The 71446-nt window shown below is 49.6% G+C and overlaps 1 protein-coding gene and 1 pseudogene across 1 annotated transcript; both read right to left on the minus strand.

The window, feature by feature from the left end:
- Nucleotides 1-17977: 17977 nt before the first annotated feature.
- Nucleotides 17978-56156, minus strand: TNFAIP8L3 (TNF alpha induced protein 8 like 3). Its single transcript, XM_056135416.1, has 2 exons — nt 56069-56156; nt 17978-18563 (listed from the first exon to the last, which is right to left on the minus strand). Exons 1-2 carry the CDS (start codon nt 56118-56120, stop codon nt 18001-18003), a joined length of 615 nt encoding a protein of 204 aa, XP_055991391.1. The 5' UTR covers nt 56121-56156; the 3' UTR covers nt 17978-18000.
- LOC130043120 (uncharacterized) lies at nt 25041-25166 on the minus strand (annotated as a pseudogene).
- Nucleotides 56157-71446: the final 15290 nt, after the last annotated feature.

Raw genomic sequence — 71446 nt, forward strand, 5'->3', positions numbered from 1 at the left:
TAATTGGAGGCATGGCCTCTCTGGTTCCTGATCGAACTGCTTAATGGCCATGATCCCAGAGTCTCAGAAATGAATCTCAGAACCCAAAGGCTTTTGGCAGAAATGCGTCCTGTTCCTGCAGTAGGTTACTGGCGCTGGGCCACTCCAGGTGGGAATAGGTTTTGTGCCTTGACCTGTTCCCCCTGGCGGCCTGGTGACCACCATCCTCCAGAGGACACTGGACAGTTAGGTTTGGGCCTGCAGTGACAAGACACACAGGATCTCACCACATGGGGGTGGATTCGACTCTCCCTATCCCAACGAGACCCCGAGTTGCCACCTACAAATGGCCTCTCTGGCTCCTGATCAAGCTGATTAATAGCCATGATACCGGAGACTCAGAAACAAATCTTGAAACCCAGCGGCTTTTGGCAGAAATGCATCTGGACTGCATATAAGGTGGCCGCCGGCTCAGAGCTTATTGGAAAGCCAGGTATGAGCCGGTGGTGACGGGGCAACTGCAGTCTCATGGGAAGGGGGGCAGTACCGGCTCGTCCTTCACACCTTACTGAGGTCACGAGTTGCCTCCCACAAGCAGTTCTCTGGCATGGCTCCAGAGGCAAAAGGACTTAATCCAGAGCACGGCAGCTTGCTGCAGAAAAGTGAAAGGACCATGCGTTAAACTACGGCGCCATGCCTCCCCAGGAGGGAAAGGGTATTGCTCCCTTCCGCCTTTTCCCCCCCTGGCAGCAAGGTGGCCGCCACCTCAGAGCGAATTGGAAAGCCTGGTATGAGCTGGCGGTGACAGGGCAACTGCAGTTTCATGGGAAGGAGGGCGGTACTGGCTCGTCCTTTACACCCTACTAAGGTCACGAGTTGCCCCCCACAAGCAGCTCTCTGGCATGGCCATGGTTCCAGAGGCAAAAGGACTTAATCCAGAACCTGGCAGCCTGCGGCAGAAAAGTGAATGGACCATGTGTTAAACTATGGTGCCATGCCTACCCGGGAGAGAAAGGGTGTTGCTCCCTTCTGCCTTTTCCCCCCCTGGCAGCAAGGTAGCTGCCACCTCAGAGCTTATTGGAAAACCAGGTATGAACCGGCGGTGACGAGGCATTCTGCAGTCTCATGGGAAGGGGGACGGTACCGGCTCATCCTTCACGCTCTAACGAGGTCATGAGTTGCCCCCCACAAGCAGCTTTCTGGCACGGCCATGGCTACAGAGGCAAAATAATTTAATCCAGAGCCCAGCAGCTTGCTGAAGAAAAGTGAATGGACCATGTGTTAAACTACAGCGCCATGCCACCCCGGGAGGGAAAGGGTGTTGCTCCCTTCTGCCTTTTTCCCCACTGGCAGCAAGGTGGCCGCTGCCTCATTGCTTATAGGAAAGCCAGGTATGAGCTGGTGGTGACGGGGCAACTGCAGTCTCATGGGAAGGAGGGTGGACCGGCACGTCCATCACGCCCTACTGAGGTCATGAGTTACCATGAGCGGCTCTCCGGCACAGCCATAACACTAGACACACAGAAACCAATCTTGTAATTATCTGGCTCTTTGCAGAAATCCAAAATCGTGGCCATGTGACATTATATGATTCTCATAACCAGTTATAGAAAACAAAATATTTCACAATGCCTTTTCAGCAATTCTGATTGTTGGAGGGGAAATTCTAAACAATAATGGTGCATCTTTTGTCGAAATAATGAATGTAATCGATGTAGAGAAGAGTTAAGTAGAAATCATCTGCCTCACAGGCATTTGGAATGGTGGGGAGGGGTATACTGGTGTTCTTGGTGGTGAAAAATGAGTACTGGTGAAGGGAAAGGTGTTTTATCATTGTATGACCGAGACTTAAACCTGAAATCTTAGTAAATTTTCCCACAGTGATTCAATAAATAAATATAAAAAGAAAAAAATTTTTTTTAATTTTTAAATTTTATTTATTTATTAATTTTTTTTTTTAAGAAAAAAATTAAAGTGGAGTTCATGCCCAATTCAATCAGCTATTCAGTGGCTGAATAAATAGCAGTACTCCTACAGAAAAAAATCCAACCCCATCAAAAAATGGGGTGATGAATGGAAACTTTCTCAAAGAAGAAATCTGAATGGCTAAAAGGCACATGAAGAAATGCTCTACATCATTAATCATCAGGGAGATGCATATCAAAACAACAGTGAGATATCATCTCACACCACAGAGACTGGCCTACATCCAAAAGAACAAAAGCAACTGATGCTGGCGCAGATATGGTGAGAAAGGGACCCTCCTTCACTGCTGGTGCGAATGCTGACTGGTTCAGCCCTTTTGGAAAACAGTATGGACGCTTCTCAAAAAATTAGAAATCGAGCTCCCATTTGACCCAGCAATACCACTCCTGGGAATATATCCCAGAGAGGCAAAAAAAGTACGGTCGAAATGATATCTGCACTTCTATGTTCATTGCTGCGCTGTTCACAATAGCCAAAATTTGGAAAAAACCTGAGTGCCCGAGAACAGATGACTGGTTAAAGAAATTTTGGTACATCTACACAATGGAATACTATGCAGCTGTTAGAAAAGATGAAGTCATGAAATTTGCATATAAGTGGATCAACATGGAAAGTGTCATGTTAAGTGAAATGAGCCAGAAAGAGGGGGACAGACATAGAAAGACTGCACTCATCTGGGGAATATAAAGTTAACAGAACAGGAGTTGAACACCCAAGAATAGTTGAGATAAGTACCAGGAGGTCTGCTCCACAGCTTGGAAACTGGTAGCACATGCTGGGGGAAAAGGCAGCTCAGATAGAGAAGAAACACCAAGTAAAGGATGTTTGAAGGACTTGCTCAGGATGCAAGATGCGTGCTGAAAGTAGACTATAGACCGAACATGATGGCTACTCAATACCTCTATTGCAAACTATAACACCATAAGGGAAAGAGAGAGTAAAAGGGAATGTTTGGCCACAGAGGCGGGGTGGAGGGGATGGGGTGGTGGGAGGGCTACTGGGATCATTGGTGGTGGAGAATGGGCACTGGTGGAGGGATGGGTACTCAATCATTGTATAACTGAAACCCAAGCACGCAAGTTTGTAAGTCTAAAACTACCTCATGGTGTTTCACTAACAAAAAATAATTATGTAAAAAAAATTCTCCAAAGTAATACTTGCAAACTGAGTTTCACAGCAACATACTAAAAGGAGTATACATCACGACTTAAGTAGGTTCTACTTATTCCTGGAATGCAGGAATAGTCCAACATGAAAATCATTGTAATGGACCGCATTAACAAAATAAAGCAATGAATCACCTTAATTAACGCAGAAAAAGCATTGACCAAATTTGAGACTTTCATAGTAGAAAACACTTTACAAACTAGGAGTAGAAGGAAGCTATTTCAACATAATAAACAATCTATGATGAGGGTCAGCTGTACACAGAGAATGAAATGCTTGTGTGCAGCTGACCCTTTTTTGATCCCCTGCACTACATATGACCCCTACAAATACCACCAGGAGTGAGCACTGCTGGGTGTGGCCCAAAACCAAACAAAAAATCTGATAAACTCACAGTTAACAATATCCCCTGACCTGCTTGGGGTCACTTCTGAGCACTGAGTGTGGCCCTATGCCCGTGAAACAACAACAACAACAACAACAACAAAAGAAAACAATGCTTAGCAAAGGTCACAGAAGCTGTGAGGCAGGATGCTTGCCTTTCATGTGTGAGTCTCTGGGTTCAGCCTTTGGTACCACAAAGCAAATATTATAGTCAAAGGTGAAAACCTGAAAGTTTTGTTTTGTTTTGTTAGTCTAAGATGAAGAACTGAAAATGAAATCAGAAATGTCTGATTTTGCCACTTCTAATCACCATAATGCTGGAAATCCCTTTTTTAGGGGGGGTCACACCCAGCGATGCTCAGGGGTTATTCCTGACTCTGCACTCAGGAATTACTCCTGGCAGTGCTCAGGGGACCATATGGGATGCTGGGAATTAAACCCAGGTTGGCCGCGTGCAAGGCAATTGCCCTACCTTCTGTGTTATTGCTCCAGCCCCACTTGATCAGTTGACTTCCCGTTAATCATCGATTTGCTCGAATGGGTGCCAGTAACATCTCCATTAGTCCCTGTCACATGCTAGTGTAGCCCAATGGCATCTGTTCATTCTAGGAACACGAAGAGCCTCAAACTGATCGTTTAGGGTCTTGAAGAAATCTGACCATCTGGTAGGTGGGCGGCCACGTGGTCTTTTGACGTCCCAAGGAATCCAGTCAGTAACGGCTCTAGTTCACCCTGCCGAACCCCTCTCTTGACATTGATGATCACTTCTTTGTAGAATGGTGAGATCCTAGTAGTGAATCTATAATACAGCTCACAGAGGATCCTGATACATTGAGTTTGATTGGCTAGGGCTTCAATGACCGCTTCCATCTGAACAGAATCAAAGGCCTTCTTTAAATCAATGAACGTTAGACAGAGCAGCATCTTGAACTCCCAAGAAACCTCAATGAGCTTGGTTATCGTGTGGATATGGTCAATTGTGCTGAATCCTTTATGGAAACTGGCTTGCTCGCATGGTTGTCCTTCATCTAGTGTTCTGCCAACCCTATTCCAGATGACTTGAGTGAACAGCTTGTAGATGACAGAAAATAGGCAGATCAGGTGATAGTTGCCAATGTCGTGGATGTCTCCCTTCTTGTACAGTAGTACAGTCCTGCTGGTTTTCCACTGGGATGGAACCTTGCATTCAGACAGGTAGCGTGTTAAGAGCCGAGCCAGTGTATTGATGAGTATTGATGGCAGGTTCTTCAGGTGTTCAGGTCTGACCTTGTCTGGGCCAGGTGCTGTTAATTTCTTTACTGATTAAAGGGCGTGTTGGATTTCAGAAGGGAGAATGTTGGCAATGGCATATCCATCCTGTGGAATTTGGTATGTGGGCAGGTGGACGTGACTATCAAAGAGATCTGAGTAGAAGTCATGGAGAATCTTCTCCATTGCCCTTCTGGAAGATGTGATAGATCTATCACAACATCGCAGTCATCTTGGTCTTGTAGTTGGTGAAGGACAGGTGGGCATTATGAATGCTTTTCCCGGCTTCAGCCGCATCTACCAGCACTTCTGCTCTTTTCTCTTTGAGGTCTTCCTTGATCGCATCTCTGCACTGTTTCGTGAGCTCAGATGTTCGCTTGCAGTTGCCTGAGGAATGCGCCAAACCACATTGGCAAACACACTCAAGAGTTTTCGAAGACAGGCATTTTTTTGTGGCATTTTTTTTGTGGCTATCTCTCTCTTGGTGTTCCTTGCACAATCATGGAGGTACTGAATCAGTCGATCATATTCCTCGTCAATGTTGTCAACAAAGGCATCTTCCCATGTTGCAGCAATAGTGCTAAAGAGCTCCCAGTTGGTGGTCATTCTGGGACTTCTCTTCTTAAACTTTGAATTCCTTTCTCCCCACTCTGTGAAGTAGAATTTTGCACAAAGGAGATGGTGGTCCAATCCCGTTTGGAATTTTGGGACAACAGCAACATCGGTCAGGCAAAACTGTTGATTGAATATGATGTGGTCAGTTTCGTTGTGGAACCGTCCACCGGGAGACTCCCATGTCCAACATTTAGATTCGGCCTTCTGTAACTGTGAGTTACCATGGATGGTCTTGGTCAACATGATGAACTCAGACAGTCTCTCACCCTGTTCGTTCCATTCTAGGCCATGGGTTCCGATGTGGATTTCTTCGTCTGATCTTCTCGGTCCTATCTTGGCATTAAAATCACCGACAATGATCTTGTAGAAGGTGTGTTCTTCTTTATAGAGCTTCTTCAGCTCCATGTAGAACTTCTCGATTTCTCCTTCATCATAATTGGCTATTGGTGCATAGACAACAAAGATAGAAACTGCCGGCAGTGAGCCACATCTATTCAAGTGTAATCATCCGATTCAGGTTGTTAGACAATCGAATGAATCAATTCTCATGGCCAAGTTTGTGTTGACAAGGACACCAACGCCTCCGACGCCTCTTTTATCACAAGTTTCGAGGAACAGTTCTTCTCCAGTGTCGAAAACAGCATGATGTGATTGATGCTTTCTTGTGTCAGTCAGACCAATGATGTCGTACTTGATCTTTTGCGCTTGTACCATCAGGTCCTCGATGTATGCATCTGATGCCAGCATATGTGTATTGAAAGTACAGACAATCATTTTTGTCTTTCTTCGTTTTGGCAGCCTAGTTCGGTCTTGAGATTTTATCAGCCTCTCCTTCCTCATCCCTCTCAACGCTGCCATATTGGTGACGCCTTCAGGGTCAGGGGAATGAGACCCATTGTAATTACTGGTTTTGGCATATTGAATACACAACGGATAGCTTTCCAGGCTCTGCCATGCAGGCAGAATACTCTCAGTAGCTTGCCAGTTTCTCTGAGAGGAATAGAGGCTTTTGGGGTGGCCTCTAATCGCCTTGCTCCAGCCCCAGTGCTGGAATTCTTATATTAGACAAATAGAAGACATCTAAAATAAAGAAAAAGTACAATTGTGATTTATGTGCAGAGATTACATATAACCTGGAGGTTTGCCACCACCGGCGTTCATTACGGACTTGTGGAGGGACAACACCTGCTCCCGTCTGAGGAGCCCCCATGGAATCAGCCTGGCACAAGGTCTAAAGACGTCTCTGCAGTGAGTTGCTCTCTTCCAAGATTCATTTTCACATGCACATAACAATTTCACATAACTCGTTAGGACTTATGAATGAGTGCAGTAGTTATAGAATACCAAGTGAACACATGAAAATCAGTTGTATTTTTATATTAACCATATGAAATTATTAAAAACAGTTACTCTTATAGCATTGAAAGGTCTAATTAGAAATCAAAGGGATGAGTGTCTTGTCACATGAAAACTATAGTAAAGTGCTAGCAAAATAAACTCATGATTCAAAGAACTAAAGACAGAGATTATAAACAGAAAAATAATTAGAAAAAACCTTCATGACAGGACTTGGCAACAATTTCTTGATATGACATCAACATTATAGGCAACAACAGAGATAGAAAAATTGGTCTTATATATGCATCAAAAGACTATCAGAATAAAAAGGCAATTCACAGAATTGGAGAACGTTCTCCAGTTACAGGTTTTCTACTCAGGATTAAATCCAGAATCGATTTCATTAATGTGCTTGAGTGGGCCCAGTAACGTCTCCATTTTAAGACTTGTTGTTACTGTGTTTGGCATATCGAATATGTCTACGGATAGCTTGCCAGGCTTTGCTGTGTGGGTGAGCTACTCTCAGTAGTTTACCAGGCTCTCCGAGAGGGGCGGAGGAATCAAACCCAGAATATATAGAGAATTTCTAAAACATAGCAACAATAAACAACAAACCAAGTTTAAAATATGGACAAAGGACTTGAATAGACATTTCTCCAAGAAGATATACAAATGGTCAATGAGACATGAAAAGAGACTCAACATCACAAATCATCAAGAGAAGTACGTCCGAACCACAATGAAACCATCTCACACCCGTAGTATGAGTACTACCATCACAACTCAGAAAATACAAATATTGGCAAGGATGGAAAAATCAGAGTCCATGTGCACTGTTGATGGGTTGTAAAATGTAACAGCTGCTAGAAAATAGTATTTAAAATTTTTGTTTTAATTTAAAGGGTAATTATTAAAATTCAATAACAATATTAAAAAAATTTGATAAGGGAATTACCTTACAATTTGACAGTTCCATCTGGGCATATACCTCAAAGATCTCAAATCCCTGCATTACCTTGAAGTGTTCGTAGCAGTGTCATTCACAATAACTAACATAGAAGCAACCCAAGTGCACACTGACCAATGAGTAAGAAAATGTGGTCTCTGCATACGGTGGAATGTTACTGAACCTTAAAAAAAGAAGGAAATTCTGATAAATGGAAATTCTCCAGCCTGGATGACTGTTGAAGATATTATTATATGTGAAATGTCACAAAAGACAAATCCTGTGATTCCCCGTAGAATACATCAACATTGTTGAGACAAAATGGAATAACGGCTCTTGGGCACTATGAGGATAGGCTGTAAGTGGTTATTATTCAGTGGGCATAGAGTCAGTTTTACAAAACAAAAGGGGGATAGATGGTACAACTTGATAGTTGATGGTATAACTCCCTACCCTGAACCATGAGCTAGTCTCACCAAAAAACAGCTGCCATTGTGAGATTAGAGGTAGGAGAGGGACCCAGTTTCCCCCTTAGCAGAATCCTCCTTATTGATGTCAAGAAGGGCCTATGTGCCACAGTTGTAAGTCCTGCCTTGTGCTCAGAATCCCACAGACAGAGGTGTGACAGCCCCAGGTGTTGGGGTACATTCCTGAGAACAGGGTGTGTGTGTGTTGGATTCAGTTTCAACTGTGCATGTCATAAAATATATTCCGGAAGGGGGTGTGTGTGTGTGTGTGTGTGTTACTTGGTTTCAACTCCGGAGCATTTCACTGCACATCTGGAAAAGGTAGGAAATAAAAGCAGTTGACAAGGGATCTAAGGGATCTGAATCATCTGAGAAGTGCAAAACTAAAGATGCCAAGGATTTCAAATCAAAAATTTCAAATTTTCAAAAAAAAAATTACTGCGTCTAAAGTTTACCCATCAGCTTTTTTATAGTGCAGATTCCCAAGCACTATGTCTAGAGATTAGGCTCAGATGGTTTTGGGCCTAGACCCCAAGATTCTGCATTTTGAAGAGAGCCATCCCCCGCCCCTGGGAATTCCCTGCAGGGAAGGTTCCCACATTGGAGCCCTGAGTTCCTCAGAGGGAATCTGGACTCCTGCAGTGGCACCTCGTGCAGGGCCTTTAACTGCAGCCCGGGACAGGACAACAGCATCATGAAGGAGCTGTCAAACTCAAAAAGCCCCAAAGGCTGCTGTGGTGTCTCCTCCTTTTCTTGCTGGAATAACCCAGGCTCAGCGTGGTACACTCATGTCTCTGGTGTTTCCTTGCTGTGGGTCTGTGACTATTGTGCAGTTCCAATATTTAGAAATCATTATTCATGATATTGGTGTGGAGGGCAGTACATCTTTTTTTTTTTTTTTTGTGGGAGGGGCAGTCCCAAGTGCCTGAGAGGAACACTTCATGGGATATTTAGCCAACCAGGCTGGATACTTCAAAAAGTTGTTGGTTTTTCAAAAAGAGGTTGGTGCCTCTGGGGCTACAATTGTAAGACTAGGATGGGGTGTGCAGTGCTGGGTTTGGACCTGGCACTCCTGCATGCAGCCACGTGCCGGGATCCCTGAGCTAATGGAGCCCAAAAAAACAGTTTTTTTTATTGCTTTGAGTTTGAGTGAGGACAGGGAGATAAATAGCTAAAGAATACCAGGTGATGACAATGTTCTAAAATTTATTGCTGGACCAGACTGATAGTACAGTGGGGAGGGCATTTGCCTTCATGCAGTCGATCCAGGTTTGATCCCTGGCATCCCATATGGCTCCCCAGGCACTGCCAGGAGTAATTCCTGAGTGCCGAACCAGGAGTGCCTGAACATCACAAAAATAAATAAATAAATAAATAAAACTAAAAAATAATAAATTACTGGGGCTGAGGGCTGGAGCGACAGCACAGCGGTAGGGCATTCGCCTTACAAGTGGCCAACATGGCCGACCCAAGTTCGATTCCTCCGCCCCTCTTGGAGAGCCCGGCAAGCTACCGAGAGTATTCGATATGCCAGACACAGTAACAACAAAGTCTCCAATGGAGACGTTACTGGGCCCGCTCGAGCAAATCGACGATCAACGGGAGGGCCTTTACCTTTACCTTACTGGGGCTGGAGTGATAGCACAGTGGGTAGGGCATTTGCCTTGCACGCAACTGACTTGGATTCGATTCCCAGCATCCCATACAGTCCCCCGAGCACTGCCAAGAGTAATTCCTGAGTGCAGAGCCAGGAATAACACCTGAGCCTTGCCGGGTGTGACCCAAAAAGCAAAATAAATAAATAAAATGAAAAAATAAATCATTGTCGTCCTTGCATATGTACCAGATCTACTGAATTTACACTTTATATGAAATTTTATTTCAGAACTTTTTCAAGAGGAAAGGTCAGTTCACAGCTCTGGGGTGTACAGAACACAGCGTTCTACTTAGAAGCTGTTTTAGAGCCTGCTAGTGTACTGTACTTGGAGGCGATGCTGTTCCAGTGAGGCTGCATTCACACTGAGATGAATGGAATGCCCGAGGTGAAGGGGCATGCATGAACCACGTTACACACAGTGACTGGGTAGGGGTGGAGGGGGGTGTTGGAAGGGGAGAAGCGGAGTTCTGAGAATGTCATTAAATGTTCCATATGTTGGGTGGCAGGGAGCTTTATTGACTACGTTTTGCCGTAATTCTGGTAGTTTTTGATGAAAACTCAAGTTGATAAGATTCATCCTTAACTATGCTTCTGGCCTTGTCTCTGCAGAGAGCCATTTCTGGCTTCTGCTAAGTAGAGGGGGACCCTTAAGGGCTGGCTCCCTGGCCCTGCATCATGCCTTGGCTGGCTTTCTGGGTCGGCCTTCCTTCTCTGGAATCGTGAGCTGACTTTCTTGTTGAGTTCTGCCGGGGATCATTGAGGAGTCCTGTCTTTGGCCTCGTTGGACACCCATGGCTTCATTTCCATCACGAAGGAGCTCCTTCCTTCTGAGAAACTCTCAATGCCCAAATGCTCTCCTGTGACTCTGAACACTGGCCGTGGGGCTGGCAGAGATCTCCCAGGCCCGGGGCAACTCTCCCCTTCACAGCAAGGCTCACCGAAGCCCAGAGAGGACAGGCACACAGAAATGTTGACCAGCTTGTGGCGAGCTCTTATACAACCTCTGACTCATGGCTCCAGCCCGTTGGACACTTTCTGCTGTCTGTGAAAGCTGAAAAGGAATCCGCCCCTTCTCTCTCCACCAGCCCCACCGTCTGTTTCTAGAATCAGGTCAGAGCTGTCTCTGGAGCACACAGCAGAGGCCGTGTCAAGCCCCTTGCAGGGAGGGAGGAGAGAACCTGTGGTCCTTTTCTTCACAGATGGACAGACGGAGCCCAGTCCTGCCCCAGGAGCGGCCCACAAACCCGCCGGCAGCTCAGAGGCTGAGGGAGCACGACTCTCCCTCCACGGCGTGGCTGGTCGTGGTTTCCCTGCCAGCTTCGAGCTCACTCTGCCAAGCTCCGGCTCATAGCCAGACCCTTCTTGGGGCAAAGCCAAACCCCAGACTCCCTGTCCCAGGATCCAGTCCAGGAGGGCCTTCCCAGTCCGTAGGAGCTTTGGGGGGTACCGCCTGGGGGTACAGCTTGGGTGGGCAGCCACATCCTTTCTTGTCTGGAGATCCCCCAAGCCCAGCGAAGGAAGGATGGTGGGTGCAGCCAAGTGGCTGGGGTCTCCTTCTGGGGTCCGAAGGAGTCTGAGTGGCCTCCAAATTCAGCAACATAGCCCTGCTTTTGGGGGGCACCGTGGGTTCACCCAAGCAGTGATCAGGAAGTCCTGGGGGTCTTTTCTGGCCGCCTTCTGCCCTGAGTTTCAACACTGTTGGGTGTGGCTCTTGTTATTTAAAAATTTTTTTAAATTTTTAGGGGCCAGAGCAATTGTACAGCAGGTAAGAAGCTTATCTTGCACACAGCTGACCTGGGTTCGATCACCGGCATCCCATATGGGCCCCTAAGCACGCCAGGAGTGATTCCTGAGTGCAGATCCAGGAGGAACCCCTGAGCACTGCTGGGTGTGGCCCAAATAAAAGGGAAAAAAAAGGGGGAAAAAAAAGGTTGAGAGACCCTGTAAACAGATGGTCATCATGATCTGTAGAGTGCCCATGTTGGATTTTTCTTTTTTTAAATTAAGTTGTCAGACTGAAACAAATCTGAAACCCCCCTTTAGTCACGGATTCTTGCCCTCTCCAGCACCCCTGCCTCTGAGCTCCAGGGGGATTCCTAGATGCCCTGTGGAAGAACAGGTTTCTGAGTCTGTCTCCCAACAAGATTCCAGGGGAAGAGCAGGTGGGTGGGTCAGGGCCCAGACATCAGGGAACCCCATTCTCAGCTGGGAGGGGTTCGTGGCTCCTCTCACGTCCTCGAAGAGATCGGACAGCTCTTGCTAACTGTCTTCCCGGCAGAGCTAGCTAGTCAGATTTTCACTGTTTCGCTGAGTGGTTTTGCACTTGCTATCTGGGACCATGTTGTATTTCTATTTATTTTATTTTATTTTTGCTTTTTGGGTCACAGCCAGCGATGTACAGGGGTTACTCCTGGCTCATGCACTCAAGAATTACTCCTGGCAGTGCTCGGGGGACCATATGGGATGCTGGGAATCGAACCCAGATCGGCTGCGTGCAAGGCAAACACACTACCAGCTGTGCTATCGCTCCAGCCCCTCCCCCCCCAGTTGTATTTTTTAAAAATCTCAAAGATAAAGTGGTACAGGGCATATAGACCAGGTTTGAACTTTTTTTAAAAAATACTTTTATTTTTATTTTTTTTTTTAGTTTTGGGGCCACACCTGACAGAACTCAGGGGCTATTGCCAGCTCTGTGTCCTGGGTCATTCCTGGCAGTACTGGTGGACCAGAGGCAGTGCTCGGGAAATAATCAGGGTTGGTCATGTGAGAGGCAAGCAAGCACCCTACGGGCTGTGCTGTCTTTCCGGCCCCCTGATTTGGGGGGTTTAAAAATACATACAGTTAGAGGGTAGGTTTATAGATATAAATATTTTATATAAATATCAGTGGATACAAGAAGTTCAGTGGGAGCAGCCAGTGATGAATGTACTGACTTGTTCCGAAAATGTACAGATGGGGGAGACGGGAGCTGGGAGAAGCAGGCCAGATGGAGGGATTGTTTCCTTGGGATTTGTCACCAAGCGAGACCTGGAGCTGCGGAGGGTGTCGAGACTCGCAGGAGGGCGAGCGGGGCAGACATATGGCAGGCGGCGGGCGCGTCTGCAGGACTCAGCCAGGGCGAGTGCTGGGGGCACGGCACTGCAGCGGGGGCAGGGCTGTGTGCTCAGGGACACGTCCAGCCGGGGCAGCAGGCTGTCCCTGCCAGCGTCTCCTTTAGAGCAGGGGCACCGCCTCCCCGGGTCACGCTCTGAACCATGCACATCTCTCAGGAGTGAGCGAGCGGTGGGAGCTGCACGGCGTCCCCTTCCTCTGCCTCGGTGTCTAGGGACTTGCACGTTTCCTGCCGCGGTGCTTGTGCTCACGTGGTTGCGGTGCTCGGAGTCACCCACGGACGTGCTGTGGCATTGGAAGGACAAGGCAGGCCTTGTGCCACTGAGCCGCCCCGGGGCCTCTGGCCGAGTGATCTGATTGTCTGATGCTGCTTTGAACTCAGCGCTCTCTCTCTCTCTCTCTCTCTCTCTCTCTCTCTCTCTCTCTCTCTCTCTCTCTCTCTCTCCTCTCTTTGGCTTTTTGGGTCACACCCAGTGATGCACAGGGGTTACTCCTGACTCTGCACTCAGAAATCACTCCTGGCGGTGCTCAGGGGACCATAGGAGATGCTGGGAATTGAACCCGGGTCGACCGCATGCAGGGCAGATGCCCTCCCTGCTGCACTGTTGCTCCAGTCCCTGAACTCAGTTCTCTTGGGGGAGCCCTCTGCATGACGACACTCCAGCTGCTTTTGTGGGTTCTCACTACTGGGAAGTTTCTTCCGTGACCATAAAGGCATGTCTGCACAGTTTTGGGTGTTTTGTTTTTGGTTTTGTGGGGGTATTTTTGGGGGGCATGGGGGAGTACCCGGTGGTGCTCAGGGGACTTATATGTGGTTGGAGATTGAAATGTAATCAGCTGTGTGCAAGGCAAGAGCTTTTGGGCCCCAGGAGTCCTGGGCGCCATTTGTTTATTTCGGCTTTTCTTGGCTGGCAAAAACATGGTAGGAATAAGGCCCAAAAGGAGGGAGGAAGGGATGGAGGGAGGGAGGGGAAGAGAGAGAGACAGAGAGACAGAGAGAGAGAATGAGAGGAAGAGAGACAAACAGAGGCAGAGAGACAGAGAGAGAGAGAATGAGAGACAGACAGACAGAGACAGAGAGGCAGAGAGAGACAGAGACAGAAAGAGAGAGAGAGAAAGAGAGAGAGTGCCTGCCACAGTGGCAGACAGTGGGATGTGGGGATATGGGGATGGGAGGGAAACTAGGGCCATTGGTGTTGGGAAATATACACTGGTGAATGGACGGGTGTTGGAACATTCGACCACGACCACCCTGTTGTTCGTCGATTGCCTCGAGCAGGTGCCAGTAACGTCTTCTTCATCCTAGCCCTGAGATTTTTTTTTTTTAAAGTGCCATATTCAAGGCTTTTTCAGGGTTAGGAGAATGAGACCCATCATTGTTACTGGCATTTGGCATATTGGGTATACCACGGGGAGTTTGCCAGACTCTGCCGTGTGGGCATGTTATATTTGGTAGCCTGCCATTGGTGTTGGGAAATATACACTGGTGAATGGACGGGTGTTGGAACATTATATGATTGAAATCCAAACATCAACAACTTTGTAAATGTGTATATCACTGTGATTCAATTAAAAAAATAAATGGCGGAAAAAGAACATGGTAGGAGTCCTCAGGATGAACCAAGAATAAAAATATTTTTTCGGGGGGCGGTGGGGAAATCTATATTTTTAACATAAAAAAAGTATTTAATCTTATTTATTTGTAGTTTTTAGGCCTCCCTAGCAGTGCTCAGCCCCACAGGGCCCAACCATCAATTCTCGGCCAACCAAGCCATTAGTTCCATACCAGGACCCCAGGGTGCAGTGCTGCTGGGGCCAATGCTGGTCCTGAAAATACCGAGACACCCCATGGTGCTGCAGGCCTCCACCCAGCAGCGCTCAGGGGACCCAGCTTTGGGAATCAAGCTCATGCCAGGTGCATGCTAGGCATGTGCCCTAATTATATGCTGTCTCCCAGCCCCTGGTCATTGGATTTTTATATAAAATATTGAGATCTGTGAGCCTTTCAGCTGGTTGGTGATGCTCAAGAACCTCTTGCATTTACGTGCCAGAGGCAGGTGGGAAGTGTGTACCTGGGGTTGTTCTTAGTGGTCTAGTTTTGGGGGTGAGGTGACTTCTGGAGTGCAGGAAGCCCAACAACTTCACTTGGAGATAGCCCCAGCTGGTTTTGGAGCATAGAACCCCTTACTGTCTCAGCAGGGAAACCTGTGCAGTAGAATGGACTTTGTTCTTCTTTGCAATTGCATTTTCTGAGACTTGTTAGTGGAAGTGCTCATCCTTCTCTAACCAGAGCAAGGAAGATTCAAGTTTCCTTCGAGACCCACAGACGGTCATAATCTATTCATCTTTCCTCTGCTGCCCTGTCTGGTGCCATATGGCACTTGTAGAATGGAGAGTGCCTTAGCCCTCTTTGGCCAGATCCCTGTTTCCCTGTGGTGTGGCAGATGGACGGAGGAGTTTCACTCATTCATTTTTTTTTTCCATTTTGGGCCACACCCAATAGTGCTCAAGGCTTACTTCTGGCTCTGTGCTCAGGGATCACTCCAAGTGGGGCTTGTGGGATTGAACCTGGGCTTGCAAGGCAAAGCACCGGAACCACTGTACTGTCTCTCCAGCACCCCTCCCCACACACCCCCACATTCATTTTTGAGTATAGGTGTCTGGAAAGGCTTACTTACCTAATGAGAAAAGCACCTGTATCTAAGGACCGGGAGTGTGGCTCAGTGATAGAATACTCTTCATGCATGTGCAAGGCCCAGGATTCAATTTCTGGCATGGCATGACCCCTTGAACTCCCCCTGTACTAGCCCTGCTGGCTCCTAAGTACCACCAGGTCCTAGTACCACTGGAAATGGCTCCTCCAAAGAAAAAAATAGATCCTATTTCTAGAACAATCCTTTGAAGCAGTCATTGTTTAATCAGACATGCATCCCAAGGCTGATTTTAAGAAGTCGACATGAAAATTCAGCTTACTGCTTTGCCAGTGCTGCCCTTCCAGGTCAAACGAACAAATATCATTCATTGTTTGGCTGCTGGATCTGTGAGGAAGGGCTAGGCCATGTTTGTGAGACACGGAGACCAGGGGACTAACAACTGTCCCTGACTCCCCAGTGGGCATCCTCCTTGCTTTCAGCGTTAATATACAGAATCCCTATTCAAGTGCAATGGGGGGGTGGGGGCTAGAGAGAGCCCATACATACATTAGCAAACTACAGGACCCAGCACGCCTTGCATTTCCCACGGGAGAAGGATGCTTGTCACCATACAGGAATGGGTGGGGAGAAAGGTCCTCCAGAGAATTTAGAGGGGGTGGTTAGCCCTGGAGTCACATGGGTGAATGAGTTCATTTTCTGTCCTGCCTTCTCCTCTGTCTTTAAAACAGACCCATGTTATTGTTGAGATAAGGGAGTGCTTTAGTTTGGAGTCAAGTTAGGTGAATGAATTTTGAGTTCTGATAGCTAAAGAACATCTCTGGTAGTGTGTCCTGGCATTCCCTGCAGTGTTCAATGGTGTGTTGCTCCCAGCTCCCTCCGGCCATCCCCAGTGCTCCTGTGCAGGGCCCCTCAGGGAGGGGAGAGCTGGGGGCTGCGTTCACGTGGTATTTTCTCACTGTCATCTGACAGGAGGCAGCCGTGTAGGAGGAGAAGATCTCCAAATGTGGTCACTTCCTGACCACCTCATAGGGGCATAAGTACATGGCCCAATGCCTGTAAAGACGATGATGCATCGGGAAAGATGCATTGGGCATGCGGCTGGGAGAGCCTGACAGTGGGTTCGATGGGGTCCAGATGGTGCCGGGGGTCCAGATAGGGTGCCTGCGTGCGAAGCATGCACTTCAGCTCTTTGGACCAGCTCTCTGAATCGAAACCCTTGTCCTTAAATACTGATTCTAACTACCAGTAATTTTTTTTTCTTTTTGGGTCACACCCAGTGTTGCACAGGGGTTAGTCCTGGCTCATGCACTCAGAATTACTCCTGGCGATGCTCAGGGGATCATATGGGATGCTGGGAATCAAACCGGGGTCGGCCAGGTGCAAGGCAAACACCCTACCCACTGTGCTATCGCTCCAGCCCCACTACTAGTAATTTTATCAATTTATGCATCGACTGGTCACCAGGAACTATGAGGCTTTCCTTTTTTGTTCTGTTTTTGATTTTTAGGGCTATGGAGTGAACCTCGAACCTCGGCATGAAGCAATCTGTGTGAGCCACATCTCTGGCCCCAGAGTTTTGGTTTTTGAATCACAACACTCAAACCTCTCATCTGAAGGGTCATTTCGGTTTATTTAACGAACCAGAGAAAACAGCACACAATGAAAGGCCAAGAAAGACAGATCAGGGCCCATTCTGCTGACTCTCCCCACGCGTGCCAGAGTCACCCTCCCTATGTTTCTGGGCTTGGGACCCTTAGAAGGTGCTTCTCCATGCCTGCTCTTGGGGGTCATCCTGTCTCTGTACCCTCACCCTGCCATCCCTGAAAGCTCCCCTCTGCAGGAACTGCACATCAGAGTCCTGAAAAAAAAAAAAACAAAAACCAAAAACCACCATGGCCCAGGAAGTGCATGTTTTTCCAGGGTGCAGCAGCTATACTCTCACACCTTTGGATTCCTTATTAGTTGGGAACAGCACGTCCAGACACAGAAGGTAAGCCCAGCCCTTGAGAAAGTTATTTTCCTCTCTGAGCCAGGCTGACCTCTCGCCCTGGGAAGAGAAAATGGGAAGCCCTGTGGCCGCCACTGTCTGTCTCCGCTGACCCCGAAGTCACAGACCTCCTCTGTGTCCTCTGACTCCAGCACAAGGATGTGAGCATGACAGGGCAGACTTCTGGCCCGGACAGATCGAACATTCTGCGATGCGCAGACACAGGAGATTGTCAGCGAGCTCAGGAGATGAGCACTCCTGGACCCAACAGACGGCAACATCAGAGGGACGAATAGGACAGAACACAAGGTCCCTGCCACAAGCTTCCTCCTCCTCCTCTTCCTCTTCCTCCTCCTCCTCCTCCTCGCTAGTCTCACCCAGACCTTGCAGGAGCACTGCAACTGGAACACAGAGGGGAGTGGGGGGCTGGTGGGGGGGGGGCAGCGGGCGAGGGAAGGCATTCAGAGGATTTTCTCATCGAGCAGTTTATTGATTCCCTCACAAATCCTCTTGAGGCTCGGCCTGCAGTCTCCCTCCAGACTGTAGAGGGTGGACAGGAAGCCCACATCGGCAAAGTGGTCGAAGACATGGTTGATGCGCCCGTGGGTGCGGGGTGTGAGGTGGCGCCGCACCAGTTCATGCACCAGGTCCTGACACTCGTGCAGCAGCTGCGAGAGCACGTTCCTGTCGAAGGTGTACTCCACCTCGTAGAAGCTGACCATGGTCATGGCCGTCTGGTTCAGCTTCTTCCGGAACTTCTCCACGATGGCCACCTCCTCAGGGCTGAACTGGTTGTGGCGGTAGAGGACCCCGATCTTGACCGCCACCTTGATCAAGTCCTTCATGATCTTGTGGGCTTCCTTCTTGCTGTGCGTGTGCTCCTGGGTGACCTTGTAGAGCTCATCGAAGATCTCGCTGCTTGTGTCGTCGATCAGCATGTTGGCCACGGTCTTGCTGGCAATCTTGCTGAGAATCTTCTTCTGGGCCTGGAGGGCGAGGCTCTTGGAGCTGAATGCATCAGGACCTGCGGGGAGGAAAGAGCGAGGAGTTACAGGAGTAGGGGACCCCGTTTATAATGCTGCTAGAGCTGATACACACAAACCTGAAGTTGTTTTCGCTGGTTGGTGGTTGGTTGGCTGGGAGTGGAGGTCGTGGCTCCCAAGCAGGGCTCAGGGATGACAACACTCCTACCCGCCCCCACCACCTGCCGTCTGTGTGGGTTTTTTATGGTAATTAAGCCTCCAATTGTGCTTCTGCTTAGGCCCATCAGTGCCAGGGGCCTCCAGGCCATACCCAGTGGTGCTCAAGGGACCATTCGTATCTCCACATGCACAGTCCTTTGAGTTATCTTTCCAGCCCATCAAACATTAAGAGAAAAAAATCCCACATTTATACTCTGAAGTCATTTTGTAATGCGTAAGTGAGCCCCATCCCTCCCACCCCCAAACCCCTTAGTCCTGTGCACTGGCCATGCTTCTTTACCTTCCGAACCATCTAAGGGACACTTTCGGAAAGCCGATGCCTTGGGTCCAGGCATGATAGGTCCTTTCCTGTATGTATGCAGGAGGCCTTTCTCATAGTTCGCTTTGAGAGAACTTCCCACAATATCCGTTGGTCTAGAAACTATTGGGACAAGCATATAGCCCAGCGCCAGCACCCTTTGCCTGGAATAGATAGGGCCAGTGGGCCATGGTGATCTTTGAAAACTGGGATGTGGCTGAAAGTCTCTGTTTCCACATGGCAACTGTCCCATGGCTGATGTTCTCTGTGTGCACATCAGTGACAGAAGCAGAGGTCAGGACAGGTGATCAGGAGAGCTCCTGTAGGACGTGCTGCCCCATCCTGCTGTGTATCCCAGAGAAAGGGACCCAGCACTCCCAGATCAAAGAAGGGACAAATGAGCTGGAGTGATAGCACAGCGGGTAGGGCGTTTGCTTTGCACATGGCCGACCCAGGTTCAATCCCCGGCATCCCATGTGGTCCCCCAAGCACTGCAGTGGTAATTCCTGAGTGCAGAGCCAGGAGTAACCCCTGAGCATTGCTGGGTGTGACCCCAAAAAGCAAAAAAAAAAACTGGACAGATGAGCAGTACCTTGAGTGTGAACACCCCAAGCGATTTATCCCTATTGTCTTCCCTTTTTAAATTTTTTGTATTTATTTTTAATTTTTAATTTTAATTTTTTAGTTGAATCACCATGAGATATTGAGATCACCGTCTTCCTTTTTTTTTTTTTTAAGACGGTGACCCCATGTCTTAAGTACATCCAAAATTGACCTTTTGGTAAAGGTAAAGGTAAAGGCCCTCCCGTTGATCATCGATTTGCTCGAGCGGGCCCAGTAACGTCTCCATTGGAGACTTTGTTGTTACTGTGTTTGGCATATCGAATACTCTCGGTAGCTTGCCGGGCTCTCCGAGAGGGGCGGAGGAATCGAACTCGGGTCGGCCATGTTGGCCGCTTGTAAGGCGAACGCCCTACCGCTGTGCTATCGCTCCAGCCCAAGTAAAGGCTCTCCCGTTGATCGTCGATTTGCTCGAGCGGGCCCAGTAACGTCTCCATTGGAGACTTTTTTGTTACTGTGTTTGGCATATCGAATAAATTCTCAGTACTAAGAAAGCAATCATTCACAATTTCATTTGGCAGATATGGGAAACCGTTTTACAGTCAGTGGTGTTTGAGATGGCATGGGAAACTCTATGAAGTCACTAACGGTGATGAGCAAAGGGTCCCCCAGCACCCTTTTCTTGGGCATGCTGTCTGTCTGTCTGTCCCTCTCACCTTCCCAGGGAGTCTCAGTACCAAGATAGAACGCAGAGCCGGGCACAGGGATGAAATGGCAGCTGCCAAGTCAAATACTCGAAGTCTGTTACAGATGAGTAAGACAGCAAAATAGAGAGCAAACGTCATCCCCCCACCCCTTGGAGAACTAAGCAGCCCCTTTGACCCCAAACTGCTCTGCAGCCATACGAAGTGGTAGATCTGTAAGGCATAATGGACAGAGAGACGGCCATGCATGGCTAGCTCCTGCTGACCTCTATCAGCACCTCCTCTTGGACCCCACCCGCATTTCCTCCCTGGACTCATCCCTCAGAACATAGTGCTGAACTCTCTGAAGGTCTGGTCTTACAGAAACCCAACAAGATATTCCGAGCCCGCCTCTGCTTTGCACACACACAGCAACGTGGGCTGGCCAGGACTCACTCCCTCAGCCCTAGGTCCAGAAACGTCTGCAGTTGGGCCTCTTCCAGCTGAGGGCCCCTCAGGCTTGTGCTCTTCAGGGGTGTCACTGCAGTGGGTGCCGAAGTAATGGAGTGGGCGCTAGGGACCTCCCCAACCCCAGGCAGTTCCCTCCTGAGAGCAAGGACACTGCAAACAAGTTCACAACCAAGAGAAGATACTATATCCTTCCTGCAGGCAGTGCTGAGGAAATAAACTCTTCTGAAGTCTTCTCTACTGGCACAATAGCTTAACTTGCTGATTTGTGTTCTTGCAGTCTTTGAGAGGAATAATGTTCCCACTCAATCTGGTCATCTCCAACAGCCACTGCATCTGCCTAAGTAAACCTTTGTGAGCATCACAGATATCCAGAAGATGGGGCCGTGCAATGTGAAGTCTCCATCTCAGGAGACATTTGGATAAAGATACTCCAGTACCTAACAGGCCTGTCACTGAAATGAACGCCCGCCTTCTGCCTCCTCAGTGCCTGTTCCAATGGGTGCCATGGAACCTGGCTGGATGTGTCCTTCCTTGGGAGACCCAGCTTCTGTAAAGCGCCCATGGTTGAAGAATTTCCTGCTCTGGAAACAGCAAGTGTGCATTTACATAGAAGCTTACATAGAAGCAACAGTGCACACGTGGGGCCATGCCAGCACCCGTTGGCGCAGGCTGAATGGGGAGGAGGGCGGGCTTCGTGCCAGGTCCTTCATGGGGAACCCTCGATGCCCTCACCCAGGCTTTCCTGCTCTTTTCACGCCCAGCACCCCTGACACCTGCTCCTGATCTGTTTCTGTAGGAATTCTGAAAATTGGCATGCTTCCTTGCCTAGTTTTTAAGCTGACATTATTTTTCACCTGAAGTCTAAATAGTTCTACTCTCTAAAGATAGAACTTCTAAATGCTGTATATATTGACGTTTAAAGCTAAGAACGAGGGGCCGGATAGATAGTACAGTGGGTAGGGCATTTACCTTGCACACTGCCAACCCGGGATCTATCCCTTGCATCCCATATGATCCCCCAAGCACTTCCAGGAGTAATTCCTGAGTGCAGAGCTAGGAGTAACCCCTAAGCATTCCTGGATGTGACCAAAAAAAGCAAATAAAATTTAAAAAATAATAATAAAGTTAGGAACGATATAAAGAGGTTGGATAGATAATGTTAGAGTCACCCGGTGCTGGGTTTGATTGCTAGCACCACATATGAGCCCCTGAGCACTGACAGGTGTGGCCAAATGACTACCCCCCAAAATAAGAATTTATAAGAATTTAATAACATTGGAATTTTAAAAACTTAGTACAATATAACATACAGTGATGAGAGTGATGTAGCATCTACGTTATCCACTTCGAAACAACAGAAATAAGCCCTTCTTTAAAATTTGAAAGTGTTGGGGCTGAGGAGATATGTCTGGCATACATAGGGGCCCAGATTTGGTTCCCAGAACCACAGGGTCTTCCTATACCATGTGGTATAGCCCTGGTGTCTCCCAGCACTGCTGGAGATGCCCCCACATTAATTGAAAATGGGACAGTGGTTCCCCAAGATGTCCATGTTTCTCCCTGAAGTGATTTCTTTCTGTCACCCAGAGGACATCAATGTGTTTTGATGGTTGAAATGTTCGGTCAATCATCATAATTATAAACAAAGGATACATGCACATTGAAGTTTAAAAGGGGATTCCAGGGGCTGGAGCGATAGCACAGCGGTTAGGGGTTTGCCCTGCACGCGGCTGACTTGGGTTCGATTCCCAGCATCCCATATGGTCTGCCGAGCACCGCCAGGAGTCAATTCCTGAGTAAAGAGCAAGAAGTAACTCCTGTGCATCGCCGGGTATGACCCAAAAAGCAAAAAAAGGGGGATTCCAGTGACCATAAATCTCTAGTTCTTCAAAGTTCTTCTGGGAATAGGTAGATAGCATGTTTAATATGTAGGAGGCTCTGTGTTCAATCCCTGGAACTGCCCCCGACCCTCCTCCCGCAAAACCCCTTCACACACACACACACACACACACACACACACACACACACACACAGAGCACCACTGAGTATAATCCTGAGGTCCCCCATCACCTCCAGGTCTGAGTTGTGTACCTAACTGGCCTGCACTGTGGGGTGCTCAATTTTCTTCAAGCATCTTAAAGATTTCCATTTAAGTAACTTTCATTTAAGTAAATTCGAGAAATAGAAAAGATATCAGGAAATAGAAAAATATTTCATGTAATGAAAGAATTAATTTGTCAAAACAGCTGTCCTGTTCAAAAAACCATTCAAATTCCACTGGAATTCTTCAAAGACTTAGAACAAATATTACTAAAATTTGTATGCAAATTTTATGAAAAGCAATCCCGAGGGAAAAAAAAGATGTTGGGAGGCATTAAATGGTTTGTGTTTAAACTATCCTTTAAAGCTACAACAATCAAAATAGTGTGGTATGGAATAAGAGCAGATTCACAGACCAATGGAATAAAATCAACAGTCCAAAAATAAAGCCTTGGTAATATGGACAGTTGATTTACAACAGCTGAGCAAGAAATATAAAGCGAAGAAAAACCTCTTTAATAAAAACCTCTTTAGCCAGTTGAAAAAACTGGCTAGTCACAAAATTAAAACCTTACCTCATACACAATAGTTAATTCAGAACAGATTAAATTTCGCTAAAATGTTCTTTAGATCCATAAAATAAACTGAGGAAAGCATAGGCAGAATTCTTTATGATAATGACTTCAGAGGTGTCTTCAGTGATTCAACCCATTGGTAATGACAGCAGGAGCAAAAATAGACAAATGAAACATCCTCAAGCTAAAAAGTTCTGTGCTGTGTGAGAAACTATGGTTAAAATAAGAGAAAAGGGGCTGTAGTGATAGTATAGGGGGCAGGATGCTTACCTTGCATATAGCCCATCTGGGTTCAATTCCTAGCATCCCAGATGGTCCACTAGACCCACCAGGTATGACTCTGAGCACTGCCAGATGTAAGTCCTGAGCACCGCCAGATGTGACCCCCAAAGAAACAAAATGTTTGCACACTATACATATGACAAAGGGTTATTACCTGAAATAATACAAAGCACTTCCCAAACTCAACAGCAAAACAAACAACCACATTTAAAAATGGGAAGAACTGAATAGACACTTTCCCAAAGAAGATATGTATACAGCCAATAGGCATATGAAAAAGTGTCCACTGACTATCAATAAAATGCAAATCAAAACAACAATGAGATATAACTTCACAGCAGTGAAAATAGCATATATCAAAAAGATCACAAACAACCGGTGCTGGTGGAGATGTGGCAAAAAAAGGAATCCTCATTCACTGGTGGTAGGACTAAACCGGTTCAGTCTCTATGGAAAACAGTCTGGAGACTTCTAAAAATAATTGAAAATATAACTACCATATGATGCAGTAACTCTAATTCTTGGTATCTATCCCAAGAACAGAAAAACACTTAACTTGAAAAAGATATAGGCACACTTATGTTCATTGTAGCACTATTTGCAATAGCCAAGATCTGGAAATAGCCCAACTTCCCAACAACAGATGAATGGATTAAAAATTTGGTACATATAGTATATATATCTCCCAGTATATATATATATACACATACATATATATACATTCATAAGAATACTATTCAACTATAAGAAAAGATGAAAAAAGATCTTGCCTTCTGCTACAGCATGGATAGAACTAGAGGTGTCATGCTAAGTAAAATTAGAGGAGAAAGACAAATACCAGATAATCTCACTCATATGTGGGATATAAAAAATAAAGCCACAGAAATGAAAAGAAACTCTTAAACTCTGATAACAAAACCGAGGTTCCCAAGGGCAGGGGTGAGGTCTGGGCAGATGAGAAGGGACCTAGGGACTGTGGGGACACTTTGGTGGTGGCTGTGGTATTATAACATATAAAACTCCAAATGCTTATGAGGTTATGGGTGTTTAAAATAGCTTTAAGGTATTTTTGGATCCCTGATGAGCGATAGCACAGTGGTAGGGTGTTTGCCTCGGGTTCGATTCCTCTGCCCCTCTCGGAGAGCCCGGCAAGCTATGGAGAGTATCTTGCCCGCACGGCAAAGCCTGGCAAGCTACCCGTGATGTATTCAATATGGCAAATACAGTAACAACAAGTCTTACAATGGAGACATTACTGGGCCCACTCAAGCAAATCGATGAACAATGGGAGGACAGTGCTACAGTGCTACAGATATTATCTTTTACTTTTATTTTTAAAATTAAAAAAATAATATTTTAGTTTATTTTTTCCATTTTTTAAAAATTGAGTAACTGTGAGATATACAGTTACAAAGTTATTCATAACTAGGTTTCAGTCATACCAGAATTATTCTTCTCCACAAAAATCTTTAGTAAAAGGTGAAAGATTTATGCTATTTGAAGAGAAACGAGAGTATTCCCCAATGTTTTTAAGTCCTACTTTCATGCTGCTCCTTGCTAGTTCCTGTGTTTGCCATACTTGGTCTCTAACTGGTTCTTCACATCCCTTGAAGTCTAGGCCTGTCTCCTTGTGTGTCCCTGGGGCCCCACGGTCTGCTTCTCAGGGTCTCTAGCCCAGCAGCTCTTTGGGCTCCTAGGATCTCCAGCCATGGGTGTGTGGGCAGGAACCTTTGCCTGCCCTCTGCCCAGGAGCTGGCGAGGGGTCAAAGAGGAAGTGACCTGATCCTTTTTCCCACTTGTATCTTACTATTTTCCACCCCAGCCATTTAGCTACCGATTTTGACTGGCTGCCTTTTCAGTGTTAAGGCTGAAAAGGACCAGTTAGATGAACTAGATTACCTGGCACCCTGCCCTTCCCCTGCCACAGTGAGAACCCACACCACCATTCTGCTTTTCACTTTCAGTAGTCTGTTTTATAGTCAACGTCTCCCTGTGAAACAGGTTCTCTGGGAGAGCTGTCCCAACTGTGTGCGAGTGTCAGTGTTCGGCCGGTTAGGTGCATTGAATGTACTTTTGGTAACGGTATGTTCAGTCTCACAATGAGACCAAGGAAGCTCTCCCTCTCTCTCCTCTCTCTCTCCTCCCTCTCTCTTCCTTTCCCTCTCCCCACTCTCCTCTCTGTTCCTGTGGCATGCACTGTGGGAAATGTTAGCAGAACCTTAGAGGAAATCAAGACACTGGTCAACTTTGACAACTCCCCGGGAGCTGGGAGGCCAGGTGGTGGCGCACTCGTGCGGGGCTTAGTCGAGGGGTGCGCACTGAGGAAGAGTGGCAGGGGCGAGCAGTCCTCATTGGGAGATTTGGAAACCGGGAGCTTCAGTCTCAGTAGAGGGCCTTGGATGACCACCAGGGTTGGCACACTTGCAGGCTGACAGGTAGAGCTGGGGCTTTGGAGCCATGGTCAGAGAGGGACTAGGGATGTTTGGAGAAAGGGACCTAACCCCGGGTGATGTGTTTGTGGGGCACACTGGGGATCTGGGATATGTCTTGGGAAAAACTATCCTCTTGTTCCTGTTACAGTGTTAGGAAGACTGTTTTGGCTCAGGATGAGTCTCTTCACTATAAAGGTAAAGGTAAAGGCCCTCCCGTTGATCGTCGATTTGCTCGAGCGGGCCCAGTAACGTCTCCATTGGAGACTTTGTTGTTACTGTGTCTGGCATATCGAATACTCTCGGTAGCTTGCCGGGCTCTCCGAGAGGGGCGGAGGAATCGAACTCGGGTCGGCCATGTTGGCCGCTTGTAAGGCAAACGCCCTACCCGCTGTGCTATCTTCACTATAACATGAAAAAACAGCCACACATAATAATGCAGTGCTATAGAACCTCAGAACCTGAGAATGGGCAAATATGGGGATTGTGCAGTGATTTTACAGATTAATTTATAGTTTCAATAGTTCAGAGATTGTATACTTACAGTTTATAACTACATGATCTGTTGTGTTAATAGACTAGGCACTGTGACTCGCACAATGAGATAATCTGAAAGAAGCTGCAAGACTCATCCTGTAGAAAAAGCAAACAAGCTGGAGCTTCCTGAAATGGAATAGATGAAGCCGCTCCAGTGAAGGGACTTTGAAGTCACTGCTCTGAGGCCAGGTTCCCAGAGCACACTCATGAGGGAAGAACAGGATCCCAGGGCTCTACTGGGAGCACGACAACTGGGAGCAACACTGGCCGTGAGCTAGTCTCAAGAGAAAGCAAAGGTCACTGCACTGCGTGGATGACGTTCAGCCGCAGTACCAGTGACGTTTCCACCTTCCCAGAAAACACAAAGTGCTCCCAGATGGTGAAATGCCAGGCTGAGAGTGACAAACAGCAGGAAGAGTTACCAAGCTGGATGCGTAGGCAGGCAGGCAGCAGATGAGTTTCAGCGTGGTAAGGAAGAACCAGGCAATAAATATAGTATCTAAAAAATGAAGTTAACGGTGGTTGTGAAGAAGGGCAGGCTCGGAGTTGGCGACTGTGGCTCAGAGACGAGTACTGAGCGACAGCCCAGGATGTCAAGAGGGGCCGGGGCGTGGAAAAACTCTTTTCCCATTCTCTCAAGTCCCTTCACTTCATTTTTTTTTTTTGGTTTTTGGGTCACACCCAGCGATGCTCAGGGGTTACTCGTGGCTCTGCACTCAGGAATCACTCCTGACAGTGCTGGGGGACCATATGGGATGTCAGGGATTGAACCTAGTTTGGCCGTGTGCAAGGCAAATGCCCTACCCACTGTACTATGGCTCTGGGCCCTGATCCTTCACTATTTTTTTTTTTTTTTGCTTTTTGGGTCACACCTGGTGATGTACAGGGGTTATTTCTGGCTCATGCACTCAGGAATGACTCCTGGCGGTGCTCGGGAGACCATATGGGATGCTGGGAATCAAACCCGGGTCGGCTGCATGCAAGGCAAGCACCCTACCCGCTGTGCTATCATTCCAGTCCCGATCCTTCACTTCTTAAGCCTCCCTCTAGTGAGAAATTGAGAGATAGTTTGTGAATCTGTAGAGCTGTCTTGATATGATCAAATTGGAAATGGTCTGCAGTACCCAGCGCACTCAGATCACTTCTGTAAACAGAGATGGAGGCGTGGAAGTCAGCTTTGAGTGGAGAATAGAAAAGTTGGGAGTTGGAGGTGATACCAAGAGAAAAACAACATGCTTGTCAGCACCATTGGCTACAGCGGGGAGTCCAGTCACCCTGCCCCCACCCTCCAGCCCCCAAGAGACACGGGAAAGGGCAGTTCAGGGTAGTTTGAGTTTCTGACACCTGATCACACTCAGCTGCAGGAGGAATCTGCAGGTGGGCCTCCTTGAGACGGAGCAGGTCTACCACGAGCTCGGAACTTGAGGTTTCCCAAGCAACTGACTGCCTGCCCACCTGTGACACGCCCAGGGAAGCTAACTGGGCCTGCCTTGTCCCTCATGCTCCAGGTGGCACTGCTGCGGGGTCCAGAAGTCTGTGGGGTCAGAGACACATGCCTGACCCTTTCCTGTTTTATGGTCTGGTCTCTGGGTGAGCAATGAGCAAAGGCTGCCGGTACTGGGAAGGTGTGTATGCAGGTCTCTACAGGACAATGGTCAAATACCTTCTAGAGAAGATATGGACTCTCCTTTTGTTCCCATGAGAGCAAAACCATAAAGATCTGTACCTGGTGCTTTGAAATGCAAAGCTAATGCAGCTACAGTTTCCAGTAAGACTGAGTTGTCCTCTCTCCAGGGGAGGAAGACTAGCAAATGTCTCCTTTCTTTTGTATAAAACCATGCTCTATAATCCCTCTGGAATATTGTGAGGAAGAAAACAAAAATAAAATAAAACATGGCACTGGAGTACAATGCAATGAAGCGAAATCATCAAGAGACGGGGGGACCTTTGAGTTAAGAACAAACTAAAACCTGGATTCCCCTCTCTCACGTCTACCCACAGAGAAATAATCAAAGCTCACAAGCCCATGAAGAATGTCTTGTGTTAGTCTAATCCCTTCCATACTCAAAGGAGACTGCAGTTTTGAGGCTCAGGAAAGGGATACTCAAGGATACTTTTTAAAAAAAAATTTTATTGTGATACTTTAAAAAAAAATTAATTTATTCTTTTTGCTTTCTGTCACACCTGGTGATGCACAGGGTTACTACTGGCTCTGCACTCAGGAGTTACTCCTGGCGGTGTTCGGGGGACCATATGGGATGCTGGGAATCGAACCCGGGTCAGCCGCATGCAAGACAAACACCCTACCCACTGTGCGATAGCTCCAGCCCCTCTTAGGGATACTTTTAACAGGCATCTCTGAAACTCAGATAACCTGGGAGAGTCAGGAAATGGGCTCTTCTGACAGTAGTTTAATCCAGAACATTCTTGAGGTCTCCCCCCTCTCCAAGAGCCATGTGCTCGAGGGACAAATCCTACTGTTAAGAAGACCTGAGATTCCCAAAACTCCACCGGTTGCAGTAAGAAAGAAGAGGCATTTGGTTACCCAGGGTGGGCCCCAGGACACCAGTAGAAAGAGTGCAAAATGACTCCAACCCGTTTCTTGTTTGTTCCAGAGACGGAGCTTTGCTGAGAGTGAGTACAAGGCTACCCAGGGGACAGCTGGTGTATGGGGATGTGGGGGAGAGAGGCCCCCTGCCCCACCCGGGGAGGGCCTGCCTTTGTTTGTGCCCTTTGAGCAGTTTTGATTTATTTCAGCATATTGTTTATGCATGCTTCGTGAAACAAGCTCCCTGATTACATTATTTCTTTCTCTCTCGCTAAACTGACCCTCACTAAAGGGACCAAAGTGATGTCAGAAGACTCCGGCAAGGCCCCATTCTGGACCCTGGGGACACCCAGCTCTTCTGCCAGCACAGCAGGGGGAGGGGGCACGACCAACCCCTTCACACGGAAGAGCTTCTCCCTAACCCAGTTCCCAGGTCTGACTCATGATCTAATAGGAGCTGAGGCGAGCTGGGGCCCGGAACATTTTGAAGCTGCAAATAGGGAGATGTGAAATATGGATTTCAAGCTCTTGTGCTGGCCTTGAGAGACTCCCCCAAGGTGTGTAGGAAGCCACGGCCATTAGCAAGACAGTTCCCGGCACTGTGTTGGGGAGCCTGAGATTCAGATCAGAGCTCATATTCTGTGGGGGGTCAGAAGAGCACAGGACTGGACATTAGAGGCAACAGTAAGGTGCTGGCAGAGGCGGGGAGACAGGGAGGAGGGTGCCAGGTACCTCTGCTCCCTTGGAGTCACTCAGATGGGGGATAATCAGGATGGGGCTAGACGGACACCTGGGAGGTGGATGGTGGGGGCGGGGGGAGGGGATGATGACTACAGTCCGTCGTCTGCCAGCCCCCCTTCCTCACTCCCAGGACCTGGGGGCGCCTGGGCAGAGGGTCACTGGGGCCTGCGCAGAGGCACCTCAAGCCCAGTGTGCCGTACCTTGTGGTCCCTGTTTTCCTCTCTAAATCTTTCTGGATAGGGATGTTGAAAGGCCCCATCTTCCCTTTAAAAAATGAGCCAAATTGATAAAGTCTGAGAAATCAACAGGCAAATGTCCATTTGGCTGATCAAGTGTCTGTCCTCACAGCCAGCTGGGAACCCTTTAGTCGAGCCACACACGTGCTCATAAGGGTTCTTCTCCCCTCCACAAGCCTCCTCTCTTCTCCCATCTTGGAAACATGATTTTTATAATGGAGATGCAGGCCTGGGGGCAGAGGTATGAGCGAGAAGAGGGAAGGACTGAATTGTCAGAGATAACAAAATGCAGAGAAGGGGATCACGTTAGCTCGCCTCTCTGGCTAGGCTGGTTGCCACTAAAATCTTACCTTTGGCTCACCGAGAAGGGAAAGCACCAAGTTTAGCTTCGTGCTTGGTGTCTGCACGGCCCTCGAAGACTCATTCTTCTAGTGGCTAGAAATGGGGTGCTGATTGGGTTTTGTGGGGGCTGCCGGGTAGGCATGATGAAATTTCCTACTTATATAGGACTTTAGAGTACAAGGGCTTACAGAGCAGGGACATACAGAATTGAGGACCATCAGAACAGGAAGCTTCTTACAGGGAAATTTTAAAAAACATTTATTTATTCTTTTTATATTATTATTATTATTATTAAATTTTATTGAGTCACTGTGAGATAGTTACAAGATTTCATGTTTGGGTTACAATCAAACAATGATCAAACACCCATCCCTCCACCAGTGCACATTCCCTACCACCAATATCCCCGGTATACCCCCCCTTTCCCAACCTCCCCCTGCCTCCATGGCAGACAATATTCCCCATAATATCTCTCTGCTTTTGGGCATTATGGTTTGCAATACAGACACTGAGAGGTCATCATGCTTGGCCCATTATCTACTTTCTGCACACATCTTCCATCCTGACCGATTCCTCCAGCCATCATTTTCTTAGTGATCCCCTCCTCTATTCCAGCTGCCTTCTCCCCTTTACTCATGAGGCAGGCTCCCAGCTATGGAGCAATCTACCTGTCCTGTCTTTCAGGGAAATTGATCCAGAGCCTCCTATGGGATAACTGCACTTTAAAAGCAGGCATCTGATCAGCTTCAAGATAAAGATAAAGGTTTTTCACTTTCAAAAGTCCCTGGGACACAGTCTCTATGATGTGTGTGTTTGATCTGTCTGTCTGTCTTACTGCTCTCTCCCCCTCCCGCCCTCCCTCCCACCCCCTGTTTCCAGTAAAGGCCACCTCATTATCTTATGTCTCAGAACCACCAACTTCCCGCCCTCCCACACACACCCCTCACATGGAGGAATCTTTTAACTTAGTTGCTGATCATGTCAGCAGTCATGTGAATTACTGAGCATAGGTCATGCACCTGAGCTTGTGTGCACTGTGCATTGGCTCATGCAAGTTGTTCTGAAAGGGAAACTGAGGCACACTGAATTCATGCCTCAGTTCTAGGAAGCAGTAAGGAGGAGGGCTGCAGTTGGGTCCAAGTTCTAACCAACTCTGGAAAAAGCCAGCTCTCTCTGCCTTTCCTCATTGACTCCAGGAAATGCTCTCTGGCTCCCTGAGGGATGTGACTTCTCACTCATTAGAGATATTAACTAGGTCTTCAGTTTAAGTTCCCAATCTCATCATTTTATAGTACAAAAAAAAAAAGAAAGAAAGCCAGTATCACTGGATGAGGGAATAACATTGTGCATCTGTCAAAACTGGACTATGAAAATAGCATTTCATTTTAATTTTTTTAATTAAATTTTTTTGTTTTTTATTTTGGTCACACCCAGTGATGCTCAGAGGTTACACCCTGGCTCTGCACTCAGGAATTATTCCTGGCAGTGCTAGGGGAGGGGGAACCATATGGGATGCCAGGAATCCAACACAGCTCAGCTGGGTACAGGGCAAGCACCCTACTGCTGTATTATTTCTCCAACCCAGCATTCCATTTTAAAAGAGAATCCCATCTATTTCAGCAGGGTGGTATCTGATTTTATTTCTTGCATTGATTTTACAGCCAGCTCTGAAAAGTGAATGAGTGATCAGTTTGACTTTCTGGAACTAACTGAAGTAGATACTTGTGAAGTCTTGGGGGTGGGGGTGGGGGTGCAGTGTGAATCACCTACAACTCAACAGGTTAATTTGAGTGATCTGAGGTGTTTTTGTCTCACTGCAGTACAAGAGCAGCCATCACTAAAAACAACATCAACTTTATACGCTTTGAAAAACAAGGCTTATCTACCCCCCACCACTGCATCTGACAATGACGACTGTCTGAATAGTAGAGCATGTTTAGGCCTAATAATAATAGAGTTTTCTGATGTAGTACTTGTTCTCCTAAGTGCTCTAAACACAGTAACTCATCACGTCCACGCTCCTGGAATGGGTTTAATCACCGTCATCATTATCAGCAGCAGCAGTATCTGACATCTCAGTAGCTAAGACAGACAGAGTAAGCAGCTTTGTCTGATACTGACTTCGAAGGTGAGGGGGCTGGATTCAGACCCAGACACGTGGCCCCAGAGGTCCAGGAGTTTTCACTGGACACACCAATCTGTCACTCTTGGACCTATGTCCGTTTACATGATTTTTGGATTTGGGGGTCCATTATAACAGATTGAGATTTTCTTGGCTCAGATGACTTAAAGCATCAGGTGCATTTAACATATACAGAAGACAAAATGGAAGACAGCGTAACAAACTCTCCTATGTGGTTACCACCCAGGTGGAACAGATCTTAATATTGAGCCCTTTGGCCAGTAGGGCACTTACTTTGCACTGTTCAGAACTCGGTTCTATCTCTGGCACCATCTATGGTCCCCTGAGCACCACCAGGGGTGATCCCTGAGTTCAGAGTCAGGAGTAAGTCCTGAGCACCATCAGTTGGGGCCTAAAGCACCGCCCTTCCCAGAATTGTACCCTTAGACATAAAGCAAAGTGTTTGCAACACTCTCAGTTCCTCTCCATCTCCGAAGACCTAATTGTACTTCAGAAACTAATGTCTTTATCTCCTCCATTCTCTGTACTTTGGCCTCCTGGGTATAAATCCATCACCACCATATATAAAATGTTTTAAAACTTAGATAATGAACAGCGTCACACTACCCAGACTCTTGGGCAACTCCTATCAACATCATACTTTGGAGATGTATCTTCTTTCATGATTCCCATGAATAGTAGATTCCTTAAAAGCTAGTCACTTAAAAGTTCATCATTTTGTGCAAGTCTGAAAGTCCTCAGACTGTCCCCTGTGTGTGTGCGCACACACACACACACACACACACACACACACACACCTCGGAGATTCTAAAACTCATCTGCCAGGTCCTGAATCGGAGATAAACAGCTCTCCAGCACAATGGCACCAATTTTCACTCCCAGCAGCAGAGCCGGAGTCCCCGTGGCTCTACTTCCTCATCAACACTTCAGCTAATCCACTGTGGTTGTGTCTGCTGGTCTCAGAGGAACAAAATGGCACATGGACTTCCCTTTTTCCCAGAGAGTTTCAGTACCGTTTTTTTTTTGGGGGGGGGGGGGGGAGGGAGGGCATGGGGCTAGTTCTCATCTGTGACTTGCAAGTAAAATTCATAAATGCTCATGGGATTTTTCTTGTGAATGTACAGGACTTAATATTAATGGATTCTGATTCCCTGTTGATCAAATGAGTTGCAGTTATGTCCTCTCTCTCTTTTTTAAGTAAAACATTTTATTTGGAGGGTTTTTGAAGGTGTGGAGGGGAAGAGAGAGAGAGAGAGAGAGAGAGAGAGAGAGAGAGAGACATGCTTAAGAGAGAACGCAGGCTTCTCTAAGGGTGGAGAGAGCCCCTACACACATCCCAGCATTAGATAGGAAAGTATGAAAGTACACATCTCCAGAGGGGAGATGTGGCGACACATGTGTGGGCACATGTGCTCGGGCACGTGGGCGTAAGCAGCGCATGGGCTCGGGCAGCCTATATGCTACGTCTCTCTTTTCTCAGTATCCTTTGTAAATGTGCATAGGTGGCCTGTGGGCCACTGCCAGTGATACTTGGTTAACCGGCCAGGGGGTTCGGTGTTTGATCAGGCAATGCGATGCTGCTCAGGACTGTACCTACTAGGGCTCAGGGGACCACTTGGTGCCAAGATCAACCTTGGGGACTTGTGCTCCAACCTGTTGAACTATCCTGGTTTAGTACATATTTTAACAGTATTTGCAGTGTATTTACTTATATGGAAGTTAAATTTTTGTTTGTGTTTTGAGTTACACCTGGCTTTTTGTTTGGAGCGATAACACAGCAGTAGGGCATTTGCCTTGCACGCAGCCAACATGGCCGACCCGAGTTCGATTCCTTCGCCCCTCTCAGAGAGCTCGGCAAGCTACCGAGAGTATCTCGCCTGCACAGCAGAGCCTGGCAAGCTACCCATGATGTATTCAATATGCCAAGCACAGTAACAACAAAGTCTCCAATGGAGACCGTTACTGGGCCCGCTCAAGCAAATCGATGAACAACAGGAGGACAGCACCAGCAACAGTTTTGAGTTACACTTGGCTTTTTGTTTGCTTGTTTTTGGGCCACACCTGCAATGCTCAGGATTTAATTCTGACTCTGTGCATAGGGATCAAGCCAGGAGAGGCTTAGGGAACCCTCTGGGTGGTGGGGATCAAGTCCAGGTCTGCTGCATGTAAGGCAAGTGCCCTGCCTACTATACTATCGCTCTGGTGGTACCTAGGGGACTCTGCAGCACCAGGAATGACATCTGGTCCTCCTGCTATAAAGCCCATTTAGTTGATGCTCTGGCCTGAAAAAATTACAATTTTAAATGTAGTCATAGTTATAGTAGTTTTCCTTAAGGTTAGTGGCTTTTGTAAGAAAAAAAACTAAATAATCCCCAAAACAAAATCCTTTTCTGCCATGAGGTGATTAGTGAATTTTGTTTATTTTTTAAGGGTTGGCTTCTACATTCAGAAAAATTTTAATCCCTCTGGGATTTATCTGTGCACTGTACCAAGTACCTTTTTGCTCCTTCACAATTTATTCCGTCTCTTTCTGCTCCTGATCTGCTCTTTCCCTGCTTTCCTTGCTCTCTCTCTCTTTTTACTGCGATGTGTTGTACAATACTGTTAGTTTTACAACGTCTGTACCCACCACCAGAGTATCAATGTCCCTCCAACAATGTCCATTCCCCATCCCCCCGCCTCCTCCCTCCCTGCCCCCGCCGGAAAACTCAGTTCTGGGAGGCCAACTCTCAAGTTCTGCTGCCTTTGGCCAGTTGTTATTGCTTTACTATGTTTCTTTATCTCACAGATGAGAGAATTCATTCTGTATTCATCCCTCTCTTGACTGACCCCACTTAGCATAGTACCTTTTGGTTTGATCCATGTAGCAGCAAATTGCATGATTTCATCTTTCTTTTCTATTTTAGTTTTGGGGCCACACATGGTGGTGTTCAGGGGCTATTCCTGGCTGTGTGCTTATGAGTGACCCATGGCAGTGATCAGAGGATCACAGGTGGGCCCAGTTTAATATATTTTTTTTTAATTATAGCTGAGAAGTATTCCATTACATGTGTACACACACACACACACTTTGGTTGTCTCCATATCCTATAGGCGCTTTTTTACCGACCAAGTTTCCATATTGCACTTTTTTACACTATGTTCTGTAATTCAGTTGTCTATTTCAGTACTAGTTCTACACTGCCTCAATTACTATAGCTCATAATAAGTCTTGGTAGAATATAGGGAAGCCACCCCCATCTTCTCTCAGGAATTGCGACTATTCTTACCTCTGCTCTTCCATTTGAATTACAGAATTAGTCTATATGAACTCCAGGGTCATGGCCAGATGCTGCCATGAATACCTGTATTTTGTGACACAAGCTAGTGTCTTGATAGTATTGGACTTCCTGTCCACTAACACCCCCTCTCCACTTCAATCCGATCTTCTGTGTCCTTTAGCACTATTTCATAATCGTCTCCATAAAGCTCTTCCCTATCTTTCATTAGATTCATTTCCAGTTTCCTTAGAGTCTTGGTTGTTAATAAGTGTGACTTTTTTCTATTATGGTTTCTATATGGTTATTAATGATCTACTGGACCCAACTGATTCCTATATATTCATATTTGTTTGAGACAGTCTGTGAATTATGTAGCATCTCCTGGGTTGTTTTATGTAGACAACGACATTTGCCTACAAAAATTGAGTGCTTTCTTCTGCCTAATTCTTATTTTTTTTATGATCAGAGAATCAATTTCTTTTTTTCTTTTTTATTTATTTATTTTTTTTATTAAAATTTTTTTTAATAGTGAGACATCATGAGGTACAGTTGCAGACTTACACATTTTTGTGCTTGGGTTTCAATTATACAATGATCAAACACCCATCCTTCCACCAGTGCCCATTTCCCACCACCATGGATCCCAGTATGAGAATCAATTTCTTTAATGCTTATTCAGGTATAATAGAGCACTAATCCCCTAAAATAATACATTTACAATATTTTAATTTAACGACTATATTTACTCCTCAGGTTTATTCTCCTTTCCTAGGATTTATTCTCCCTAGCCTTATTCCCCCTGTTTTCACTTACCATCCCTTTTCACCCCCAAAGTTTTTATATAATCCCAGGTAAATAGGTGTATAATATAGGTATACCAAGCAAACATTTGCTGATGATAAATAACAAAAAAAAAAGTTATCTTAGAACAAAATTAAAGAAACTATAGTGGGCTGGAGCGATAGGACAGTAGGAAGGGTGTTTTGCCTTGTACACAGCTGACCTGGCTTCACTCCCTGGCATCCTATATGGTCCTCCAAGCACTGCCAAAAGTAATTCCTTAGTGCAGTTACAGGAGTAACCCCTGAGCATTGCTGGGTGTGACCCCCAAAAGAAAAACAAACAAACAAACAAAACACTATTTTTTTTTTTAAACCTACAGTTTAAAATTTAAAAACAGTTTAGGGGCGGGAGTCATAGTACAACAGATAGGCATTTGCCTTGCACATGGCTGACCTAGGTTCAATTCCCAGCATCCCATATGGTCCTCCAAACACCACCAGAGTAATTTCTGAGTTCAGAGCCAGCAGTAACCGCTGAGCATCGCTGGGTATGACCCCCTCACCCCCCCAAAAAAATAGTAAAAACACAGTTTATGAAGCTCAACTGACTGAATACATAAAAGTAGGCTGCAATAAGAATATTAACTCATTGTCAGCAATTCAATGATACACCCTATCTACTAGCACAATTTTTAGTGCCATTCTTCCCAGTCTTATTTTAAGAGGGAAAACAGAGGAGCTATTTCTCAAAGTATTTCCTTGGATACTTTTATTATTGAGAACAATATGCATGAGCACTGAGAAGTCAGAAAAGGCATGAAAGCTAAAGGAGGAAAAGTAGGCTCTTGTGATCACCAGCATCTCAGCAGCATGTGCGTGCATGCACACGGACGCGCACGTGCACACACACACGCACACACACATGCACACACGTGTATTCTTCCCAGCATTCCACCTGGCCCCTGCCCTCCTGTATTCACAAACCCAGGATCAACACACACTCTTTCCTGACCTGCATTTACACTCAGCACTGAAGCTACCTCTTGTCCATACTGCACTGCATCTTTGTTTTCTGGTGACAGAAATTACACTCTTTCTTCTACCAGTCCTCCCCTGCTAGACTGCAAACGGACGGGCCAGGAGATAGTCCAGCAGGGAGGGCACATGCCTAGCCTGGGTTTGATCCAGTGCACCACATCATCCCCCAGGCATTGCTGGGTGCAGCCCTGAGATCTCTGAGTCCTGCCGGGTCACAGCCGCCACCCCCCCTTGGAAGGCCCTTCCCCTCACCCCCAATAAACAACAAACAGTTTTCACTCTGTTGGGGTCTGTAGAAAGTAACCTGGCAGAGGCCCGAGTGACAGTACAGGAAGTAGGGAAACCTTCTTGCACACGACAGTATAGCAGGTAAGGATGCCTGCCTTGCACGTGGTTGACCCAGGTTCCGCCCCCAGCATCCCATATGGTACCTCATGCATCTCTAGGAGTAATCCCTGAGTGCATAGCTTGGAGTAAGCCCCGAGTATCACCATTATGACCCCCAAACAAAACAAAAGAAAGAAACCCAGCAATTGCCTGCAGGTGTGGGTAGGGTGTGCTGAGGGTCTGGGAACACAGAAGGACGCCCCTCAACCAGGAGGTTCTGGGCCACACAGAGAGGAGCCACACTCACAGACCTCCCCCCACCCCGTCCCCGGCTCTGCCACACACCCATGGTCCAGCATTGTCACAGGGTATGTGGACACCTGAAGTGGCTGGGAGTTAGTTTCCCCAGTCCACCTAGAGGGGCACTTCACCTTGGCCAGGCTCAAGGCTGACTGGTGAGGGGCTGGAGCGATAGTACAGTCGGAGGGTGTTTGTCTGGCACGTGGCTAACCCGATTCGATTTCCAGCATCCCATATGGTCCCCCGAGCACCTCCAGGAGTAATTCCTGAGTGCAAATCCAGGAGTAAGCCTGGAGCATTGCTGCTGGGTGTGACCCGAAAAGCAAAAAAAAAAAAAAAAGACTGGTGAGAGGCCAGGGGATCAGCCTGCTCTCGCCAGGGCACTGCCCTGATACAAGGTTCCTCCAGGTGAACCCAGTAATGACCGCACTGTGGTCCCTGTGGATGATGCCCTGAAGCAGGGTGGCTCTTCTGTCTGTGGGCCTCCCCCACGCCAAGTCCTGAGCCCCCTTCCCTTGGCAGGAGGCCTCGCCCGCAGCCCCGGCACCAGACACCCTCAGAGCCTAGGCAAGAACTGCCACGACCAAGTCACTCCCAAACATGTGCTCAGTGAGTGAAGGACAGATTGGGGCCTGCTCCATTTTGTTCTGTTCAGAATGCACCCTGAGTGCAGTGGAGCAGGGTGCTTTCTGCAGCCCGTATCTCTCCAGGGAGTGCCTGCTTCCTGTCTGCATGGCCATACCCCACCCCTCAAGCATCGTAGGCAGTGACGGGGCAGTGGGGGTGCAGAAGGGAGCCTACCACTGCCGGGAGTGCCTCGCAGTAGGGGACCCCTCTCCAAGGCAGCCTCCTGCCACCCCCCGGCCCTCCACGCTCATGAGCTATTTTAACACGCGGGCTGTTGGGGATGAGAATAGCACAGGCCCCTGCATCTGTCTCTCTGGGCACTCCTCTCCCTGGTTGGCACCTCCCAAACTCTGGATGTGCAGGAAGTCAGACGAGCTCAAAAATCAGGCTGAGGGATGTCAGACTGCTAAGGGAGACCCTGGAGGGGGCTGCCTTCAGGGTTGCGGTTGGTGGGGGGGGACCCCAGTCGGGAAACAGGCTGATGTGATTAAAAAAAAAAAGGCAGTCTTTGGAATCTCTTCCACTTTTGGAGCTGAAATGCAAAACCTAAAATGTTTAGAAGGAAAAATAAGAGCAGGCAATAAAATAGAACAAACTTTAGTCTGTGCTGGAAAAAAAAAAGCAAACAAAATACGGCCCTAGATCTTGTTTAAATGGAAAGATTGGAGGCCACCGGAAGGGGCTGCATTAGATTAATGTGCGAATCCTCCGTGATGTAAAGAGAGAGAGGAAGGGGTCGGAACACGAGAGAGGCAGAAGCCAGAAGGTGGTTCTGGATGGGAGACGGTTTGGCAGCTAACAATATGCTTTGCTCAATGTTCTACTTTGCTCTCTCCCCCCCTCCCCACCCCCCAACGAAGTAAGAATTTTGTACGTCACTGTACAAAGATGACACTTTTGGCTCACAGTCGATGTGAAAGGGGGACAGCAAGAAGGGGCACATGCCGGCTGTCACTCACCCCATCTCTCAGGGTCCTGCAGTCGCCAGACTTGTTCACGGCTTTGAGAGCTGGTGACAGCCGGGAGCTCGATCACTCACTCACAGATGGCCGGCGAAGTGGCCCCTCTCGCTTTTCCGCAAGAACCCCCAAGGTGGGACACTTATGCATTGCTCAGAGCACTTAAGAGCCAGGGGGTGCTTCCCCCTCACACCCCCTAACATTCTGGAAGAGAAAGGGCTGCATTAACTCGTCTGCCTTCCTGCAAGTCACGATTCTCTGCTCCTTGATGCCTTAGCTCCAGGGTGCTGCCAGGGACCGTTCCCTGATCTGAGGGAAACCCCAGAAGGCCATGCCTGTCTCTGTCTGTGGGGTTGAGAGCTGTGGGCCCCCAGGAAACCCCCCACGTGCCCTCACTGCCCTAGACCCAAGCTTTCCTCTGCTCTCTCCTTCCAGTAAGTGGGGGAGCCAGAGGAGATGATTCTACCCATTTGTTTCTTGGTCTTAGTTTCACAGTGACCAGAAACTGAGTTTGTTTAATATCTTCAGAACCAGGGTGGAAGCTGAATATTTTTGGTACTTTTTTTTTGTTTTTTGTTTTTTTTTTCACCTTTAGCATCATAAAAGACCAGCATGGGATGGGGGTGGGGGTGCTGGAGCTATCACACAGTGGGTAGGGCGTTTGCCTTGCAGGTGGCCAACCCGGATTCAATTCTCAGCATCCTATATGGTCCCCTGAGCACCGCCAGGAGTAATTCCTGAGTGCAGAGCCAGGAGTAACCCTGTGCATCACCAGGTGTGACCCCCCCCCCAAAAAAAAAACCCCCCAAAACCGAGCACGAACACCTACGAGTTGCGAGCTGTTGCTGTGAGTGGATTATTCCAGCTTTCCTGGGTAATCCCTGGGAGTGGAATTCTGACACTCCAGCTTTCTCCCGGTCTGGCAGGGCCAAGGTACTGCCCTGGGACCCTCCACATCCCCTGTTGGGGCTCTTCTCCCAATGCACAGTGGGGGTCAGCAGGCTCTCCTGTCTGGTCTCGGTGCCCCCAGACCAGGCTGACATGGCCCCCCGCAGGCCTGGCCTCCCATCTCCCACCTCTTTCCCGGGAGACAGAGCCTCCCCATCTCACCCTCCCCCGAGGACCTGCCTCCTGGTTTCGAGGCTGTCTCACTGTGAGTAGGAGACACCAGGCCTCCACGTCCACTGCAGAATCTCTGACACGCAAGAGCTCAGTCCTCCAAGAGTTGAGGAAAAGGTGCCATGGTGGAGAGGCGGGTGGCATGGTCGCCACAGGACGGGGATGTCATTAGTCCCTTTCGGGCTGCACCCCAAATCAAAGGCTGCTGCTCTCACAGGACCTTACAAATGCAAGTCCCCAAGGTGTGCTGGGAAGCTGGGGACACCTCTGCTGTCAGAGCACTGTGGGAGAGGTGCCTGAAGGTGTTCCTGCGTGGGCCTGGTTTGCTCATGTCCACACACTCCTCCATCTCTGGCCCACTTGACCACTAGGCCCACAGGCCCACCTCGTCTCTGCTGTTCTGACCAGCCCCTTCCCGCCAGCCTCCTCGAGGTCTCCTTTCCCGTGACCTGGCCTCAGCTCAGGGCTGTTCTGAGTTTCTCCCAGATCCTTCTGCCATACTCCCTGGGCCGGTGACATCACCTCTCCCCCTGGCAGGTCCCTCTCTCCCGAGGTTCGCCCCAGAGAGAATTACTGAACCAGACCCCAAACGTTTGCACCGTCAACACTCCACCCAGCCCTCGTCCACGGCCCTGTGGCACTCCTCATCTGCCTGCAGGGTGGGGCTGTAGCACCTTTGGCCTCTCCCTCGCCACCCTGTGCCCAAGAAGGGCCTTGGGCTGCCTCAGTGCATTCACAGATGCCACATCACCTCCGAGCCTGCACTCTCACCCCAAGAGAACTTGACCCCCAAACCCCCATGTCTCTGCCCCCACCACCACTCTACCATCCCTGGCTCTGGGGATGCTGCTCCTCCGGTTAGGACCCCGCCCCATGAAGTCTAGACCCCTGCTCACACTGGACACTGGACCACATGTGTTGGGGAACAGTTTTCCCCCCAACGGTGCCCAGACAGGTTGCGCACCAGGTCCGGGCAGATGTGGGGCAAAGGATAATGGGTGTGTGGAGAAACACCCTCCAGGAGCAGCTGATGGCTGTTCACTTCATTGCCAAATACACACATATTTTATAGGGGGTCTTGGCTTAAGAGGATGGTCCAATCACAGAAAGTTTAGTGTTATTGGCTTATCACCTCTCCAACTCTGCTTTGCCCTGGTCCAGTCCCAATCAAGGCTAGATGCTGCAATTAGGATGACTTGCTAAGCATACGTGACAGTTTCTGTGTCTAGGGCTTATGTGACTAGTAGGTCAAATGAGGCTCGGGGCCGGACACCTGGTACTGACTGACACCCTGTTGTTGCCTCTCCCCTCGCCACCCTGCCCCAATACTCCCTCTTGCAATGTTTTGCTTCTGGGCTGCTTTGCAAGCCAGGTCTTATCTGCACTAGTATTTGTCACCGTGCTCCACACACAGGACTGGTGACCACCCCCCTCCCCCCCTCCCCCACCACACACACACACACACACACACACACACACACACACACTGGGCTCCTACTCGCCTCTCCAGCTTCACCCACTCCCAACTCCGGGCACCCTGATGGTCTCTTTAGGCCCATGCTTTCATGCCTGGCTGACACCCTTGTGAGCCTTGGCATGCTCTGTCCCCCACGCCTGTTCTCTGCTCCTCTGTACCCCCCTCCTTCCAATGCCTGCCTGAATCTTCTCCTCCCACCTCACAAGAGCTTCTGAGCTCTGGGAGTCCTTTCTCTGTCAGGGCACTCCCGCTAGTGTCTTCTCCCCGGGTGGGGTACCCAGGTTCGCCCAAGCAGTGCTCAGCAGGGTCAGTGACCCCCTTCTGGTGATCCTCAATCAACTAGACTGTAGGATTCAGTGCTTGGGTTTAAGGATGCAGTGCTGGGGACCACCAGGACATATCTGGTGATACTTGGGGGGGCCCTAAAGGCCAGGTATATGCTCGGCAGATGCCCTAACCCCAGTACCAGCTCCCAGGCCTCTGCTGTATTCTGGCCCTGGGGAGAACAGTCGCCCATTCACTGCATTAGCAACTGTGCTTCAGGGGTCTGCATCCTTGAAAGGCAGGCGTGTGGCTTATTCTCTTCTGGCTACATCAGCTGAGGAGTGAGCTGAGCTGATTCCAGGGGGGTGAGAACGTTCCTGTGTGCATGAGCAACTGTCTGCGTTGATATCTGCAGTGTGCACTCAGATGTGCATTGAGAACCACGATACACACTGGAGCTGCCTGGACCCAAGATGCTGAATGAGTCTGTTTCTTGGGCGGGGCCCGATGTGGCCCCCACGGTGCCCGCTCCTGTGCCACCAGGGCATGGCCACCACTGACCATTCACTTTTCTGTTTTATGTGTTTGGTTTTTGGGCCACACCTGGCTGTGCTTACTCAGGGCTTCCTCCTGGCTCTGTCCTCAGGAATCACTCCTGGTGGTGCTCAGGCAGTGGCTGGGGATCAAACTGGGTCAGCTGCATGCAATATAAGCGCCTTGGATCTGTACTATCTCTCTGGTCCTTTTCTGTTTTATGGGGTAAAAAAATATATTTTCAATCTCCCGCTACCCTACTAGAAAAAAATATTAGTTGACTTTCAAAAAGTCCCAGTGGCAGGAGGCATGCTGTTTTACAAGTCAAATCATTCAGGAGGGCTGATCACAAAGTGCTCAGTGATCCCACACCCTCTGGCCCATTTCTGATGCTGTTCTTCAGGGGCCAAGCTGGAAACTCGCTATTTCCAGTCACTATTACTCTCTGTATTTAAGGGACACGCTCGTACTGTTAGTTCTTAGTTTTTCATCTTCCTGTTACGGGAGGTGAGGAGTCAGCTCCCTCTGCACTCACGGCTCCTTCCGATTTGGTTCTATTTTTATTACACTGGTAAGCAGGGCTTGAGCGGGGCTGTGACGAGGCTCCGGATGCTGTTCATACTGAGTCACGTATCTCCCTCCTTACTCACCTTGTTTTTCCAGGAGCTGAGGACTGCCTGGCCGTGTTTCCTGGTTGGATTTTGGATCTATCCAGAACCAATCCAGGGGGCTGGAGAGAGAGTACAGGGGTGAAGGCACATGCCTGGCATACAGGTGACCCTCATTCGATCCCTGGCACCACATGGTCACTGAGTACCACCAGCTGCTGCCCCCAGAGGCCTCGACATACCCCCAGCGTGACCCTCGGACCCTCACATGGAACTGCTGGCTCAGTTGGCCAAGAATTGCAATTCTGATCCCCAGGACTCTTGAGTACCCATTGGAGCCCGCCCTTTCCCCCATAATGGAACCATTACACTCCTGATACTCCTAACAGAATCTAAAGCTATTTTCAATGGGGTCAAGTATATCAACTAACCTGCAACGTGTGTTTTCTTTCCTGAGAAGCCTCTGGAATGCACTTTTCCCTGCAAGCCGGCTCTAGGCTTTGCTTGGGTCTATCCTTCACCCCCTGTTCCCTGTGCACACCTCCTGCTCCTCGGACCCCATGGCCTCCTCTTTCCTCAGTTTCTTCCTGTTTCCAGGGAAAGATCTGGCACAGGCGCCAGCAATGTGCTTTCAAGAGCCAAAGACTATTGGTTCAAAAGACAAAGAGAAGCTTTGAGATCAGTGCTCACAGAACCATTAAAAATGTAACTGAGGAAACAGGTGTGCAAACCACACAAAGCAGGAGGCATGTTGGACCTGGTCGAGGGGTCCCTCCATGATTGAATCCTGCACTATCAACTCCCTAAGTGTGGCCATACTTTGGAGATCCAACATGCCTAATTTGGGGTAGAGGGAGAGCATCTAGTGGTACTTGGGGTCCATGTGTCCATGCAGTGCTGGCAATTGGACCTGAGGCTCCCCCATGCAAGACCTGGGCTGCAGCCCTCTGAGTCCTCCGCGGCCTCTCACACTCATGGGTCTTAGAATGACTTTGTTACACTCACACTTAAGGAGGACTGGATTGGACTTGGAACTCCTTGGTGGGAAATGTTGGGCTTGAGGAGCCATGGACACTGGGCTTGAGTTGTTGAGCTCTCTGTGTCTCTAATTAGAAAACTGGTCATTGGCAAGGGCTGGCTTTTTTCTCTCTGCAACTTTCAAAGCTTTGCTTCATGGCCTATTTCTAGGAACGGCCATGGGTCTTAGTAGTTTCCCCTGCTTTAATCCGGCTGTGTAGCAGGGAGTCTGGGGGGTAGGGGTAGGTGAGGGCCTAAGGTGGAAGAAAGGGAAAGAAGCTGGGAAAGATGGGCCATAGGGAATGGGGACATCAGGGTACAGCAGGGATATGGGACCAGGGAATAAGCTGCAGTGGTGCTCAGAGGCTACTCCTGACTCTGTGTTCAGGAGTGACCCCTACTGGTACCCAAGAGACCCTGTGGTGTCAGGGATCAAACCAGGGATGGCTACATTCAAGGTAAATGACTTCACCCCTGTATAGTATCTCCAGCCCCTGTGTTGAGCTCTTTAAAGCCAGGGACCCACTTCCAATAGGGCTGGAGTAGGCACCGCAGCTCCAAACCAGGCAGCCCTCAGAGGAAGGGATGGCTCTGGGGCACTCCTGGCCTCGCTCACTTCCTGACAACCCAACTGGCTGCCCCAAGCCTCTGCTCGGCCCCCTATCTACCTATCGCTGGCCTGTGCCCCTCTTCAGAATCTGCTTAAACTGCATCCATTCTCCTGGGTCATGTCAGTGTGTGTGTGTGTGTGTGTGTGTGTGTGTGTGTGTGTGTGTGTGTGTATCTGTGATCAAGGATGTTTTCCTCCCACCCAAAGCCGAAGTCTATCACTGGCCTCCCTTCTGTGGTGGAGAGAGTCTCTTTGCATGTGTGGGTACGGCTCTAGGGAGGGAGGGTGGATTATTCTGTTTTCAGCTGGAGAATGGCCCCCAAGAACACACTGTCTCCTACTTTTCCTGTGACCTCTGCTCTCCTCTCACAGCGGAGAACAGAGAGATGAACAGAGAGATGTAGTGAGCAGAGAGATGTGGCTGCAGGACTGGGAAATGATATCTTCCCGCTAAAATTCAGATCATCTTTAAAAGGAGAATCCCTACCCATTTTTTACCCTTCCAGAAAATTTCTCCTCCTCACTCTTATTTTTAATTTTTTGGAGGGGTTCTTTGGGTCACTCCTGGCAGTGCTTAGCAGGGGACTATCTGCTATGCCTGAAATCCCACCAGGGGTGACTTTATGGAAGGCAAGCACCTTAATCCCTGTTCTCTCTCTCCAGCCTTCTCCCTGCCACACTCACAGCTGAATAGTATTCCTCTTTGTGAGAAATGTCATCTGGCTAGTCACTATTTGAACATTTGATTTGTTTAGATTATTTGAGTTTCTGTCTTTTTTTTTTTTTTTTTGGCGAGGAGCAGGGAGAAGTTTCAGTGAAAGCCTGCCACTTACTCTGAGACTGGAGGACCCTTTGCAATTGCTCAATCTGTTTTTTCAATTTGTAAACTGAAAATAATTCCTGCTTTGCCCATGTCTAGCTTTGCTATGAGATCTTGTATCATGTTTGTTCCTATGGGTTCGCGGGTGTTTAAACTTTGAATAACTTGATAGCTGTTGGGACCACCAGCAGAGTTAAAGAGGGGGCGATGGGGTGTATGGGGGCGGGTCAGAAAATCCAAACAGAGATAACTCAAAATGAGAGGCATGTAAGTCAGCAAGTCTCTTCCTCCTGAGACTGGTTGCCAGTCAACTCAAAGTCAGTTAAACCCACTCAACACCTCTGTGGGTTCCCGGAGGTGGAGATGGCACAGGGACAAGGAGTATACTGACCGAGCCCGGTTCAATCCCCACCACTGCTAGGAGGCCCTGTGTCCCCAAGCCCTTGGGGTGGTGGGAAAGTGGGAGGGCAACAGCAGCTTATTCTTGGGCTCTTGCTTTGAACCAACAGCTCGTTGGCTAAGTGTCACAGGGAGTGGCCCTGCACGCCCCCACCCCCACCGGGCACCATTTGGGAGTCCCTACAAATGGTAATACAAATAACCTATTGTTTCTGGTGGGCCTCTCCTTCCTGACAAAGAGGGGTGGGCTACAGGCTGCCTCGTGCCCCTGGGCCAATACAGGCAATGCCTGCAGCCCAGACAGGGCCATTGGAAGTAGACCAGCTTCAAGCCCAGGTTTGGGGACAGCCCCAGCACAAGCGGAGTGTCAAGTCGCCTACAGCACCACTGACTTGCAACACTCGTTTCCTGCTGGAAGAGCAGAACCTTTAGTCCCACAGGAAAACTGCCAGCCTCTGAGCAGTTCACCTCACCTCCCTGGGCCTCCATTTCTGGGTCTATTAAATTGTCAGCACCTGGCCAAGAGGTGGCAAACACCTGGGAACAACATCTGGTAGGAATGAGCCTGGCCTGAGCCCACAATGAACACTTTATGTGAAAGAAGTGAGGCAACAGTACAGCAGATGGGGTGCTTGCCTCGAATGCGACCAACTCGGGTTTGATCCTCCTGCACCACATGTTTCCCTGAGCACTGCTAGGGATGGTCCCTGAATTCAGAGCCGGGAGTAAGTCCTGACCACCACTGAGCACTGTGGCCCACAAACAAAGAAGCAAGTGGGAATTCTGCCTCAGAAAATCAAGTAATGCATAACTTAAGAGGTAAAGGACATGTATAAAGAAAACCACAAAACACTACTTCAATAAATAAAAGAGGACATGAGGGAACGCAAACACACTGCCTGCTCATGGATTGGGAGGATTAACATTGTCAAAAAGGCAATACTCCCCAGTGCATTATACACATTCAATGTGGTCCCTATGGATACCCATGGCATTTTGCAAAGAAATAGATCAAATGCTCTTGAAATTCATATAAAACAATAAGCCCCAATAAATAGTTAAGGCAATTCTTGGGGAAAAGAAAATGGAAGGCACCACCATCCTCAACTTCAAACTACACTACATGGTGGTAGTAATTAAAACAGCATGGTATTGGAATAAAGACAGATCAGCAGACCAATGGAATAGAGTTGAATATCTTGACACAGACCCTCAAATATATTTGATAAAGGAGCAAGAAAGGCGAAGTGAGCAAGAAAAGCCTCTTCAACAAGTCCTGGGAATACTGAACAGCTATATGCAAAAACAAAACAAAGCAAAAACCTCAGATCTCTAATGGTAGGCACAAAAGTCAGATCAAAATGGATTAATGACCTCGATGTGAGACCTGAATCCATAAGGTATATGGAGGAAGACATAGGCACAATCCTCCATGACACTGAAGCTAAAGAGATCTTTAAAGATAAAATATCACTAACCAAACAAATGGAAGCAAAGATTAATAAATGGGAATACATTAAACTAAGAAGCTTCTGCACCTCAAAACAGTGACCAAAACATAGAGGCAGCCCATGGAATGCAAAAAATTATTTACACAGCACCCACTGGATAGATAAGGAATTAATATCTAAAATTTATAGGCATTTATAATTTATAAAGTTCTTGTAGAACTTTATGAGAAAAAAATCCAACTCCATCAAAAAATGGGGAGAAGAAATAAATAGAAACTTCCTCAAAGAAGAAATACAAATGGCCAAAAGGCACATGAAAAAATGCTCTGTATTGCTAGACATAAATCAAAACAACAGTGAGATATCACCTCACACCACAGAGACTGGCACACATCAAAAAGAACAAGAACAATCAGTGTTGGTGTGGATGTGAGAAACAACCCAAGTGCCCCAGAACAGATGACTGGTTAAAGAAACTCCGGTACATCTATAAAGTGGAGTACTATGCAACTGTTAGGAAAAATGAAGCCATGAAATTTTCTTAAAAATGGATGGACATGAAGAGTATCATGCTGAGTGAAATGGGTCAGAAGGAGAGGGACAGACATAGAATGACTGCACTCATTTGTGGGAGATTAAAAAACACAGTATGAGACTAACACCCAAGGACAGTAGAAACACGGGCCAGGAGGATTGGTCCACAGTTGGAACCCTGCCTCAGGTGCTATGGGAGATGGCAGTTGGGATAGAGAAAGAACCACTATGACAAAGATAGTTGGAAATGATCACTCTGGATAAGAACTGCATGCTGAGAGAGGTAAATGAACAAATATGATAACCTCTCAGTTCTGCATTGCAAATCATAATGACCAAAAAAGACACACACACACACACACACACACACACACACACACACACACAAAGAGGAAGAGGGACATAGAGGGAGGGGAGAGAAAGAGAGAGAGAGAGAGAGAGAGAGAGAGAGAGAGAGAGAGAGAGAGAGAGAGAGAAAGTGCCTCCTGCCCTCATAGAGGCAGAGGCAGACTGGGGCTGGGGATGATGAGAGGAAACTGAGGTCATCGGTGGTGGGAAACGTACCCTTGGTAGAAGGATGGATGTTGGAACGTTATATGACTGAAACTTAATCAGAACAGCTTTGGAACCATGTATCTCACAGTGATTTAATTTAAAAAAAATTATTTTGAAAGAAGAAGAGTGTAGAAATGTGAAGGATCGCTGCATGGGTCTCCATGGCTGTGGCTATCCTCACCGCTTCTCACCTGGTGTGACAATGGACACAACTTCTTCCCCTCTGAAGTTCCTCTCACCCTGTAAGCCCACCCTTCCTTCTCAGCCAGGGAAGGCAAAAAGCAGAGGTTTGGCTAATCAGTGGCTGAATAAACAGCAGTACTCCTACATTAAAAAAAAAAAAAAAGAGCAGAGGTCTGCCCTGCGGTCACCTCCCTCCCCTGCCCCGAGCTGGAGTCTCCAAGTGGCTGCCCAGGAGAAACTCGAGCCCCCAAACCAGGCAACTGGGAGGGGGGTGGTGGGCAACGTATGCCCTTTTCAGAGTTTCCTTCTGTATGAAATCAGAAGCCCTGGCGAGAGAAAGAGAAACAGAGAATCTCCATAAACCCATGAACAAGCTCCTCGTCGTGGGGCCAGGGAGTTTTGCAGGAAACAGACATCGCCTCTGAAAGGGGACCAGAAGCTCAAGGCTGCTCTTTTGGGTTTTCGACAGTTTAGAGCAATACTTGGACACCACTATCGTGTCTGCTTTTTTTTCCTGGAGAACTGAGTTACAAAATACTGGTTTCATATTAGGGTGTGTCCAACACTCTGCGTACCGCCCAAGCTTCCATTTTTATGGTCTGTACAACTGCATTTTCCATGAACAGGCCCAAATTTATTCCCAGGCGATGAAGTTTAAGAAAACCAATCCGAAGATTGTTGAAGATTGTTCTAAAGCAAGTCTCCGAGCATGTGCCAAGCTGTTTGCCTAAAGAGAATTATTTTTGATTTGTAAAACAACAGCAAAATCCATAAAAAAAAAACACAAAGGAACTGCATCTCCCCAGCATGCCTTAACATAATGAGGGGGAAAGGTGTTCACTGTTCTTATATGTTCCTTATATCAGGTAGTTACAGGGAACTCATTTTCAAAAAATTCTTCTTTCCTTATCTTTTTATTTCTAGACTTGCGCAGAATACAGCCCAAACACCCACCTACACAAGCATTTTACATAGCGTTGGAAGCCAAGCGACTGACAAAGCAAACAAAATTATGTATATCGTCTCCCTGTGAAGATTTGCATGGGAATCCAAACAGGAGCCAATGGCAGCTCTGGAGGAAGATGAACCAGTTAGGGGAAAGTGCTAACGGAAAGTGTGACTCTAATTTGGCTTTGCTGACAAATAAAAAAGCAGGTGCCATATATTTAAAAAAAAAAAAGAAAAGAAAACACTGTAGGAAATGGGACTTTATGCTTACACACCCATATATTTGCTCTCTCCCCCTGCAATTGGCTCTTACCCACCCCGCACACCACTCATGCCTTCCTGCGGGGACTCCTGGCCAGGCGCCCGTGCTCCAGCCTGCACGGGCGTTCTTCTACCTCTCTTCCCCTGTCCCGTGCCCCTGTCCCGGGACCCAAGCTGTAATCTCCACTGGTGCTCTTCAACCTTCCTCTCTCCCTGTAGGCTGCGTTAGTGATGGAAGTCCCGGCCCTATACTGTTGATTGCTGGTGCTGCCCGTGTGGGGTGGGGGGTGGGGTCTTCTGTCCCCCCTGTGACCACTGTGCTCATTCCACTGCCACTGGACACGACACCACAGCCCAGGTGTGAGCGGTTGTGAGCACTGAGTAGCTGGGTGCAGGGCCCTGTATCTGAAATGGCTCATGCACCGGCCTCAGTCGCCGTGGTGAGACGGAGATCAGGGTCACAGGCCAACGGCTCAGCTGCCCTTCCACTCCCGACCAGGCTGGCTTCTGAGGAAACCTTCCTGAAGAAGCTCTGCAGGCTGGTACGGGATGCGGCGTGGTCTGCCAGGGGCCTATGCAGGAAGGAAGGCTTTGTTCCTTGCCCTGAGATGACAGCCATCCCTTGGGGGTTGCCTGCATGTGACTGTGATGGGGTGGGGGGAGGGGCAGGAGGAGGCCAGCCCTTCAGTCCCACTCAGAGCTGAGCCATCTTCCCAGCCACAGCGTCCTGGGCTCCTGGTGGGCCCCACGTGCTTCTGGGCCCTGTTTAGTGTCTCCCCGGGCCTCCGAGGTGCTGAGCCAAGAGCAGTTCCAATCAGCCTCCTGGCTTTTGGGGACCACTCAGACCTTCAGCCAGCCAGAACCTACGCACGCTTAGGACACCTGGTGGCAGTGAGCAGAGGGCCTTTGGCCCGTGCCCTTGGAGAGAGAGCTTTGAGATCTCCAAGGAGGGCCCCAACAGTGAGACAGTGAGAAATGGTGTCAGGCAAGCACGTGGGCAGAGGCACTGCCGGCTGCAGGGCCCAGGCTGGCGTGCAGGGCTCGGGTGTCTGCACATGGGCTCAGGCTGTGTTCTAACTCCCTAACCTGGACTGTCCAGTCTCTCCTCATGTCATCCCCTTTCTTGCCCCCGCCGTGCCTCAGAACATCCCGAAGTGGAGAGGGTGAGCTCTGGCACTTCCGCATCAAAGCTTCTCTGCCTGTCTGGCCTTTGGGTGCGGGCTCCACGGGAGTCTCTCAGGAGGACGACGCACTTACTCCATCCACTTCATGCACTTACGCTGGAGGCAAGGTGCTCAGCCCTCAGGCAAGCACAGCCCAGAGTGCAGCAGAGGTGGAGGCCCCCGAAAGTCCCCACAGACAGGAATCAAGGAAAGGAGCATGACCAAAAGGAGTATGACCAACGGCCAAGCCCAGCGTCGTTCCCCGTGGTTCCTGTCCCAGCTGAGGGTTTTCCAATGGCACATCTGCCTAGGGACAGGGACAACAGAATAGATCCCTACCGTGAGCTCACAATAAAATCAATTTCAGGACCTGGCCATGCCCTGCTGGGATGCGCCTGGCCCTCCTGGGCTTACACCAACTTCTCCAGGCCGTTGAACAAAGCATCACAGCTAAACGCCTGCTGGAAAGAGGTGGGGGGGGGGGGCTGGTCTCCTGCTCTCACCCCAAGGCGGCCTGCCAGGCTCCTTCCAGTCCCCTCTCCTTTCCCTGCTTCTGTACAATCTGTCGCCCGCGGCTGTTGTTTGTTTCTCGGAAATGGCATTCGCTTTCTTCTGCGGGGCTTCGCCCGCCTTCCTGCTGCCGCCCCCACCACTAAGCGCACGGCCACACCCCAGGAGCGGCGGCTCCAGCTCCGCATTCCCCGCACTCCACGTCTGTCTGCCAGGCGTGGCTGCAGAGAAGCCAGCTCTCAGCACGCATGCCTCTGTGCCACCGGCAGCTTTCAGGGGTTCTAGAACTTTCTCTAACTCGTCCTCCCCACGCCCCCGGGACTTTCTTCCATCCAGTTTTCTTTGCTTCTGACTTCTGGAGGCCCTGTCTTCCTCTGGGCCACACCTGAATCCTCCCTATCCCAGCCACTTTGCTTTGGGGCGAGATTGGGGCCTCAGGGAGGGAACACCGGAGAGGGCAAAGTGAGGGGCTTGATGCTCCTCTACCACATCCCGACCCCAACACCCAGAAAACACTTCTCCGTAGCGCCCAGCTGACTACAAGGATGTCCCATTGGCTTGGCCCGCCTGGCCCGCCTATCCTGTGGTGGGCAGGAGGCGAGGTGTGCTCCCGGCTGGGGAGCCTCGCCCGGTTTCACAAGGCGGGGTGGGGGGTGCTGGGGGCCGGTCTCCTGCTCTCACCAGCTTGGCTGCTGGTGACTCGCCTGTTGCTGCTCAGGAAAGACTCACAGTCTCTCCCCCTGTGGGTCTCCCAACCTCTAGGATTTCTGAGCCATGGATGGTGGGTTTGCCAAAAGAGGCTGCCAAGTTGGGTCTCTGGAATGAGCCCAGCGTTCTGCACACACCAGCCTCTCCTACGCAGAGCAAGATCCCGGGCGGGGCAGCCGGGAGCACGGGTAGCGGAAGGGCGCAGAAGCAGCCATTTGGGCTTCCAGAGCACTAGGATTCCGTGGGGGGCGGGGGGGAAGCCCCTCGCTGCTCCCCACGCCCCTGGCACAGGGCACTGCTCCTGACAGCCACGAGGTGAATGGATGGGAGTGCTTTGGAAAGGGGCTCTTGAAAGCGATGTGGAGCTAGGAGACGTCCTTGCTTCTTCGGCCCCTCTGTAACGGGGGGGGGGGGGGGGGTGCCCAGCAAAATGGGAGAGAAGCTGCTCTGTCCCGGGCCACTCGCCTCCTTGAAGGGAAGAGTTTTCATCTGAAGGGGACACACCTGGCAGTGCTCAGGGCTTACTCCTGGCTCTGTGCTCAGGGGTCATTCCTGGCTGGTTTGGGGGTGGCAGGGATAGAACTGGGGTTGACTGCATGCCAGGCACAAGCCTTAACCCCTGTATTATTTCCTGTCCCACCCCTCTTCTTTATTTTGTTTGTTTTTTGGGGAAGGTCATACCCGGCGATGCACAGGGGTTATTTTACTCCTGGCTCTGCACTCAGGAATTACTCCTGCTGGTGTTCAAGGGACCATATGGGATGCTGGGAATCACACCCAGGTCAGCCATGTGCAAGGCAAATGCCCTACCCGCTACCACTCCAGCCCCCCTACCTCCCTTCTTGAGGGACCCCCTCCCATCTGTTAGCAAGTGGACTGAGTAAGGAGTCTCTGCTTCATAATTCCCGCAAGATGGGGAAAAGAGTAAAAATCATTTGTTTTCCTGTGCCCCCAGCTTGGTGCCTTGAGTTTGATGGGGATAAGAAGAGGTACGGGAGAAAAGTCTCTCCGAAGACACAGACACGCACGTGTGCATGCACACATGCGCACAGGCACACTCACACACACGGAGCAGCCTTTTCTCGCCCTCACACCCCCTCGCTCACCCGGATACAGGTTCTCAGGGGGAATGGCTGGTTCCAGAGCAAAGGTCAAGCCCGCGATCACATCCCCATCCCTGAACATGCAGCTGACGCCACCACCAGGATTTCCATCTGACAGGCTGCAGTCACAGCAAGGTGAGGAATTAGCATCGAGTTTTGAAGCTCTGTCACGAAGGCGAAAACGTTAAGACTGAAAATAATGAGTGAGACTGGGTGCCATTTAGCAGAATATCTGACATTCAAATAAATGTGCAACTGGTGAAAGTGGAGCACGGGAAGAAAGATGACACGCCTGTAGAGAGCAGGAAGACACACAATGGTGACAGTGGAGAAACACGGCCCGCCTCTGCAGGGGGCCACCGGACCTCGGCACCATGTCTGCCAGCAGCTTAGCAGAGACCTGGGACCAAACCCAGGGACCAAGCCAGGGGCAGGTGGGGGAACCCCTTCCCAGGGGGTACAGGCTGAAACACGCTAGGGTTGTAGTGCTGGAAGAACACTGCCACTTTGGGGGTGTGGATGGTGGAATCTTCCCTGCACCCCTAAAACATCCACTCTCCCCTACACCAATGTCACGTCTATAAAGGATAAAAAGGGAAGAAGGAACTCCCGTTTCACTGGGTCCCAACTCTTCTGGAGTTACTCATTCTTCTCTTTTGCGCCCTCCTCCCAAAGCACCCTCTTATCCTGGACCCCCTCTCCATCAAGCACCCAAGCGCTTCCGGGGACAGGGACGGTCAAGAGTCTTTGCTCCCCCATCTCCCCGAAGTCTGGAACACACTTGGTCACACACAAAACACCTTCCTCCCCCTGCAACTTTTCAACCATGTCAGGCCACCCACAAGCCCTTCTGGTGCTTTACAGCTACGGAAACGAGCGAGGTCAGGGGCACGTGTTTATGAATGACAGCCACACCCGCGAAGGCTTGCCACAATGGCCCTAGTGACAGGCTAAGGGGCACATGAAACGGTGAGAAAGGGAATCGCGTGAACCCCGGCTGCTCCTTCAACTGCTCCCTCGCACTTTGCCCTGTAGCTCCGGGAAACAGAAATCAAAGGCCCCTGGGCTGAGTGCTGGGACCTGAAGGAAGGTCGTGCAGCCACGCAGGACCCTGCGCCCTGCGCCAGCCCCACCTCGCCGGGGTGACGCTGCCCCCGTTCCTCCCTGGGGAAGGGCTGGGGGTGGGGGCTTGTTCTGGACTCCTGTCTCGCGCTGCCCCAGGAAGGTCTGGGCACGTGCAGAGCGCAGCAGGGTATATGCTGAGGGCGCTGGGCCTCGGGCGCGCGCACGTGGACGTGCTCCGGGTCCGGGCGGTGGGCGGCTTCTTGGGGGCTCAGTCTAGCAGACGGGGAACCGTCCTGTCCTCCCGGTAAGCGCCCAGCCCTGGCGTCCGTCACCACCGTCCCCTTGCAGGTGAGACCCGGCCCGCGTCGCGCCCCGGTGGCCAGTGTCCGCGGAGCTCCCTGGCTCGGGTCACCTGCTCCGCCGCGTCGCCGGCTCCGGCGTTTGGGAAAGTTGTTTCCAGGAGGGAAATGAGCGGTGGGGGGTGGGGGTGGGATTCGGGGGGACTGGGGGAGGACAGGGGTGCTGCAACCGTCGCGGCTGCGGCGAACTCCGGGCCGGCGCGCCCCGAGCCCGTCCCCGCCCCCGCCCAGCCCGGGCGCCCCGAGCCCGCGCGGCGCCGGAGAGTCTCCCCAAGACGCGCCTCCTAGCGCCGCGGGCAGAAGCCCCGAAGCAAACTCCCGGCGCGGAGCTCCGCGGCCCTGGTCTGGGGTAGTGGGGGACCGGGTCCCGCAGCTCCGAGAAGTGCCGGCGAAGTCCCGTCCGCGTCCCTCCCCCGGCCTCCCCGGGGTGCTGCCCCCGGCCCCGGCGCACCCCCCGTACCTGCGGCGGTCACCGGCTCGCCCTCGCTCTGCTCGCCCGAGTCCGAGTCCATGCTGCGGGCGGCTGTCCCGGCTGGGCAGCGGCAGCGCCCGGCGCCCCGCGATCGCCGCCCCGTGGGTGGGGCGCGCCGGCCGGGAGCGCGGGGGACGCAGGGGCGGCGCGCGCGGAGAGCGGCGGCGGCGGCGTCCGGCGCCCCGCGGGCTTCAGCCGGGGGTTAAGTAGCCCGGGGGCGGCGCCGCTCCTCCTCCCCGCGCCCCGAGCCCCCGGGAGCCGCGGGGCGCGGCAAGGTGGTGCGGGGCGGCCAAGCCCGGCTCCAGCCTCCGGGCGGGGCCCGAGCGCTTCTGCGCGAGTGGGCGAACCGAGAGGCGGCGAGTGGGAGTTCGGGGAGCCCTGGACCGTGGGTCCCTCTTCCCTCGGGAGTCCGGGGGAAGTGACCGTTCCCTGGGGTTCTGAAAGGTGGCGGGGGAGTCCGTCCAATAACACGCACGAGGGGCCCCCGAGCCCCTCGCGCGTCCAGCAAGGCACTGCGCGGCGCGCGGCCCGAAGCGCTCCCCCGTGCGTCTTCCCCGGCGTGGGCGGCCGGCCGGGTGCGCCTCGGGCCTGCGAGCCGGTGGCCACTGGGCGAATCCCCGCGGGCGGCGGGCGGAACTCAGCCCTGGGAGTCTGCGAGACAGGCCCCGCCACTCAGGGCCCCACCTCGTGGGGCAAGCACTCATTTTAAAACACGTGTGTGCCCACGCGCGTGCCTTTAAGGCGGAGTGCTAAACGTTGGGTAGGAGGGCGGTGTTTGTAGACGTGTTTAGTAAAATAAGATATTCAATTGGTGTGGGAGGCAATGCATAGAGCCGTAAGGCCCAGGAGATCTTCGTTGGTAATTCTTGGTTATTTATTTGGGTAGTCTCACTCTCTCTCTCTCTTTCTCTTTCTGTCTCTGTCTCTCTGTGTGTCTGTGTGTCTGTCTGTCTGTCTGTCTCTCTCTCTCTCTCTCTCTCTCTCTCTCTGTGTCTGTCTGTCTCTCTCTCTCTTTGTCACCGTCTCTTTCTTTGTCTCAGCTGTGCTCAGGTCTTAGTTCTGGTTCTGGGATCAGGGATCATTCCTGGCCAGGCTGGGGGTAGGAGTCGTTGTGGAACAGTCCCTATAGTTTTATTGTCTCCTAGAATGATCAGCTCCAAGGCACAATTCCAGGCCACCTTCTCTGCACTGTAGGTGCTTGTGATAGATGCAGTCTTCCTTGGTGGACTGGAACAAAAGGAAATCAGGAAGAGGAAGATTACTTCAAAAGCCCCCCATGTGCATTCATCTGTGCATTGAAGGATTTAATTTGAACCTGGGGGATTAAAAGTGGTTTAACGCTGGCAGTTTCATAGAATTCAAAATATACTCTGTGTGTGTGTGTGTGTGTGTGTGTGTGTGTGTTCTAGGTGTGCAGATGGAATCTCAAGGGCATCGCTGTGGGCTCTCAGGCCCCTTGAGCTGCAGACTTGGACTTTGAATATGAGGTCTAGGCTGCTTCTGACTGCGGGGGAGAAAAATGAGGTGAATTTTGCTTTTTGATTCCGTGGGTGGGGGGTGCTGCCTCCTTCGGACTCCACAGACTGCAATTACAGCTCTTCATTGGGTTCTCAGAGGCCTTTTTGGTTGGCCTAAGTCACAGACTTCAGTGGATAAAAGTTGGACACAGACTTCAGTGGAATGGCCCGAGGCGTCCTACACAAGATGTATGATTTTTGGGCAAATGCTTCACCCTCCCGATTTCCTTGTGTGCTGGCATCTCCTTCAGAGGGTGGTTCCGAGGGAATTCATGAAGTCATGAGTGTGGAAGCCATTACCCAATGCCTGGCACACAGCTAATGTCTGATAAGTGAAAACAACATTGGTTCTTAGAGTGAGTAGAACCCTTGTCAACAGCCAGACGTTTAAAATTTGCATTTTAAAATGAAAAGCATAGCGACCACGCTGAGATCAAAGTTGATACTCAAACAACATACTGGCACTGGCCTCTTTTTAAAAGCCTTCCCTCTTAGGTCTGCTGTCCTGAGGGAAAAACAGAGCAGTTCCGGTCAGAGAACAGAGCACGTTGAGCGAAGCAGAAGGCGGGCAGCTTCCTCTCTCCTGCAAGCGACAGGAAATGTAAAACTTTCTCTGTTCCCTTATAATGCTTTTCCTGGCATTTGGTGGATGGTGCCTTTGCTTGTTTTCATCTGTTTGAAGAGTCTTGGTTGAGGACCAGGGAAGCACATAGCACGAAAGTACTTGAGCATCACGGGAGTCGAGGGTACGGGGAAGCTGACTGTAAAACTTGTCAGCAGTAAACCCAGAGCCACCGCACACATTTAGGACACATCCGGACTAGTTAGCCACTGAGTCCTGTGTGCATTTCAAAGATAAAATGCTAGAGGGGCTGGGGGGTGAGGGGTGGAGGGCAGGGGTGCAGGGAGGCTGTTCATTGTGCTTCTGGAAAAGTTCATGAGAGTTGTGAGACAATCAACACCTCTTTACTCGTCTGTTCCTCTATTCAAGCACAGCACATTTCTAAAAGGAAAAAAAAAACAGGCAGAGCAGAATGAAAAACTGCTTGTGAAATGGAACAATGGAGAAGAGCGATCCAAGCAAAATAAAGTGTCCGTTCCAATTTCCTAGGATATTCAATCTGTCATAGGCTCACAAGACAGGGAAATGAGTGCTGGCACGCGTGCCTGTGAGAGGCACCCACCTTCTCAGTCCTCCCCGTGTGGAGAGATTGACATAAAAGGAGGAAATGCTTCGAATAGTGTCCTGGGACCCCACAAAATGAGAAGGGAAGTCTAAAGTGGGGAGTCTACAAACCAGTCCTACTGTCCAGACAGTCTTTCCCCAACAAAGAAAGCAAGATACCAACTCTCTGAAAAGAGGAAAGGATTTCAGTAGTTCCTCTGCATATTTTTAGAAGCATGGCATCACTTTGCAGACTTGAAATCTGGAGTCTGAGGATTATAAACCACTTTTCCACAGTGTTTCCACGACGTCGTCTTCCGTCTGGCTTGCTCCTCAGACACAGGCATTCCTAACCCCTGTTGGTCATTTCTTAGCCTCTGCTAATAATATAGGAGTTTAAAATTTTTTTTCTTTTAAAGGAATTTGCCTTTAAAAAAATCTGTTGGGGAAAAAGCATGTCTATTTTGCAGGGTGTCAAGAAATGGATAATAAAGTAGATCCATTTCTGCTAGCACCATAATACTCCTTTCATCTGAGCCGGGGAGTGACTCATCTGCGTCTCCTCCTGTGGGATGGTAGGGAGCTGTCTGCAGCCCTGGCAGGCAGCTGGGGGCGGCAGGGGTGCTTCTCTCCTGGGGAGCCCATCTAGCCCACAAACCCAGGGCGCTCTGCAGTTATGCCTTTGGGGCTGGAGGGGCCCCGGCACTTAGGCACAAGGCTGGCCAAATTGTAAAACCTGTGTGAATGTCTCAGAGTGAACCCACCATGGTTATACTCCCTGGGCAAGCCAGACAGTCGGGTCTGCACTGCCTCACATCCATCTGGCAGAACAAGATGCAGAACACAGCCTCGAGTGAGGGGGCTTTGCCCTATTTCTTTCTGCCTTGCAAAAATAAGCTTTCGTTGCTGTGAGAGAGCACAGGGGTGAAGGCACTTGCCTAGCAGGCAGCTGACCCCCGTTCCATCCCCAGCATTGTACAATGTTCCCTTAGCACTGCCTGGAGTGGCCCTCAAGCACAGAGATGGAAGGAGCTCCATGAGCCATAGAGTGTAGCCCCAGCCCTGCAATAAGTTTTTACAGCCTCCACCTGCTCCCCCTAATTTCAAAAGTAGATCACTGTAGAAAGTTAGGAAAACAAGTACAAACTGGCGCGTAGCTTTGCGGGTACAGCATTCTTCCTTTGTAACTTGCCTGTTCCTTTTAACCAAATGGTGTATTACTCCACTTCATCTTTGGCAATGTGATTTTTTCCTGGCTGCATGGTATTCTGCTGTATGGGTGTACCATAGTTCAACAACCCTCTCTTGTCGGACATTTTAGTTGTTTCCAGCATTCTGCTCTAGTTAGCAGCATCAGTGAACACACCCTCATGTCAAAATCTTTGCACACATTTTTAAAAAAGTTTCTATTTAGGTATACTGTGGTTTATAATACTGTTAATGATAGTTTCACATATACATGCTTCCAACACCACACCTATCACCAGTGTACCCACCTCCCTCCCCCAAGGTACCCATTGTCCCAATGTCCCTCCCTTTTAACGCGCCCCCCCCCCCCACACACACATACAAACTCAGTTCTGTGGATTCCATTATTCCATTTCATTGCCTTTGGCCTTTGTTGCTACCTTGCTGTGTATCTTTAAGTCCCACGTATGATCACTCTGTATCATTCCTTCTGGCTGACTACTCAGCATAAAACCCTCTGGATCCATCCGTGTTGCAGCAAATTGCAAGCTTTAGTTCTTTCTTAGAGCCACACAGTATTCCATTGTATATATCTTGATCCATTCATCTGTAGTTGAGCATTTGTGTTGTTTCTGTACCTTGGTTATTGTGCTGAGCGCTGCAACAAAGGTGCGCATATGTCCTCGTGACTTGTTTTTGTGTTCTGGGGATAGATGCCAAGAAGTGATGTCGTTGGGTCACATGGGAGCTTTATTCCTATTTTTGTTTCAATAAATCTCCATGTTCCTCTCTATAGAGGCTGGGTCAGATGACATTCCCACCGATAGGGCATGAGGGAAACCTTTCTCCCCACAACCCTTCCAACATTGGCTGTTCCAAAACTTTTTGATATTCACCATTTTCACTCATGTGAGCTGATCTCTTGGTGTTGGTTTTGGTTTTAGAGCCACACCTGGTGATGCTCAGGGTTTACTCCTGGCTCTTCACTCAGGAATTACTCCTGATGGTGCTCAAGGGACCATATAGGATGCCTGGGATAGAATGAGGGTCAACTGTGTGCAAGGCAAGTGCCCTTTCCACTGTATTATCATTCCCTAGGCATGGGCTTTGCACGAATTTTTACTCAATATCTGTGAACCTGAAACCTTCTAGTTTATTCTTGGGGGAGAGAAATAGCCAGCAAGTCATAGCCAACAAAATAACTGATGTTGCTATATTGAGACTTCAGGGTTATGGAGAAACATGCTGAACATGATTCCCGCCCCCTCAGTGGAAGGGGGTTATTTGAATTCTGTCTTGCACTTACTAAGCACCAACTAAGCCTGGCATGGGGGGCTTCCTGTAGGTGGAGGAGTGTAATCACTTCTTTGATGGGCACCATCCTCTGCATAGCCCGAGGTAAGCCAAGAGCCTGGTGGAAGACAGGACCCGAAGGAGGCTGGCAGTGTGGGCAGTGAACCGTCTGGATTCTTAGCCAGGGGACAGCTTCCAGAGCACCACACCAGAGGGAGAAAGACTGAGATGCAGGAGGGAGAAAAGAAAGAAGAGAGAAAACTCTGGGGGCCCAGTCTGTTGTGCTTTGCCCCCACTTCCTGTGGCTTGAAGAACGGGACTGGGGTCTTCTGCCAGCCCTGCTGGGAATTGCTCTGAGGATGTGGACGGGTGGGTCCTGCTTATTGCATCTACTCTGGGGGCTGCAGCTTGTAGCTGTGCTGTGCTGGAGCCCTTCTTACCAGGAGCCCGTGCCTCCTCAGTGAGTACCCTAAAGCCTGGCTTCTTTTGGGTTTGTTTTCATCAGGGGGGCCACCCCCATCAGTGCTCAGGGCTTAGACCTGGCTCTGTAGTCAGGTGCTCGGGGCACCGTATGCCATGCTGGAGATGGGAGCAACATCAGCTGCTTGCAAGGCAAGTGCCTGATCATCTCTTGTCCTATCTCTGCGGCTGCCAGTCCTATCTCTGGCTCTTAAGCTTGTGGGTCATGACTCCAGATGTAACTGAATGTGGGGATTGCTAAAATTTCAACAGCAGTGCAAGGTTTCTGACCCCATCATGGTCTGGGTTGTATTTTGAGGGCAGGGAGAAGAGGGCAGGATCCCAAGTGGGAAAAGTCAGAGGCAGCCTGCCCGGAATGACTGTGTTGGCTCTGCTGCTGCCTCTCTGTCTTCCTGCATCCCTTATGGAGCTACATGGCATGGCCAGGCATCAATATTATTCCTAGGGGGAGAGAAGGCAGCCAGGACCCGGTTGGCTTAAATAGCCACAAGAGTCATTCTGTTAGCGCAGTAGAACCCTCATCCCCCAGCTTGAGAGTCCTTTAGCTCTATATGAAGACCTGCGTGAAGCTCAGATGCTTCAGAAACTAATTGTACAGTTTCAGTAGACAGGTCTGGGTCCCTCCCCTGGCCCAGCCCTTTCCTCCCTTCCTCCTTCCCCCCCACCCTCTGTGTTTCCCCCACTCCTGATTGTGCTCAGAGCTTACTCCTGGCTTCTCATTCAAGGATCACCCCTAAAGCTGCTTGGAGAATCACATGGGATGCCATGTGGAGTCAACCTAGGTTGACCGCATGCAAGGCAAGTGCCTTACCTGCCATGCTGTCACCCCCCAACCTCTCCTGTGACCCATACCCCCTGTTATATGTCCTAACCCTCGATGCCTGCTCTGGATTATGACATCCTGGTTCAGTTCCTGTGAGGTCTGTCTGCTTCCTGTACCCAGCACGCTGACTGCATCCTGCACAATTCTCTGTCTTGTCTATGCTTTTCTCATCTGGAACCTGCAGCTGGAGTCCTGTCATCTGTCTTTGGGGGGTGTATTCAACATGTAGGTGACTGTACTGGCTCAGGTCAGGTTGAGCTTGGCCTGCCACGGACAGAAAGGTCTCATGGTAGGACCTGGGCCAGTGTGTTTCTCCTCTTTCCAACGATGACCTCTCCTGACCCCGTTTCCTGCCTGTGTTCCCCTCTGTCCTGCAATTTGTCCCCTCGTCTCATGCCATGGCCCCCACTTACGTGATTTTTATGTGTGGCATCTTTGGCATATCTTGGGGCCCATAGTGGTTATAAGGCCCCAGTTGGAAAGAAGTGCCCTAAAGAGCTGAGTCTGGTGGGCTACCAGCTGTGAGCTGCCAGGCGGAATCCAAGCTGCCATTGGGTATCTGTGGGCACCACATTTATGGAGACAGACCAGGGAGCTACCAGTGGAGGGGAATCCAGGCCATGAGGATGTGGAGAGCACTGTGTACGGGGCAACTGGAGGCTAGGTAGGGAGGAGAGTGAATGGGGATGGTTCCTGTCCAGGGTTCCTCGGCTCCAGGCAGACGGGAGCAGGGTTCACGGGGAGTTTCAGGGGAGGAGAACATGGAGAGCTGGCAGCAGGAGAGGGGCTGGCCGCTGCCCACTGCATGGGTCATCCAGTTTCTGCCTGGATCCAGGCAGTTGGAGGTGATGGAGGAAGGTGGAAGGTCAGGAGGAATAGGGGAAGGGGGGCTCTCTGGTCTGGCTCCCTCAGGACTCTGCACCTTAGGAGTGCCCACCACTTGCTCCTGGCTCCACTCTTACCAGATGGACCCACTGTCCAGCCAGCTTGCCTGCCTGCCCTCCCTCCCTCCCTCCCTCCCTCCCTTCCTTCCTTCCTTCCTTCCTTCCTTCCTTCCTTCCTTCCTTCCCTCTCTCCCTCCCTCCCTCCCTCCCTCCCTCCTTCCTTCCTTCCTTCCTTCCTTCCTTCCTTCCTTCCTTCCCTCCTTCCTTCCCTCCCTCTCTTTCTCCCTCCCTCCCTCCCTCCCTCCCTCCCTCCCTCCTTCCTTCCCTCTTTCCTTCCCTCCTTCCCTCCCTCCCTCCCTCCTTGCTTCCTCCCTCCCTCCCTCCCTCCCTCCCTCCCTCCCTTCCTTCCCTTCTTCCCTCCTTCCTTTCCCTTCTTCCCTTCCTCCTTCCCTTTCTCCCTCCTTTCCTCCCTGTCCCTCCCTCTCATCCCTTCCTCCTTTCCTCCCTTCCCTTTCCCTCTCCCTCCCTTTCTTCCTTTCCTCCATTCTTCCCTTATTCCTTCCCTTTCTTTTCCTTCCCTCTCCCCCCCCCACCTTGCCCCCTTGCCACCCCATATTCTTACCCAGGGCCTCTTGCTTGTCATCAGGTGACCACAGTCCTGGCTCTGGAGTTGTGGCCATGGTTCCTCCAGTTGCTGCGTCATGAAGCGTCACTTACTGCTTTGTTTGGTTTCTTGACTTTTCCATCATCTGAGTAGCCAGTTCCCTGCTTCATTTGAAAATGCATAACCGTTTCTCCTTTCCTAGTTGAGCATGATTTGTACAGGCATACACGGAGAAGAGAACTCTCTCTCCCTTCCTCTCTCTCTCTCTCTCTCTCTCTCTCTCTCTCTCTCTCTCTTTCTTGGTAGAGGGGGCCCCTTCTAGTGCATTTAGGCATCAAAACCAGAGCACATGCAAATCCTGTTCTGTTCCACTTGACATTCATTCCTGGCCCCAAGGAAGAGTGTTTTACTGATTCCAGGGGGAATGCATGTACTGTGGGATGCTGGATTGAATTTTCCAGAGGGTTCTTCTGCCTCTTGGGGCCCAGATCCTAGGGGTGGCAGAATGCAGAATAGAATATGGGGCTCCTGGCCCCTGGATTAGCATTCTTCTCATTTGCTGTTATTCATCCTCATCTCCTGCATTTGTCTTTATTAACCATTCACTCGGGGTTTATGTTAATCACGCTTCTCATCCATGGGAGACAAAATTGAGTCTCCTACATTCTTCCCCCCCCCCTTTTAATTCTCTTGTAATTATGTGACAACCCAGTTCAATAATGCTTACTCACTAATTATTTTACGGAACAAATACTGCTCGCCAAGTGTGGAGTTGAACCTTTCCCCCCCATCAAAGCATTTTCTACTTAGAAAAGCTAAATACATGTTCCAATCTGGAAGGTCCATTTATGTAAGTTCTCTGGTTTTGTAATATCTCCATTGCCTGGAGGACTGTGGAGAGGGTGGAATGTTGGAGGTCACCTCAACTAACCCTGTTGCTGTCGATAGAAAAAAACAAGTTCCAGGGCTAGGGAGACAGGACAGGGGCTAAGGGGCTTGCCTTGCCCATGGTCTACCCAGGTTTCTTCCCTGCCTGCCACCACATATGGGCTCTTGGACTCCCCCTCAACCCCCCATCTCCCCAACACAGGAGTGATCCGTGAGCACTGACTCAGGATGAGCTAAGCCCTGAGCACTGCTGGGTATGGCTCAAAAACCAAAAGTAAGCCAAAAAATAAAAAATAAAACCCACAAGCTTAGAAGGATGGAGTGGTTTGTTCTTGGTACAGATTGGGGACATGACCCCAGCTCTCCATCCCTGCTCTGTACCAGACACCGGGGAGGGGCCTCCACACTCCCTCATGGACAACTTCCCTCTTTACTGCATCCAGCTTGCAGTCTGCTTCTCTCCTTGGCTCTTAGATCTCTTCCCCCAATACTAATCTTGTCTCTGACACCCAGTGTTCTAGCAGTCCATCTCTCCCTAGAATGCAGTTAGTAAGAGCAAAACTCGACCCTTCTTTTTTTCTTTCTTTTTTGTTTTTGGGTCACACCCGGTGATGTACAGGGGTTACTCCTGCCCCATGCACTCAGGAATTACTCCTGGCAGTGCTTGGGGGACCATATGGGATGCTGGGAATCAAACCCGAGTTGGCTGCGTGCAAGGCAAACACCCTACCCGCTCTGCTATCGCTCCAGCCCCAAAACACAACCCTTCTTTTATTTATTTATCTCCTTGGGTTTGGAGAACCACACCCAGAAGTGCTCAGGGACTATTTCCGGCTCTGTGCTCAGAAGTGACCCCTTGGCAGTGCTCGAGGCACCATCTACGAGGCCAGGGCTTCAACGCAGCATCAGTAGGATGCAAGGCAAGTGCCTTAATCCCTGCACTCGCTCTAGCCCTTCTTAGAAATTTATTTATTTCAAAAACATCCTTCTGTACCCTCCTTTCTCTTCTCCCCTACTAATCTCTTCTGGATTCTCAAACTTTCCACTCCTCTCCAGCCAACAGTTTCTTTCTCACTAAGCTTCCCCTGAATATTGTCCTTCCAGTGGTTCTCCCGCCTTCTGCGTACAGAGCCAATCTGCCTGGTGCAAGCCATCAGCACTTCAAAGGGAGGAATCTTCCAAGTTCTGAATAGAACTCTGGCTTGGCATAAACCTTTGGTCATTCTCCAGGGAAAGTCATGCATCGTTGTCCTTTGTTAGGCTCCCGGGGCCTTTGCTGTGACTCCCTGGCCTCTGGACTGTGGATATCAGCATCTTAACACTGCAGACACATAGATGGGAAATCCTTCCCTAATCCAAGCCTCGCACGTTTATTTTCACTCGTGCCATTCTGCGCCCCTCCTCCCGTGGGAGTTGCCATTGTTTCAACAACTTTCTCGTGGGGCTGTCAGGATCAGTCTTAGCTGGTTTTTAGATCTTGCCAAGCAGGTTAGGTTCATCAGAAATACATCCTTGACAATAGGATATTTGAGTCACTGGGACCATATTCAAAGGAACGAATGCTCTGACCCAGCATAGACACATGGAAACCACATTTCCAGTTGGCTCAGTTATGTTCTCTTGTCCGTCCTAACCTTTTCTTTCTTCCAACATGAGTTTTGTCTAATCACATCATTGTCAGGAGTCCAGGAAATCAGTTTGTCCTTCCTGTTCCTGCAGCTCCTCCTTTCTTTCGTCTTGATGAAGTGGCTGGGTTCCAGAATCAGATCCAGGGTTTCTCCATCATCTTTCTGATGCCTGTCTTCTTGTCTTGTGCTGCAAGAGTTACCCCGGGATGGGCAGTGGCTGGTGGAGGACTGCAGGCTGCACCCCAGCCCCGTCCAGCTCCCTCTTGAGGCACTGGAGGGTGGGGCCAGGGGGTGCCCGCCTTCCAAGTCATCCCGTGTGGTCCCCTTGAATCCCCCATCCCGGCATGCCAACAGCCACCCCGTCCCCCAGGCTCTTCCAATTGCTTCCCTTGTTTGTGTCTCCCTTCCACTTTGGCAGCCACACTCCTAGAACATCCTAATATTATTTTCTCCGCGAGTGTCTTGGTTTGACCCTCTTCTTTCCAAATCCGTTTCCTTCCTGCCAGCGCATCCCCACCCCAGATTGCTGCAGAGCACTTTCTCCACAGCCTGACCCCCATTAGTGCTCCTGCAGCTCAGGCTCTGTCGAGGGTGCAGGGCTGAGACGCTGCCTCTGCAGCATCCGCAGAGGCCTGGAGACACAGAGAACCAACCAGAGTCTGAGCACTCACGGGCTCGCCCACAGTTACTCTCTCGGTTCCTCCATCTGCGGCAGCCCTGTCTGGCCTGGCCTGGGGGCCCACTTGCCCCTCCTCCCGCAGCGCAGGGCCTGGCTCCTTCTGGCCAGTGGATGCTATGATGTGAAGGCTGGAGGTTCGGATCTTTGGCTTGGCCTCGGGCCCTTCTGCCTGGAATTATCCTCATGGGAACTCCTGACCAGTACAGCCCTCGATTCCGCACACCCATTGCCCCTTGGCCTCATCCTGGGCCACCCCATGTTGGGTAATTCCTGCCGTGTGGGAGTGAAGACACCTGGGTTTGTGTCCTGGCTGATTGTGGGCTTGATAAGTGTCCGAAAATAGTTCAGGGGACCCGAGGCGGGTCCTCATCAGAGGCCAGTCTCCAGACCTTGCTGTTCCCATGCTTGGAATAGGCCCTTCCACCCCCCATTCCTCCCCTTCTCCAACTGCCCTACAGCTCCTGAACTTGTCTTCAACAATACCCTTTCCCTCCTGAGACAGGGAGGGGATGAGTCTCGTGCGTAACCTGACATCCAACATGCCCTGGGCCCGCATATCCTTGACTCGGTTTCTCTTTGGTTCTGCCCCCACAGAATGTGTAAAGAAAATGCTTGGGGTACCCCCTGGATGCTGACTCTCTCTGCTGTCTGGCTACTACCGTTCTTATGGTGATGCAGGCCAGTCTTCAGCCCCAGAGTTTGTCTAGTTTGACAGTCTACCTGTCATTAGCAGACTCTTACTTTGCTTCAGAAATTAACTTCGGGGGTGGGGGTTTAGGGACCCACCCAGTGGTGCTCAAGACTTATTCTGGGAAGCATGCTGAAAGTAGACCATAGATCAAACATGATTGCCACTCAATACCTCTTTTGCAAACCACAACACCCCAAAGGAGAGATAGAACAAAAGGGTATGCCCTGCCACAGAGGCAGGGTGAAATGGGGGGATGGGGGGTGGGAGGGATACTGGGATCTGTGGTTGCGGGAAATGGGCCCTGGTATTTGATCATTGTATAATTGAAACCCAAGCACAAAAATTTGTAAGTCTACAACTGTACCTCATGGTGTCTCACTAAAAATAATAAAAAAGACTTACTCTGTGCTCTGTGCTCAGGGATCACTCCCGGCAGGGCTTGGGGTTCATATGCAGTACCAGGGATTGAACCGGAGTCAGCCACATACAAGGCATACTTGTACTCTCTTTTTAGTGCCTCAACAATTAGCTTGATCAGACTTGTATTTAATAATTTTCTAAATTGATTTGCCATTAGTCAATAGTAGGTAGAGCACTTCAGGTCTATAGTTGAACACCTCTATATCTATAGTATTTACTGTTCCTGCCACCAAAAAAATTCCTCTGCCCATTCCTCAGACCCATTCTTGTTTTCCACTGGCAACCGCCATAATTTCCATAGCGTTAAGGAGTTAATTTTGTTGTTGATTTTTTTTGTTATTTTGTTTCCGTTCACAAAATATACATGTTCCATACATTTTGTTCCATGAGGCCCAGTTATATTTTTAATGGCAGCATAGTATTCCATTGAGTTTGTAGACCACAGCTTCTTTATACAGTTACCTGTCACTGGGAATTAAGGTTGATTCTATGTTTGGGTTGTTGTGAATAAGATTGTTTTTCACTCACTATTATGTACAGAGAGTACCCATAGCCTTTCAGATTAGTGTTTTCCTGTCCTGCCAGTGACTGCGAAGGAGTGATATTGTTGGATCATTGGAATTTTTAATTTTACTTTTGAGACATTTCCATACCATTTTCCAGAGTGACATGCCAATAACATTAGCAACAATGGTATATCCCAGTTCTTTTCTTCCACATCCCCACCACCACCAGTTTGATATAGACCATTCTCATCAGTTGGTGTGCTTTTGATTTGCATGTCCCTAATAATAGGTCCTGTTGGATATTTTTTATGTGTCTGAGCCATGTGATTATCTTCTTCACAGAAGTGTCTCTGCAAGTTGATGGGGTCGTTTGCTTAAAAATAAACCCTGGGGCTGGAACGATAGCACAGTGGGTAGGGAGTTTGCCTTGCACAGGGTCGGCCCGAGTTTGATTCCCAGCATCCCATATGGTCCCCTGAGCACTGATAGGAGTAATTCCTGAGTGCATGAGCCAGGAGTAACCCCTGTGCATCGCTGGGTGTGACCCAAAAAGCAAAAAAAATAAAATAAAATTTAGAAAACCCTAACAATTGGAGAGATGCTCAATGAACTAAGTACATGCTTTGCCTGTAGAAGGCCTGGGTTCAATTTCTTGTGCAGCCCTGTTCTCTGAGCACCAAGCTGGGAGTAGCCCTCAAGCACCACAACCACAAAAAAGTTAAAAACAACAACGACAGCACTGCTAGTTGTCTTAGGGCACCTTGTAAGAATATAACCAAGTAGTTGAAGACAAAAAATAGAGGCCATGGGGCAAGCAGAAAAGGAATCTTTTACTTAGAGGACAGTCATTAGACTCTTGCTCTTAATTCTTGTCTCCTTCCCTCCTTCTTCTCTGCTTTCCTCCTCTCTTCTTTGTTTTAGCCACACTTGGGGGGTGCTCTGGGCTTACTCCTGGCTGATGCTCAGGGATCTCTCCTTGTGGTGCTTCAGGGACTCTCTATATGCAGGGATTCAAGTCCGGATTGGCTCCATGCGAGGCAAGCACCTTCACCCTGTCCTGGCTCTCCAGCCCTGCGCTTTCCTTTTCCTCTCTTTTTTCCTCTCCCAGTGATGCTCAGAGACCACGAGCACTCTCCCTGCTGGTGCTCAGGGGTAATTTTCTTTCTCTAAGACCTCTCCACCCCCCACCATCCTGTCACGTGTGAGGACAGGAGAGAAGGGTGGGGTGGTCACTCCAGGCTGCCTTTCTGTCCTCCCTCACTGCCCTGGGTGCTCTCCTCCCCCCAGATCGTGTCGGTTTCTGGAAATGCAAGCCCTTACAAAAGGATGGGCAGGATGTAGGGATAAAAGTCTAGTTCCTGTTCCACGTGTGGGATGGTTCGACCCAGTCTTTTTTTTTTTTTTGGTGGGGGGCGGGGCTCACACTTGGCAATGCGGGTTACTCCTGGCTTTGCACTCAGGAATTACTCCTGGTGGTGCTCGGGGGACCATATGGGATGCTGGGAATCGAACCCAGGTCAGCTATGTGCAAGGCAAATGCCCTACCTGCTGTGCTATCGCTCCAGCCTCTCGACCCAGTCTTAAAAAGTTTTCTGTGCAGCTGAGCTCCCCCACCTTCCCTGCACCCCCATGATTGCTCCCTGCACCTGTAATAATGCACCTGTACAGGCTGCCTTCCCTTTCCTGTCCAACACCCGGCCCCTTCTGGGCCCTAAGTAACAACCTGGCCTCACATCTTCCCCTGAGGGAAACAGATCGTTAGGCACAGCACAGGGAGGAAAAACGAAGGACTGTCAAAAAGTGAATCGGAGCACCTCTGGGAAAGCGGAGGCAAGAGCTTCCAAGTTTGAGAGCCTCGGGATACCTGGAGGGGCTCCAGGAAGGTGCCACAATTCCTGGAGCCCTGGAGGCCATAGGTGGCACAGGGGTGGGAGTGGGGGTCTGGTACAGTGTATGTTCTTTGGGAAGCCTGGGGGTTGAGAACCATTTGCCCAAAGGAGTGAAAATGGGTTGTGATGTTTCATGGAACCATGCCTGGGTGCTCTGGAACCCTAAGCTCCCTTTTTCTTCCCAAGAACCAGGGTTGGTTGATTTTAGTTGAATACTTGCCTTGGAGCTTCCAAGAGCCTAGTCCCAGGAGCTTGGCTCCTTAAGATTTGTATTCCTGAGGCCTGAGTGCTCTTACAGGGTTTTAGGTACATGGCTTGCACGTGGCTGACTGGGTTCCATCTCTGCCACTGCATGGTCTCCTGCTGGGTGTGACCTTGGAGGACCCCATACCTCCAACCTCCAGCATGGCCCAGACTCTAGCATTGAGCTTAAGGCCTGGTTGGCTGAGAACCATTGACAAGGACCATTGATCCCCGGAGCACCACTTGGGTCATGCCCCCTGCACCTACCCCTGTCCCCAAAGCCCTGTATTATTTGTGTTTTTAATAGTGTTTGGTTTCATTCCTTCCCATCCCCTTTTTTCATCATGGCGTTCTTTTTCCGAAACCTACCTTCTTTCTCAGAAGCCCCCTTTCCCATCAGCCATGTTTGTGATCCTTGGGCATTTTTATCCCATCCCTGGGTGTGGGAGCCACTCTACATTTTGCATT

This window comes from Sorex fumeus, unplaced genomic scaffold (genome assembly GCF_029834395.1).
Source record: "Sorex fumeus unplaced genomic scaffold, SorFum_2.1 ptg000111l, whole genome shotgun sequence".
Classification (NCBI taxonomy): domain Eukaryota; kingdom Metazoa; phylum Chordata; class Mammalia; order Eulipotyphla; family Soricidae; genus Sorex; species Sorex fumeus.

What these genes read in the sequence shown, in the direction of transcription:
- TNFAIP8L3 (XM_056135416.1), bottom strand. Translation starts at nt 56,120, where the DNA reads ATGGACTCGGACTCGGGCGAGCAGAGCGAGGGCGAGCCGGTGACCGCC. An exon ending in CGAGCCGGTGACCGCCGCAG is followed by an intron (nt 18,564 to 56,068) that starts GTACGGGGGGTG and finishes TCCTCCCCGCAG; the next exon opens with GTCCTGATGCATTCAGCTCC.